Genomic DNA, 64163 nt, shown 5'->3' with positions numbered 1-64163 from the left:
CCGTGATCAAAGTTACACCTCGAGGACGAATCATCAGTGGAGAAGAACCACCTTTGCAAGAAGAACAGATAAATGAAGTCGAGGAACCTGAACAAGAAATTGATGACATCCTTCTCATTGATCCGCATAATCACGAGTACGAAGATCTTACCGGCGATGCCATGAAAATGATGATGTTTCTAGTGATGACGAGAATGTCGATGTATCAGATTAATGTATTTGATTTTGTGTAAGGTAATGTGGGAGTTTGTTTTATAAATAAGATATTGAGATAATAAGTTAAGGAATGGGGTTTGGAATGGAACGAATAGATTGAGGTGAAAGTATATTGAATTTAAAGGGTATATGGGTTTGGAATATATGCAGTAGAAGATAAGGAAGATGGGGTTTGGGGTTTCGGATTTTAGGGATTTAAACATAATACTCATTAATTCCTCACAAATAAACGTGGATATTACGACGAAATATAAAAATAAAGAACGCGGGGCTCGTTAATTCTACGTAAGCGCAAATCGTCGTAAATACCTCGTAACCAAAAAAAAAAAACGAGGAAATAACGACGAAAAAAAGCGGGGCTCGTTAATTCCATGTAACCGCAAATCGTCATAAATACCTCGTAACCAAAAAAGAAAGAAAGCTGGCCTTGCTAATTCCTCGTAGAATAAAAACTAGAAAAAAAAAGAGGAGAAGAAAGATACTGGAATCACATGTGGCGAGACTTACGTAAGTCTAGCCCACATGTGTTCCAATATCTTCTTCTCCTCTTTTTTTTTCAAATATTTCTAATTTGAAAAGCATTTTCCTGAGTTGTGTGATTTGAGATAGGGTGTGATTTGTCAGTTTGTGTGTGATTTATGAGTTTGTGTGTGATTTGTGAGTTTGTGTGTAGTTTGAGAAGGAAAGTTGCGGGTATTTATAGAAAAGCTGGGCTCGCTAATTCCTCGTAAAAGGTTGACTCGTAAATTCCACGTAAGCTTAATCGTCGTAAAAAACTTGTAAACCTAAACACGGGCCTTTGCAATTCCTCGCTACTTCCTCGTACAATAAAACACGGGCCTTTGTATTTCCTCGTAAAGCTAAACGCGGACCTTTGTAATTTCTCGCTACTTCCTCGAACAATAAAACACGGGCCTTTGTAATTCCTCATAACTTTACGAGGAAATAACGAGGATAAGTAATCTTATATATACTCCCGAGCGCTCACTCTTTCTTTCCTCTCCACTTCCTCTCCACTTTCTTTCTATTTCGTAGCAATGGTAAGTCTCTCTAATTCCTCTCTAATTTGATTAGTTTAGGATATATTAGGTGGTTAGTATAGGAATTTAGATAGGTTTACGGGTTTTATGTTAATTAGTGTTGATTAGGTGGATAATGTAGGGAATTATACTGATGATGTTAATTTTAAAAATTAAATTTTTTTTTCCAGACGATTCGAAAGAACAGACTTACTCCCCATTACAGACAGATGTTCGGTGAGCCTGGTAGTCGTTTAGACCCGTTGTCTTCTTCAGCTCCCGGTTCTTCTTCAGCTCCCTATTCTTCGGGTCCGGAGACTGTCCCCGAGACTCAGCCTTCTCAGAGAGTCTCTCGGTCGCCTTCTTCTAGTGCACAATCGGTTCCTCATGTGCCTCCTCCGATGGCTCCTCCGATGATGCCTCCTCCTGTGCCTCCTCCGATGGTTCCTCCGATGCCCGCCGATGTTCATCCTGATTTGATGGTGCCTCCGAGTGCTCCTTACTTGCAGTACACTGTCGAGGACACTCTCCATCCGCCAGGCAGAGAAGGTTTACCAGTCATCGACCACGACCGACCGGACGGAACTTTGTGGTATGTTACATTAATTTTTTTTTAATTCATTTAAAATTCTTTTATAACATTAAAAAATAATTTATATTTTAAATTTGTTTTTTTCCAGGTGGGGGGTTGACAGATGTCTTGCATCGGACGTAACCGACACGATCAAGGGTTACTTCTCCATGGCACATCCAAACTGGAGTAAGACGCCTCACTACGTCAGAAAGACGTGGTTCAGAATTTACGCTGTAAGTTTCTATTAATTAATTATAAATATTTTAATTTTTTCTTGATTTATATATATTTTTTTAAAAAAACTAATTATTTATTTAATTTTTTCCACAGCAAAAATATCATTGGTCCTTGGGGGTCACTGAGAGGGTGAGGAAAGCGTTTTACGCGAAGGTGAAAGTTCGCTTGTTGGACACGGTCTCCAACTGGAAGGGTGACTGGATAGTGAAGGGGTATGAGCGTGGCAAACCCGCTGAGTTCACCACGGATGTGTGGGATGGCCTCATCTGTTATTGGCATCTTCCTGATTCCATTAGAATTGCTCAGTCTTGCTCTAACTCCAGTAACACGGTCGATGAGCACGGGAACGGACCGATGCTTCACACTAAGGGCCAAAAACCCCACGCCGGTGTACGTATGGAAATGGTAATTAAATATTTTATTAAATAATTTTTTTAATATATATATTTTTATTCTACCTTTCTTAAATGTTTTTAGGCCAAAGAGACGGGACATCTCCCGTCTCTTATGGAACTTTACGAGAGGACCCACAAGAACAAGGCGGGCGTATTTGTAGATGGCAAGTCCGAGCAAATCTACAACGAAATGGTTGCTTGGGTTGAAGACCGCCAGACCAAGCTGACCCAGCAGTCTACCGACGGATTACTCGTCACCTTATCCACACTTGAAGTGGATAAGATTGACGAGGAGGTAAATTTTCTAAGTTTTTAATTTTTTATTATTCATTTAATTTAACTTTAAATTTTTACTAACAATATTTATTTTTTGTTTTTAAGGTTGTCCCTAAAAACAAAGGACGGACGTTGGGGATTGGTTTCGTCAACGATGTTCCGAGAGCGACAACTTCTTATGGTCAGCGACGGGATGATGAAGTCACTCAGCTGCGTAACGAGTTGGCCTCGTCGCAATCTGCATTCACAGCTCGTGTGGGTGGACTCGAGGGCTTATTGGACTTTATAGCGGCCGCAAATCCGGAATGGCAGACCACGTTGAGGAACATGCGTCGACAAAATCCCATTCCAGGCGAGGGACCATCCGACGACACACATGCCGAGGAGGATGTAGACAGGAGAAGTGATGAATACCTCCGGGCGATGCACGACTCTTAGTTCTTTTTTTCTGTGGTTGTATTATAAATTCAAAACTTATTTATATATAAAATATATTCGTATTTATTATTTTTAAAATTTTAATTTTATTAATAAATTAATTAATTTTAATTTTTTTAATTATATTTTTTAATTTGTTAAATAATTAAACGAGGTAGATTCGTAGCTAATCTACGACTTATTTACGTTGAACATTTACGAGGAAATCACGAGAAATGCCAAACGAGTATTTTACGAGGAAATACTTTCAAGGTATTGACGTGAAAATTACGAGGAAAACATTTCAAGGTAATTACGTGAATTTTACAAGCAAACGCTTTCGTGGTATTTACAAGGAATAGTAGCGAAATTTTAACGTGGACTGTCTACGTGGTCTTTACGACGATTTGTTTTCTTCGTTTTTACGACGAAATGCTTTCCTCGCTATTTTACGACGAATTAGCGAGAAAATATGCGTTACGACGAACGTATAACAACGAAACCCGTTTCCTCGCTAATTCCTCGTAAACCCTATTTTACGACGAACTCACGAGGAAAACCGCCGTCGTTAAACTTATGTTTTCTTGTAGTGGATGTCCACATGTACACTGTTGTAACGATATTTACGTGTGCACTATATCTGGGAATCTGCTCATGTAGTAATTATTTTTGGGAAAGTATGTAAATATACAAAGCAGTCAAACAAACTTTATTAAAACTTGATTCAAGGTATAAACTCAAAAGATATGACAAACATCAAATGTCAAGTTGGCCATTGTTGCTATCAAGCTTCTCATAAGTGGTGGATGTGACAAAGAGGGACACCGCGATGACAACTCCTGAGCTTCGGAACCGGTGCCACAACTTTGAATCCAGTCTTAGAGCTCGAGGCAGAAGTGTATCGATTGAGAGAGAGAGAGAGCTTTTATACATCATGATTATACCACCATCATAAATATAGCTTGACACATCTCAAAAGATAGATTGGATAATAAAAATATTGTTTATGAACATATTTTTTGGAAAAATGTTCTGAAAAACTAACATTCATGTTACAAAAGAAAAAATAAAAAACTCAAGAGAAATAAAAAAAGAAAAAGATACATGAGACTCATTTTGTTTTGTTCCTTAACTAAGAAAATGTATATTATATTTCTTAGATTTAGTTAGTGTATTATACACTTATTTAGTTAGATTTTAACAGAAAGTAAATTTTGATTAAAAAACTATTTTACTAGTGAGAACTGCCATATTATGTTAATAAAAACTTAAAATTGTCTTTTTGAGTGTAATATATACTCTTTTGGTCAAATAAATAATACTTTTTCTAAATATAAAATCCAGAGAGAGAGAGAGGGTCTTCTTCAGATAGAGAAAGAGAGCAAGAAAAAAAAAAGGCGAAAGAACTGAAGATGGCTGAGGGAAGATTATGTAACATAGATGGCTTGATCTTGACGGCAATGGTGTTAACGGAGTTCTCTAACGTCGGAGTAAACACTTTGGTTAAATCGGTGACCTCCAAAGGACTAAGCCCATTTGTGGTTCTTGTTTACTCCTACGCTTTTGGATCTCTTCTTCTTCTTCCTCTTGCCTTCTTCTCCTTCAGGTTTTCTTCTTTCGTTTGACTCTGTTCCCAAAAATTTGATAAGAACTTGCTCTTATATAGCTTTATCATCTTTACAGATCACGATCTCTTCCTCCGTTGACTTCCTCAGTTCTTTACAAAATGGGACTTCTTGGTCTTATTGTGTAAGTTCTTCTATTTGGAAACCGTACAGTATCATTTAGCAAGAGATGGTAATTGTATGCATAATGTATATGAGCTACCTAATTAATTCAAGATTTTATCTTCACATGGATTTTATAAGTTGTTAAGTTCTTATTAAAAGAACTAGACAAACTTTATTTGAAGCATTTCTATGACGATAAATTCAAGCAAATTATTTTTCTTCGATCATTATTTTGCAAGATTTTTTGTTCCCTTACTTTTTAGTGTAAAGAAGTATTCTTACTTTTATTTTTGTGTCTTTTTTAATTTGTTTTGAGAATAAAACAGAAGTGCAGCACAAATCGCAGGGTACAATGGGATTAAATACAGCTCACCAACTTTATCTTCGGCCATGAGTAATGTTAATCCTGCATTTACCTTCATCCTCGCCATAATTTTCCGGTAATTTATTTCCCACATATCTCAAATACTTTCTAATTGAATGAAATCATTTATTTTAATAGAACGTTTGTTGCGTTTACTTTACAAGATGCTTATATCTCAAGTCGTCCAATAGAAAGCTTGAAAGTTTCCGTAATGTTGTTAGTTGAAAAAAGGGAAAAGGGGGAAAAAAATATATGTTGACGAAAAAACAGATCTCCTTATTGTTTAAGTCTTCGCAGAAGTCAATAATTACGGGTCCACGCGATTGAATTAGCTTTTAAATGGATTTTATAATCTAATAATGAAACTTGTGTACAATTTTTAAAAATCATTGAAAACGTGTTTAGAGGATTTCTAAAAACGACAACAAATTTTTATTTATTTAGTTACATGTCCATTAAATTATATCAACGAAACAAAGAAAATGAAAATAGTATATATATATATATATATATTATGTATGTATGTTGGGTATGAGGCAGAACTAATTGGTAAGCTATCGACTAACCACTTCTCGTTTAATAACCTTCACACAGTCATTTTTCTTTATAATAGAACAAAAAATAAAGGATAGATAAGTAGTGTTTGTACTAACTTGGACTATTTGGTATAGCATGGAGAAAATATCTATAAGAAAAGAGACTAGTGTAGCCAAAGTGTTGGGAACATTATTGTCTATAATAGGTGCACTTGTGGTTACTCTGTACCACGGTCCAGTGCTTATGTCTTCACACTCTGATTGGGTTATTGGAGGTGGCCTTCTTGCTCTTCAATATATCCTTCTCTCCTTCTCTTATCTTGTTATGGTACGTACATTACATCTTATATATTAATACAGTCAACAAGATATATTATATATGATAACTCGGGTATTTATAGGCGCACACAATGAGTCGATATCCATCTACGGTCGTTGTAACGCTAGTACACAATGTTTGCATTCTCATTGTGTGTGCATTCGTTAGTCTTTTAGTCGAGAAAGATGACTCGAAGGCATGGATCATAAGATTTGACGTCACCTTGGTCAGCCTTGTTGCAGTGGTAATTCTTACATAAATATGTGAAATAATTTTTGGCCTTAGATGTTTGTTAATTAATTACTCGTTGTTCTTGGTCTTGAATCTTGATGATGATATACGGGATATACATTTTTACCATAGGGTGCTTTGAATTCGGCATACTATATTATACATACATGGGCAGTGAGTCACAAAGGACCGGTGTACTTGTCGATGTTCAAACCGTTATCTATATTGATTGCAGCCGCATCAACTACCCTTTTTCTCGGCGAGACGATCTACCTTGGAATGTATAACACATAACTTTTGCTTCTATTTGTCTATAGTAATGTTTTTAATCTCATTATGCTAGCTAATATCATCTCTCAATTTTCTTGCTATGTTTGAATAACAGTTTGATAGGAGGAATATTGATAGCAATAGGATTTTACATGGTATTGTGGGGAAAGGCCAAGGAAGCTAAAGTGAACATACTAGGAAGCATCGAGTCGCCTCCTTCACAAAAAGCTCCTCTTTTGGGAAATTAAAAGCTACTAAATATCATGTTTACATTATACAACTAGAATTTTTTTAAATTTTAACAACAAAGCCTTCTTCGACTATCTCTCTTTTATATGTTTTTGTTTTTATTTCTTACTATTGTATATTGTTTTCGATTATTTATGTAATAGTTAAGAAGACCATAGCTTCAATTTCTGTCTCTCGTAAATTCTGTTTCGGTTTGTTTGTCTATAACCAAAAGGATGTCTTTTGGTTTTGGTGATTTTGTTCTAGACCTATCAAATAAGTCAATTTCTAACCTCCAACAGCACGATTCTTTATAAAACGTACATTTTGTGACTCACAATGGTGCTGTAAAGAATATTTTTACACAACATTTATTCTGTCGCACAGAATTCACTTTAACCACTTGAGACTCAGCATGGATGGCCTACTCTCGCTCGTACATGCACATATGTTATTTATGTGGTCTGTATCTTGATTGTATTCATATAAATATATAACTGTAAACAGAATGATAAACAATACACAAGTACTTATTTATTTTTCCTAGCAAAAAATATACAAATAGTTCGTCTATTCTCTTCATTCTTTCATTCTTTCATATTCTATTCTAAATTTTATAATTTTTTACATATGAAATCATTTACCTTTTTTAGAACTACCGTTACTTTCACTTTATAAGATTGCTTATTTTCAAGATTTCAATAATGTTGCTACTTGTTAGTTGAGAAAAGGAGAAAAGGAGAAAAGGAGAAAAGGCAAAAAGGAAACTTATGTTGACGAAAAGAAAAATAACTTACGGGTCCACGGAAATTATTTTAGCTTTTAAAATGGATTTTATATACAAGCATGAAAGATGTATCTTGAGCAACAAAAAAAAAGCATGAAAGATGTGTACAAATATTTTTATATATCACTAAAACGCGTGGAAGACAAATGTTTTTTATTAATCACACACAAACGCCTAGCACTAATTCGCCGGATTATATATATATATATATATATATATATATATATATATATATATACATATATCTCACTATACTAGGTAATATCATCTCTCAATTTTCTTGTTTATGTTTGACGACTATACAGTTTGATAGGAGGCTTAATGATATAAATAGGATTTTACATGGTATTATGAACCATATAATCGTCTCATTCACAAAATGCTCCTCTCTTGGCTAGTTAAAAGCTAATAACTTTGTATTCTTTATTACACCAAACTTTGTAAAAAGAGATTATTTTTATTATAATTAACAACAAAGTATCCCCTAATATCTATCTTTTTTATACTTTTGCTCTACTTTGTTCTTTCCTTAGTAATTACATTCTATTATCTATGTAATATGAATACCATCATTTTAAACCTTTGTCATTCCAAAATTCCAAAATTTGATTTCGGTTGGTTTAAATTAGGGTTTATTTCTGAAATAACTAAAAATAAGGGAAATTAGTTTTGTAGAGAGAAGGTAAAGAGAAAGAGGAAGAGAAAAGAGGAGAGATGGTGTAACTTTAGTTAGTTAGTGTTTTTTTTTTATATACAATACAATTTCCCTTTTAATTATGCACAACCAAAAACTTGACTCTTATCGAAGCATCCATGTTGGTGTTGAACAAAAATACTGACCCTTTAATTTGGTGAAACCAATTCACAAAAACGAGTATCCTATAAGGCGTTACCACCTCATATGATTCATGCAGATTCAGGTTTGTTCGGATTTTGCTGTTTGCTTTCAATATGTTTCTCAGTTACTTGGCAAATACTTATATAGGTCATGGTGCTTAGTTTATAGTAACTATGTGAATTTTGTAATGGGATATAATCCAAAAGTTTATATATATATATATATATATATATATATATCCATTCACCAAAAGTTTGAATTCAGCACATATTTTTGATATTTTTGTTGTCAAACCAATTTCTTTATTTAAATTTATCTCCTATTTTTTCCATAAAAATACTATAAAACTAATATTTATTTAACTTGTGATTTACCATTTATGCCACTGAAAATCTACAATTTTTTTAGATTTTCAATAAAAGTAAGAATATCAATTTACTCATAATATTTTAAATGAATTTATATTCTTTCTATTATAACAAGCTAAAAAATCAGTTCATTTTAGAAACTAGTTTACGAAATTTCCTATTTGTTATTAAAATTATTAGATATAATATTAATTTTGCTTTGATTAATAAAACAGAAAATGAAAATTCTTTGATCTTTTAAGTATATATTCCAAATTATAGTGACATTTATAAATATAATAAATATTTTCAAAAACTTTTTTAAAAAATCTACATATATCGAGAGAAATTATAGATAAATATTTTATTTTATTAAATTAAAAACTTAGCAAAAAAATAAGCATGTGTGTTTCCAGCTGAAAATCTAGTTGAACATTATATTTCCATAAAATGACTAAAACACTATAATAAACATAATTCTTTTTTTTTTTTTTGACAACAAGAAATTCACAGTCTCATATAGACTATGTGAACCAAATCGGCAACTCCGCATCCATGTGAACGACGAAAGACGACTGTCTTCTAGCACTGCATGCTAAAATATCTGCTCTTCGATTCTCCGTACGAGGTATATGAACAATATCTGAGTTGTGGAAACTCCTTCGTAGAAGTTTGATATCTTCCAGATAACTTCCAAATGCTGGCCATTCTTCTGGTTCCGAAACCATCTTCACCAATTGAGAACAATCCGTTGCAAATGTAACCTGAAACTGTCTTAAATTCTTCATACACTTCATTGCCCAAATTAAAGCTTCCATCTCCGAATGAAGAGGTGAAAGACATGCCCTTACATTCCTTGCTCCTAATAAACCATCAAATCCCGGTATGGTGCTATACCATCCTTGTCCCGATAATAATTTCTTATCTTTCCAAGAACCATCTATAAAGCACCAACGTCCTGGAATTTGTATCATGGGTCTAACCTGGACCTGTTGGTTCCTCTTCTGATGATTGAGTACATGTGCCTCGGCCCAAAGAGCTGATTCCAATTCTGCCAATTTAAGTGTTTCTGTTGGATCAATATCCAGATTACTAAACACTTTATTATTCCGAGCTTTCCAGATATACGATGTTATCGATGCAAATTGGTGATCATCCATCTTAGGATTCACTCTCCAAAAAAGATAATTCATATTACCAAAGAGAGAACTGATGGGAAACATATTGCGATTCGATGGTATCTTAGATAATGTCCACACTTGACGTGCTGGAGGACATTCGAAAAACACATGGTTTATCGATTCCTCCGGATCTCCACATCGGGCACAACATGTATCCCCTTTAATTCCTCTCATGTTGAGGTTTTTCATTACCGATATACAACCTGAAATAATTTGCCATAAGAAGTGTTTTATCTTCGGTGGACACCTTACTTCCTAACAAAAAGCATTTAGTGTATCCATAGTGGGCCCATAAAATTCTGGTGGCTTTTCCTTATCAGGATAGACCCGTTCTACTTGATACCCTGATTTTACCGAATATTTTCCATTGTTAGTGAAATGCCATCCATTCCTGTCTTCCATTTGGTTTCTACTTAAGGGGATGCTTTCGATAATTTTTGCGTCCTGAGGATCCACCAATGTCTTAATTGCCTGAAGATTCTAAGTGCGGGATTCCGAATTAATGAGAGAATCCACAGTAAGGTCAGGGTAACTGTTGTGAAGGTTTTTGTTTGCTGGTCTTGGGCGAGTGGCTGGGATCCAGGGATCATTCCACAAGGAAATGGATGACCCTGTTCCCACCATTTTAATTAGTCCTTTACAAACCAAAGATCTAGCAGATATAATACTCCTCCAGCCATATGACGGAGAGTAAGATCGGATCGGTTCTAGGGGTGAGGTATTCCTATAGTACCGTACTTTAAAGACTCTAGAAAAGAGAGAATTGGGTTTCTCAATCAGTCTCCACAGTTGCTTACCAAGCATCACTGTGTTAAAATCCATAAGGTCCTTAAAACCTAAACCACCATTGTCTTTAGGCACACACAATTTATCCCATGATTTCCAGTGCATACCTTTTGAGCTCCCACCTGGACTCCACCAAAAATGAGCTACTGCACTCGTTAGCTTTTTAACTGTGGCTTTTGGTAACCGATAGACTGACATCACATGGTTTGGCAGTGCCGTGACCACTGATTTGATAATCACCTCTTTTCCTCCTTTAGTAAAGAATATGAAGGTCCAACCATTAACTCTATTATTCAGCCGATCTTGTACAAAGCCAAACACTTGTACCTTAGATCCCCCAATGTTTTTGGGCAGCCCTAGATAGGAGCCCATCCCTCCTAAATTCTGAATACCCAAAATATCTCTCAGTTCCTGGCGACTAGTCTCTTCTATCTTATGTCCAAACTGAATTGAAGATTTCTGGAATTAATTTGTTGTCCTGAAACAGCCTCGTACTCTTTTAAAATTCGAAGAATGGTTTGACACTCCTCCTTATTTGCCTTGCAAAAGAAGAGACTATCATCTGCAAATAGTAGATGAGAGATTGTTGGACAAGCTCTTGCTACCTTCATTGCAGTTAATTGTGTCATTCTCTCTGCCTTCTTAATATTCACAATTAAGGCCTCAGTGCACATAATAAATAAGTAGGGAGACAAAGGATCTCATTGCCTTAAGCCTCGCTGAGGAATTAAATGACCTTGTGGCTGTCCATTAAGGAGAACCATGTATTGAACCGACGAAATACATTCCAACATTAAATTGATCCAGCGAGGATCAAACCCCATTTTTTGGAGAAGGGCCTCAATAAAGCTCCACTCTATCCTATCGTACGCCTTACTCATATCCGTTTTAATTGTCATGAATTTATTTTGACATGATTTATTGGTTCTCAGTCCATGAAACATTTCATGCGCTATAAGAATATTATCCAATATTAACCTGCTTTCCACAAAAGACGACTGCGTCTCCAATATCAATCGTGGTAGACAACTCTTTAGGCGTTGACACAACACTTTCGAGATTATCTTATAACCCACATTACATAGGCTTATCGGCCTCAGTTCCGTCATCCTTGTAGTCCTCTCTACTTTCGGAATCATACAAATATTAGTAATATTTAACTTTGGATCCAAAACTCCCGTAGCTAAAAAATTATTCACCATCTCAATCACATCCTTCTTAATAACATGCCAGGCATGTTGAAAGAAAAGCGTTGTCATTCCATCCGGACCTGGTGCCTTTTCTGGGTACATCATAAACAAAGCTCGTTGGACCTCATCCTCCGTTGCTACTCTCAGTAAAACTTGATTCATATGAGGAGAAATAGACGGTGCTATATCTTCCAGAAAATTATCAAAGTCCGTTAGAGTAGTAGTTCTAAAAAGACTTTCAAAGTAATCAACCGCCAGCTTTTCAATGCCATTCTCATCTGTTATCCAATTACCCATTTCATCATGAAGCCCTACTATTTTGTTCCGGACCCGACGTTGTTTTGTAAGGGCATGATAGAACTTGGTATTAAGATCACCAGATGAATGCCACATGTTTTGGCTTTTCTGATGCCAATATTCCTCTTCATCCTTATAAGCCTCTTGTAACTTCTTAGATACCTCAAGAATCTTTTCTTGCGATCTATTGTTATCCGATTGAACTTCCTCAAATGCATTTTGTAGATCCTTAGTTTTGTCCTTCCCATATGGTTGATTGTCTTTTCGCCATGAAGAAATTTCATGACGACAATTATTTATTTTAGTAACAAAATCCTCAGTATTGCCTCCCTGGTCTTCTGTCTAGCCTATCACAATTGATTCCATAAAGCCTTCCTGTCCGATCCATCTCTTATCAAACCTGAATTGTCCCCTCTTCTTTCTTGATAAGCTATCCTCCAGAAAAGCTACCACCGGACGATGATCAGAGCCCACCAACCTCAAGTATTCTGTATAGGAACATGGGAAAAGTGTATGTCATTCCTCATTAGCCAAGGCCCGGTCCAAACGACACCTAACCGTCACTGCCCCTTTTCCTTTTCCCCTCTTTCCTTGCCATGAAAATTTATTACCCCAAGCCGGGAATTCCAATAATCCACTATTCCTGATCATGTTGTTAAAAGGGATGAAAGACGTTGCACATCTTAAGGCTCCCCCATCCTTCACATGGTTCCCCGTGATCTCATTTAGATCACGAATAATAAACCAAGGTTCAGACCTCGATAATCCATACCGAGTTAGTCTCTCCCAGACTTGTTCTCTCAGTTTTTGTACCGGCTCTCCATAGACAAACGTAAGGAAGACTTGTTTTCCTTTGACCACCGCCTCCACATCTATCATTCTGTTGCTAGAATATAAAATTTTGACTTGATACTCATTATTATAAAGTAGAGCAAGACCCCCACTTCTTCCGTTTGGATCCACCGTGACCAGATTATCATAACCAAAATGTGTCTGGAATCGTTGAACAAAATCAACATCCTGTTTTGTTTCCGATAAAAACAGAAATTCTGGTTTGTGTTGGTGCCATATTTCCCGTAGATAACTTATTGTCCAATGACTTCCAATTCCTCTGCAATTCCAACTTAAGATCTTCATATATAATGGTATTTGAAATGCTCCGTCGAGCCATTAAGTACAGGTTTGATGATACCCAATAACCTTTGTAACTTCAGTCTCCCATATCTCCCATATAAAACCTGTATCGAACAACCCATCAACCTTATGTAGAGACAACAGCCGCCATCATAACTCATTGTCCAGATAAAACTCCGTAGCCCAAACATCCCAACCAAGCACCAAACGAAAGCCAAAATTAAATTCATACTTATCTGTGCATTTCCCAATAATAAAGCTATGAGAGTCTTTGTCCACTGATAATCTCTGAATAACTCTAAAGTATAACCCATAATCCATAGAAAAAAATCCATCATCCTTTATCACTTGAATGCAACTTCTTAACATAAAGATGTGCATATACGAATTGAGTCTTCCCCTCCATTGTGCATTTTCCTCCGTTCTTTGTTTGAGCAAGGAATACATTTGGTGTGAAGAAACCAAATGTATACGTAGCTCTCCTGATACTAGTATAAACCACTCTTGTCCTTGCTTAAACACCATAACCCATCGAACCAATAAACACCAATGAGACCAAATACCAAACACCCGGCTAGAGCCAGTACATGAAATAATCATAAATATAACTAACACCCATCTATCCAAGTGCACACTTGTAATCAACACAATCAAACCATAAGACCCAAAAACCAAACTCCCATTTTTATTCCATAGAACCAACATCAAAACCTTAAACATCAACCATGACCTGAAAAGAAAACCCAAGACCACAAAATCCATAGCCCCAAATAACTTATATCTGCTCATAGAGCTTATTAAATAAACGAAAAAACCCCCATCAAGACCAGTAGCAACACCCTGCTTACATGGTCGAACTACAATTAAATTCAGCTTCATAAACTAAGGTTTAGGGATTCCATTTTTTGGGTTTGAAGAACCCTTAGTTCCTGGCTTTGCTGCGCCACGCTTACGCGGAGATGCTAGAGCACTAACTAGACGCATCTTGGCACTTCCAGCATTTCCAGTCGGGGCTTTGAACAATCTCTTTCTAGATCCAGTCTTCTTAGCTAACTCTCCAGCGCCTGTTTCCATCTCTTCTGCACCAGAGTTCATCGCCTCCCCTCCTTGAACGTTCCCTCCATCCTCCTGTTCCATCAGATCTTCCTCAGCAGTCTCCTCATAAGCCTCCAGCAAATCATCCGTAGCATCTAAGTCGAGTCCCAGTTCAAGAACATGAGCCTTAATAGCTTCCATATCCATCTCCTCTTCAATAATTCATTTTTCCCTAAACATAATAACCATTACGAGGGTAACTTCAATAATTCATTTAGATTGTTCATTAAATCTTTCTATAAACCTATTCGGAAACCAAAATCTAAATTACGGTACCTCTTCTTTCTTCAGCTAGCTAGTTACTCCAATCTGAGTCAAAATCTACTGTGATATAGATCTTCAGACGGTTTCTCTGGTCGACAACTTTTTTTTTTGTCAACTCTCCATACAATTAAACCAAGCTCTGATCAGATGACAATTATTTCTCACATTAACCGTTTTAAAATTATGAATAAAATAGAAAAACTCCAAATTAAGACTAGAAAGATATTATTTAAAAAAAAATAGCTACTTTTATAAAAGATCATGGTAGTTTTTTTTTAAGTATACTAATTATTTATGTTTAATATAACTTTGTTAATAAAGTATATGTTTATAGTGAAATCTGAAATACGAACAAGCAATTCTCGAAATAGACAAAACTAAATAACACAAAAAATAATTATTTTAAACAATAAGAAAAAAGTAATGAAAAGTTTAAATTATATCTAACATTTCTGAAAGTAAGTGGTATCTAGTGTATAGTGTATCTGGTTGTATGTATGCATGCATTGGTTAGAAGAACCTACGTGGTCCTCCAGAATATATTGGGCTTGGCATAACTACTCGGTACTCGGCTTACACCCACTGCTTATCCCATACTTGACTTGAGAAGTAAATATTTTCTATCGTCAAGCTAAGTAACAAATATCGAATTTTTACTGCTTGCAATCCCATATTCGACATGAAATGTAAATATTTTCTATCGTCAAGTTAAGTAACAAATATCGAATTCTTACTACTTGCAAGACAAATCAAGTATTATACTCCCTTGTTTTTTTATTGTAACTAGTTTAAAAAAAGTTATTTAGTTTCAAAATGTAAATAGTTTTCAAATATCTTGATAACTTTTACATTTATTGGATATAGTGTAACCAATCAAATAATATCAACTTTTCTTTTATTGGTTGAACTAATTAATTAAATATTATTTTTTTTAAAGCACCAACTTTCTTAATATTAGTGTTTTTAGTCCAAACTACTTACATTGTGAAACGGATGGAGTACTTCATTATTTATTTTTGTAACTACTTCACTCGTTACTTGCTACTCGTGTTTAATATAATAATTAATATCTATTAAATGTTTGTTGTTAACATTTATGTCTTTATAAACAAAACTCAGTATAAATGTTGACATTTACATTTTTATGAGCAAAACTAAATAGAGATTTGTGATTTAAAATAGAAGATCCTTATTAATATATTGACGTCTAATAATCTAATTATCAATCCAAATTATGTTGTAGTTTGAGTTTCAAATATTTTAAATTCACGTATAGTTTAAGTAATCAAATCATTTATATTTAATTAAAAGATTTGATCAAGTAACGGAACAAGTCACGTAAGTTGAAAACATTCAAAATTTCGAAAAATATTTGATATGGCAAGAACTCAATTTAAACAAGTCAAGTACAAATAGCAAATTTAATTATTTGAAGTCTTGAAAAAGTAAAGTAAAGCCGAGTATCAAGTATCCAAAATTTAGCGGATACTTGGCCCGTGCCCACCCCTACTTCTACAATTACAAGCAATTTTTCTTTTGGTTTAAATTTGGGGTTTTCTCGGGAAACATGCATAACTGAATTGAAAGGATTTAAGAAAGAACTGAATTTAAAGGATTCACAATTCACAAGCACTTTAAAGTGCTTTATTGAATTGAAAATAGTGTGTTCATCGACACTACTAAAAGTGGGCTTGGGCGTTCGGATGTCCGTTGGCGGGTCAGGTTTTTCGGATTTCGGTTCTTTTTTATAACACCTCCTAAGTCTATTCTAGTAAATTTGCAAGTAGGGATCGGGTCGGGTCGGGTTCGGGTCGGTTTTGTATCACATCATAGAACCTATAAAGTAATCATATATATATCATTCGGTTTCGGGTTATATCAGATCAGTTCGGATATATCCGAAATAAAATCTAAAATTAAAAAGTAAAACATAAGAAATATTTATTTATTTATATATAATTAAATATTTGAGGTAGTTATTTAAATTTTAAATACTTATTATTGATAACATATCAAAATAAATATGAAATTGAATATTTGAAGTATATATTCATGTTTCATATAATTATATTGTATATAATTTTGGAGGTTTTTTGGTTCGGTTTGGATTTTGGATATTATGCCCACGCCTAACTAAAAGCCAATGAATTTCAGTTTAAAGAAGGGGAAGAAACTTAGTTCTTGGTTGGTAAACTGATTCATTGGTTTCAACGAATGTTATAATGACATAACCTAACAACTAACGGATCCACAATTTTTCTGACTATAAATGCATGTGTTGAGGGCAGTGTGATGGGGGTCAACCACTACTGATTCTAGGTTCTCAAAATCAGTTCAAGTGGTGGAACCGAACCAATGTCGAGATTGTAGCAAACACAACACACAACGCTTCGTAAAAACCTTTTTCAATGCTTCGTCTTTTAACCAGCTAGTGCATATTTTGCCTAGTACAAAAGTGTAACAGAGTAAGAAGCAAAGAAGATAAATGATATGGTTTGAGCTTTCAAAGCTCTTTGTCTTCCATGACTCTGTATTTGCTTTTGTGTGGCTTCCATGGAGCAAAATCTCTCTCTCCTTCCATGTCTGTTTATGGCTGCTACTGTTTCAGTTTCTTGTTCAATTCTTGAGATCATCAGACATAGCAGAAGGTATGCAATGTGTGGTCAGAATATCTAAAGTTGCCTCTTTTGCAGTCTTGGTTTGCAGTACAACAATCTGTGAAAGTCCCCCAAATAGTTTTAGCTAAAAGGCTAAGTATAATGTTAGTGAAACCATCAGAGAGAATAGTACCTGATCATAATCAAGACTGAACTCCATGTATTCATCATCACAGTTCTCCACCATCTCAGCCAAACATTTCAAGTTTTTCACAGGTTTGCCATTGAAAGCAAGAACCTACACAGAGATTAAAACATTTAGACTTGATGAATGCATCAACAAAGTAACAAATGATTATGCAATTTATACAAACCTGGGTATTGACAATCTCCTCATAACCAATGTTGATGTCAGAAACAAGAACCTGCAAGTAATACACGGACGTTGAGGTTGTGGACATTAAACAGGAGGAATAATAATAAACGCATATGGAGTTACCAAAAGAAATCAAACCTGTGAAACTACAACAAGCTGCTCGTCCACGGACTGAGCCATTGCATGAAGATGTTTATCCAAAAGCTTGACAGGTGCATCAAATTCATATTCTTTTCCATACTGCAAACCAAAAGTAATGGAAAAGGTTTATATAGATCTGTAAATGGATAAGTGTGTGTAAGAGAGAGAGAAAGAGAGAGAGAGAAAGAGAGAGAGAACCTCAGAGCGAAGATAAGGAACAGAGACAGTTGTAAACACAAAGCCAGCAACGATGAAGTAAGAAGGAGGTTTGCCACCTATGTGACCAGGGATTAACTTCTTGTGGATTGCAAGTTTTATGTTGAACTCGAGAATCTCTTTGTTACGCAGAATCTTCACAAGAGCAGAATCTCCAGTGTACTTTTGAGATATCAGATAGCTAAAGCCAATTCGTTCTCCATGCCTAAATGGAACTACAAATATCCAAACACGAATACAAAAATGTTACAGCCAAGGATGTCTAGACTTAACAAAATAGAAGCTCACTCATTGGTTCCATGAATGATAATAAGTAAGAATCATTACCAGTTCCATCATTAGCAATATTAACTCCGTCAAAGCTAAGTATGATATCAGACGGCTTCAGAACCTGTGATTCTGGGGCTGTAGGCTCGATTCTCCTTATCCGCACTCCCTTTTGATGAGATTCCATTCCCATTTTCTTACGCAAGTCTGGATTCTCCATCTTCTGCCACTCAATCCCAATAACAGGAAAACCTAAAAGAGTACAAGTATGAGATAACATAGCACATGTACTATACCAAACAGCAGAGTCATCATCGGTGAGACTTTAAGCACCTGTGTACTTATTATGCTTCTCGTAATCTTGAATGAAATGTCCAATCACCGGCGTAGGTATGACATAACCAATGTTCTCAGCATCTTCGTGTTTCAACGACTGAAACGCAATGCCAACACATCTTCCCTTGTCGTTAAACGCAGGACCACCAGAGTTCCCAGAGTTTATAGCCGCATCAATCTGCAACCCCAAAAGCTCTGTTGAGCCGTGCACATAAGACAGTATCTCCATCCGAGAAACAACACCGCTTGTGACAGAGATTGTGTCTCCACCAATTGGGTAACCAACAACAGTCACAGCATCTTGGAGAGCTGGTAAGTCTCCAAACTCCACAGGGGACACTCCTTCCCAAAACTCATCATCATTAACTGTCAACAAAGCTGCAACAATACAAAAGTAAAATCAATTCAACTACTAACAAAGGAGAAACTGTTCCCTTGCAACTCAAACTATAAGAAACAATGCTAGCTACAAGAAACTGTCAAGAAAGCTGCAATAATCCAACAAAGAAACAGCTCAAACGACAAGAAAGTGTCAACAAAGCTGCAATAATCCAAGTTTAATCAACCCCATTACTTCACAATCTGCAATAAACTAATAACAAAGGAGAATCTGTTCCATTGCAATTTGCAACTCAAAAATTACAAGAAGCAATGCATAAACAAGAAACAAGATTCATACCAATGTCGCATTCAGTTCCAATGGCTAACACAGTGGCTAAATACTTAGTGTCAGAGCCACGCTTCTTGAGTTTCACTTGCGTATGATGCTCAACAGAATGAGCATTAGTCAAAACCCTTCTCCCTCCGATGATGAAGCCACTGCTACCGGAGCTATACTGCCGCTTCCTTTGCCACGGCAGCGAGAAGTTAGGCTCGGTGTGGACGCAAAAGACTTTCACCACAGCGTCCATCGAAGGCACGACTTTCACCACAGTCTCCCAGCTCGGAGCAGCGGGAATCGACTCCGATGTCATCGCTCCCGAAACAATACGGCCATTGCTGCAATCGCCGTTTTGAGGAAGAGACAATCGCTGGCTAATTCCGCCGGTGGGTTCGGATTGGTTGTTCAACCGGCGTTTTTTGCCTCTCCCGCGGTTGCGTCGCGACGGAGATGGGTTTGTCTCGGAGGCTGAAACAGGCTCAGGGGATAGAGGCAACGGAGATTCGTTCAAGGAAGCGTCTTTAACCTCGCCGCCGCCGTTTTCCGCGGATGAAGCATCTTGTCGTTTGTGTTTGCGACCTCTCTTTTGAGAAGGTTTCATTTTTTCGAAATGGGGATTGAAAACTGAGTTCTCGAAGAGGAACTCTGTTCCGAGGCAGCTAGGGTTTTATAATCGGAGAGTTAGGTAATGGCTACGATGTAAGAAACGGCAATGGATTGTGCCATCGTGTTATGAATATAAGTATCTGGGCCTGAACCTCGGCCCATTAGTGAAATATTCTTCAGATTTTTTATAAAATTAAGAAGAATGGAATAAGATGACTAAGATATGAAAAATGGAATTAAATCATTTCATTTATTCCTCATCAACATTAAGGTAAAAAATATATATTTTTTTAGAATTTATGCAATTATCATTAATTTTATTCAAAGTAAATAGTAATTTTATAAAATTAATGGAATAAAATATTACATCTCTTATATATTAATTAATAAGTATTTTAAAAAAATGACTCTTAGATTTCTTAGAGAAATATGTTTAATTCACTAGAATAATAACAATATATGTCATTAAGTATTTGGGATTCTAAACATATATTACATTTCTCATAAAATAAACCATAGTTAGTAATCTGCGAAAAATCTTCTTCATGCATTGTTTAAATAAAACTATGCAATTACCTAATATGATTTAAAAGATATAGGAAAATTAATTATATTTATTAATAAATATTTGATAACAATTTGTGTATCACCTATCATTTTTTTTTTAATTTCATATTATTAAAATAAATTAAATAATATCAGTAAATCATATAATAAAAATAGATTTTTCTAACTTTGAATTTTTAAAAATGACTACATATTTCTAAAAAGTGTTAAAATCTCACTTTAAATATACAATGATCAATGGTTGAATTTTTTTGATGAAAAGATACAAATGATCATAAACCGATATGAGTAGAAAGTATCATCTAATATATTCAAATTAATAATATATATATATATATATATATCTATATATCTATATATCTATTTTAATATCACTTAATTTAAACTCTACATCGTATAAAAAAATTCAAAAATACTTTAATTTCAAAATTTTGAAATATATATCAGAACTGATAAAATTTAAATATTTATCATTAATTATAATTTATTCTTTTGTTATTATTTAAAAATATACTTTTAACAAATATTTAATAAAATGTAGTGTACGGATTATTATCTAGTATCATTATATTCCATAAACTGATAGCCTTATAAAATTGAGTCGGAACATTTGGAAAATGGTACAGTAATTATTTGGAACAATTAAGGATTATGTTGTCTTCTTGAAAATGAAGGTTATGAAAGTTGTTTTCTTGAGAATGAATACTGATAATTTTTTTAGAAGAAAATAGAGAGGAAATGAAGGTTTGTTGGTGTAGACTAGGAAAAAAAAAGAAACATAAATTCAATATCTGAGATTTTAAAGCTTCAAATTCATTGTTCATGGTGGTCGAAGAAATTTATGATAATGGTATTATTGTAAATAAGTAAAAAAAATACTTAGGGCGTTTATCGGTTTTAAACATTTTTCAAAATAAAATAAATTAAACAATAATAAGATTTTGTAAATATTTGGAATAGTTAAGGATTATGCTGAATTTTTTTGGCAAAATATTGTTGACAAAAAAAAGTTTTATGTTCGCATTTGACCTCAAATTGTAGGTCATTTTATCAAAAACCTTTTAATTTTTTACAAATCATTCTTAAACAATTATAAATGATTTAGGAAGGTTATTTTTTCCTTTTTCATAATAAACATAAGGTATTTATGAAAATTGTTCTCATTTAAGGTAAATTTGAAAAGTGATATTAAATTTTAAGTAAAGCTAGAATTACCTTAAAAATCAATTAGATGTTTAGAATTATTGGTTATTGGGAAAATTTCCTTAAAGTATAGTACTAATCTGTTATTAAAAAAAATCTTTACGACAAACAACTATTTTATTACTCAAACTTGGGATGGTATGGATAACTAGACCGGAATAGAACAAGCATTGAAACAAAGCTCTTTATGGAAAGACCGTGTACACCTAGCTAAAGAATCAGCAATTTCATTTTGCGTTCTTGGGATGTGAGATATCTTGAATTCCGGAAAACATATCTGAAAAATCCATATCGCCTCCAATTATGTTGTAAAACTTGGTCAAGTTTAGGATTTCTTTATCATTGCATGCAAATAAATTCTTGCAATTTGTCCCGAAGTTCTGACATGTCGAATGTTGAAGCATGTTTTTCATAGGCCATCTTAGTGCTTCTAATTTTGTATACAAAAGCCTCTTCCCGTCTTAAGTTCCAGATTTGCCAAAAAAAACAAGAATGGAACTTTCAGTTTTGCCAAAAAAGCAAGTATTTAACTTTCAGATTTGCCAAAAAAAATATTTTCATTTCAAATTTAAATGCTATCCCCTCTTCTAGTATTTATCCCCAAAAAATCATTTTAACGTAATGTTTAATCAAACAACATATCGTATGTCAAAAACTTTCTCTGGGTCAAATAGGTCAATGTAAAACTAATCGGGTTATTTGGTTGTCTTTAGAGCATCTTTAATAATACTTTATTATTCATTCTGAAATAGATTTTAGAATAAAACAGCCGATTTTGGAATGATAATTAAGTAAATCGTTATGATTTTGACATAATGAAAAAACTAACATTTATATCCTAATTCATCCGGTTACACCCTTATTTTTTGCCATTGTCCTGTAAAAATGTGTCATATATACCTATGTATCTCTATAATATATGGTAGGTGTGTCTAAAAATTATTTCAGAAGAAAGAAGAACAAACCCTTCACGTCAGCCGTTTATTGACCATACACATATGTATTGTGTGTGCTATTCCACGTCACCGAAATATTATAAAATTATAATCTCACCCACATACCCTAATACTAAACATTACCCCAACCTTAACCCATATATATTCATCCTTATATCAACCATACCCCAACCCCTAAATACTAAACTCTAAACTATAATCAATAAATTATAAACTCAAATATAAACCATAAACCCAAATATAAATCTTAAACTCAAATAGATTAGAACAAAATAAATAACATAGTATATATTTGTGAAATAATAAAAATGTCTATTGTTTCATGGAAAAAGTTAATGATGGCCCCAACTATATATTTCACATTCTAAATACTAAACCCTAAATCTCAATCACTAAACCCTATATTTAGAAGTATGATAGGATCCCAACCTGATTTTTCACCCCTACATATTAAACTTTTCCACAGCCGCTAAAACTCTACCCAAAACCCTAATCAGTAAACTATAAACCCTAATCAGTAAACTATAAACCCAAATATAATTAATAAATATTTTTACTATATTTTTGAAATAAAGTATGTGTGTGTTATATTCCATATCGTTGAAGTACTATAGGGTTTCAACCAACATTTAATCCCTACATATTAAACCCTCCCCCAACCGCTAAATACTATACCCAAACTCCTAATTAGTAATTCTAAATCCTAATCAGTAAACCATAAACCCAAATATAATCTATAAATGTTTTTACTATATATTTTAGAGAAAGTTTTTGTTTGTTCTATTCCATATGTCGAAGTAGTATAGGATTTCAACCTGAAATCAAACCCCTACATATTAAACTCTCCCACAACCGCTAAATGCTATACCCAAACCCCTAATTATATATAATTTGCGAAATGAATAAAATTTCAACTATAATTCAGTGAATAATATTGATTTTGACATAATTGAGTGAATAACATTTAACGTTCAACTGATACGGTTACTAAATTCTAAATACTAAACCCTAAACCTTGTCAGTAAACTCTAATCCAAAAATATAAACTATAAACCCAAATATAATTAAACTCTAGATCCAAATAAAATGTAACAAAATACATAGTATAGTACATATTGACACAAATTGTGAAATATTTAGGATTACATGTAATAAGTTAATATACATACCTCCTCACTTATTAAATACTAAACCCTAAACCATAATCACTAAACCCTAAACTCAAATATAAACCCAAAACCTAAATATCAAAATCTAAAAAAGTACAAAGTATTATGTTATATTATATTATATAATATTAAACAATACAATATAGAATATTGTACGATTTTTACAATGATATATAGAACTTAAGAAAATGATAGATTATGTTTCTTAACAAAATAGAACACTATTTATTGATCATCAAATGGAATGTAACAAATATATCGCATTGCATAACATGAATAGAACAAAATAATACATATCGCTTTACATTTCTATTCTATATGCATAGAATAGAAGATAATTTAACAAAAAATGTTCATCTTCTTCAATTTTGGTTTATTCACGGCGTCAAAAACATGATTGTGAAAATCAATGTTTACGAGAAGGAGGAAAAGAAATGAAAGAATCATTGTGGCTTCACTCACTATTGAATCTTGAAACGGGAAATTATTCATAGAGGCGTTACGATCGCCGCGACTTTCGAGTTCCGAAGCCGTGAATCCTTTGTCTCCCATCTTCGACAGAGGCGTCACAACCGGGCTGCTACTTCACAAACATTGCTGGGAATGTATTCGGTGATTTTCGTGGCAGACACAATACATCTTCCTTAATTATTGTCATTTACAATTTGTGTCAAAAGAAAAGACACATTCACTTTTTTATTGTAAATAAAAATAATAATTTATATTTATTTGCTTTTTGCAGGTTGCGCCGGTTGGATACAAGGGTAAAAATGCATTATTATATAAAAGACAGAAGATGTATTTGTATAATAGGGCAATTGGTCACTGAGTTAATTATACTTTATTTGGACGTCATACGGTGCAATTTCCCTAAAACTATTCTAATATTACTCTATTTCCACTCTAGCGTGAAAAATGAATTTATTCTATAAATAGAGTAGTTCATTTATTTTTTGTTTCGTCACTTTATTTTTCATTGTAAAATAGTATTATTGAAGTATAATTATATTCTATTTTAAAAGAAAAAAATAAATTGAACCATTAGAGATGGTCTAAGGCTACCAAAGAAAATGGAATCTCATTTCAGAATTCTTGGGTCTAATGGATTATGATTGCATGATGATGTTGGTTGTGCATATTTGTTGGTCGTTTTTGTAAGTAGCAGTAGTGAAGGGATGTTATATCTTCTTCTTTTTTTTAGGAATGTTATATCTTGAGGGCACATTTTTGTCATTTTGGTTATAGAGATATCTGCATAACATATGGTGATAACTGATAAGCTAGAAAAAAAAGCCAAAAAAACTACAAAAGCAACGTCCCTACATCATTCATGGTGTTGGTATCTTGATTTCTGTGGAATAATAATATTGAGAGAGACATTTGCAATACTAAAAACGTGTTGTGTCGACGTGAACCGAAATTTTGTGGATAAGGAGTGTGACGCCCTAAATTGGTAGCGTCAAAACCAACCACATGACTCTCGAAATGGTTTCTCGACTGGATGCACTAGTGCATTAGTAAAGCATTATAGAACCCATTTTTCATTTTTGGTAATTATAGACACTCTCCCTTTTTTTTCCTCCCTTGAAAGACATCAATTGTTGGAAGCGAAAATGAGAATGAGATTGACACTAAAGTTGCTGATTCCGGTTCTACTTGTATTGCGTTATTTTGCTGACTCTGCCTCCGTTGTAAAGCTCCTTCCTGGTTTTGAAGGTCCTCTTCCTTTCGAACTTGAAACGGGGTTTGTAAGTTGTGCCTTCTTATTTACATTGGCATAGTGAGTTTAAAGCTAGTAATTAGTAATTCATCTAAATGAAGGTACATTGGACTTGGTGAGGAAGAGGAAATACAAATGTTCTACTATTTCATTAAGTCTGAGAATAATCCACGAGAAGACCCTCTTCTTATTTGGTTAACTGGAGGACCTGGATGTTCTTCTATTTTTGGCCTTCTTTTTGAGAACGGTAAATCTATTATACATTTATTTAGCAGAGTATTATTTTCAGTGATATATTTGAAGTGGAAAAGAAAAATATAGGGCCTTTAGCTTTGAAGTTCGAGGTTTACAATGGAAGTATCCCTTCTTTGGTCTCCACTACATATTCATGGACAAAGGTATGTAGCAGAAAGTATGCTCATATATGGCGATCTCATGTCCATTTTGTAAATTAGATCTTTACCTCAGATGGCGAACATAATATTTTTGGATCAGCCTGTTGGATCTGGCTTCTCCTATTCAAGAACTCCGCTTGTTGATAAAATTAGTGACACAGGTGAAGTTAAGAGGATTCATGAGTTTCTTCAAAAGGTATTGATTAATAGACATAGGTTTTAGGCCACATAATATAAATATAAAATATTTGTCATATTTCTCAAAAATAAAATTAACTTATATGGTTAAGCACCATATGTTAGAGATTTATTTATCTCTGGTTTGAGCCAGTCCACAACCATTTCTTGTGTACTCTTTTGACCATTGGTAATTTTAAATATAACTACAAGGGTCACATTACTTTGACACGCTTTAAGCCTCAAAATGTTTGGGTTAACTTAGACAAACGTAATTATCTTCATAAGCATTTGTCTTGGACTAAAGCTCTTGTGTGTTCTGTATTTCTCTTTGTGTGACTTATTGACCGATGATCAGTTTCGTAAAATGTAGGTTTAATTAGCTGAATTCGTTCTTGTCTTAATTTATTTTCAAGTTATTAATACACGTTCTGATAACTAAACCAAGCATGAACCAACATCTGGAGTATTTTTTCTGTGTGCAGTGGCTAAGCAAGCATCCAAAATTTTATGCCAACCCATTTTACGTTGCCGGAGATTCTTACTCTGGTATGGTTGTTCCGCCCGTCGTTCAAGAAATCTCAGAAGGTCCGGTCCACATACAGTTTTCTTTGGATACGGTTATTCGGTTTTATGTTTAATCAGTTTTCTTTAACTGTCTAACAATACATAAGCCATGATGCAGGAAATTATATATGTTGCAAGCCTCTAATAAACCTACAGGTCATTGATATATACTTTTCGTATTTTCCATCAACGGAATGTATTTATTATGCATATTTTTCTTTAAAAAAACAGGGCTATATTCTTGGAAACCCAGTAACAGATACTAAATTGGAACACAACTATCTTATTCCATTTGCTTATGGAATGGCATTAATCTCGGAAGAACTCTATGAGGTTTTTTTTTAACTCTCACAAGAAAGTTTGATATTTTCATCCTTAATGAACCAAATCCAAACTTTATATTACTTAAGCCTCAAATGATATAAATTTTACAGTCAATGAAAAGAATCTGCAAAGGAAGTTATGGAAATTTGGACTCACTTAACACGGAATGCTTGAAACTCACTGAAATTTACCAAAAGGTACACACTCTAGAATGTAACTGGTATTCAGCATTTCTATCTATGGAGTAATGGTCATCAGTTATTCATATATTTTGGTTGATTTACACAGTGTACCGACAGATTGAATAAATACCATATATTACTACCGGATTGCGATAAGACATCTCCTGATTGCCATGTAAGTAATACATATTTCGTCCATCTAGTATCCCTGGAGGAAGTATTTGATCTTATAGGCTTTATCTGCCTTTCCAAGAACCAAAATTTTGGTTAACCTTAGAACAGAACAGAGTAACAGTGATCTGTGTATACACATCCATCTTTGCCTGTTGACAGTTAAACTATACAGTCAGACATGATATTTCAGGTAAAAAAAAAGATAATTACAAGGTTGCTTTTGCAGCTATATAAATATTTTCTCCTTGAAAAGTGGGCCAATAACGAGAGAGTTCACAAAGCTCTTCATGTTAATAAGGTGTGTGCAAGTTTATTTTAAGATCATTGATAGATTACTAAGTGACGATATAAAGAGAACTTTTAAATTTTAAGGGATGATTTATCTTTACAGGGGGGTATAGGGGAATGGAGGCAATGTAATTATGATGGTATTTCGTATAAATACGACATTCAGAGCAGTGTACCATACCACAAGAATAACAGCATTAATGGTTTCCGATCTCTTATCTTCAGGTGAGAAATAATACCGGAACCAAACTGAAAATGTTTTTATTGTCAGTTTCTATAAAAGCTAACTAGATAACAAGTGATTTTAAACCGTACACTGGATTGGCCACTCACTCTACCTACAAGATTCAGGACTCAATGAGAATGAGATTATAAAATTGTATGTAACTTATGGTGACTAGTGGTGATCATGATATGACGGTGCCTTTCCTTGCAACTCAAGCCTGGATAAGATCTCTCAATTACTCCATCATTGATGACTGGAGGCCTTGGATGATGAACGATCAAATCGCTGGGTATACATTATTGTGTTGTTTTTCTTGGTCATTTATTTTTCATCGGTGATCGTATCACAAGCTTGTCAAAACTCACGTAAAACCATCATTGCGTTTCTCTTGACAGATACACGAGAACTTATGCCAATAAGATGACATTTGCTACTGTCAAAGCAAGTCTTCTTGCTTCAACTTAATATGTTTACTTTACAATCAAAATGTTTATTAATATATTTGATTGTTTTAATTATAGGGAGGTGGACACACGGCAGATTATAAACCCGATGAGACATTTATCATGTTCAAAAAGTGGATCAGTAGCCAGCCTTTGTAATAGAGTCCTTTAGGTATTGAAATGATTTGTATAACATAAGCAGTTTCATGTTTTGGGACATATTTTTTCAAGAGCCATTTGGTGATCGATAAAAAAAAAAGAACCAGTATTGTGATCGCTTTGTGCAAATCTTGCAGTTCTAAAAACAACCATAAAATAATATAAATAAATAAATCAATTAAAAAAAATGTTTGAATATTTTAAATTACTTCATCTAAGATAAAAAAAAATTAGTAAGCCAATAAAATATTGACAAAAAAAGGATCGTCATGAATAATAAACAGAAACTATATCTTGACCTCCGCAGCCGCGCAGATATTTGTTTTTATTTATATGTACAAAATATTTAGTTTTACATCATTAATTATCTATTCTATTAAAATTGAAATACAAAATAATATTTTTCTATTTTAAGTGGTTTCTTACAAATTTTCACTCTTTTTTAAACTAATTCTAACCATTTTATTATTATCATTTTAATTAATTAAACAACATTAATTACAAAGTATAAAATAGAACTTACCTATTTTAAATGTTTTATCATCTTTCTTATTTCACTCTTCTTAACAACTTCATCAATTGTATTTACTATAGTAATTCAAAACCATTTATTTTAAATGTTAACCATAATAATTCTATCTGTTTTAAAGAAATTTCTTCATTTGTGAAAAAAATTCAAACCGGTTAATAAATAATTTTTTATTTGTTTAAAGAATCAGTTAGACATATGCATCCAAGTACTCACTCGAATACGAATCGATTTTTTTTATATTGAGGTTTTTAGGTTTTAAAATTTAAACTCCATTCAGATATTTATATTTTTTAGACGGGGTTTGAGTCCGATCCTTCCGGATTCGAATAGGTTTGTATGAACCTAAAATATCCAAATAACCCGATGTTTAAAACTGTCATCAAATAATTAATAAAGAAAAAAAGTAAAAATAAACCGATCAAGCTCTAGTATATATTATAATATAAACGTTTTCAAATGTGTATTCACAGGTTCACAATAATGTTAGTTTACTTGTTTGTTATCTAATAATTTTCTCAAACCGACACTTATATTTGTAGCTTTTTATCTTATATGTTTATTTCGGTAGATTTGCGTTTGATTATTAGAACATTTAGTATTAGTTATTGTTGGTACGAAAAATGAGCCACATTGGCATATATTCCTATGATATAGTGCACCCGTTTGGTTTGATTTTAATAGGTGGTGAATGATTTATTTAATTACAGTCTGTTTGTTTAAGAGAAAGGATATTTCTATGTAAACTCGGGTGATAATGCTTAGACGTTAATAATGTATAATAAATGAAATGTTATTTAATTTATTATTTTTTAGTGAAGTCCTTATTTAAAATATCACACATGAAAAGAAGTTGTGACTTTTATTTTAATAGATAAGATTAGATCTCGACTCTCGCGCAACCGCGCGGATTTTTGTTTTCATTTATTTTTATATAAATATTTTGTTTTCAATTATAAATTAGTATATATTATAATATATATGTGTCTATCAATTTTTAAAGCATAATAAGTTTACGGTATTTTTTTTTTGAATAGATTGTTTCAAACTTTTACATGTATTTGTATTTTCTTCTATATATATATTTTTGGATTATTATTTCATTATTAAAATCGTAACTATATATATAAAGATTAGTAAAATATTTTTTTATTTTCATATTCAAAGATATTGTAACATTTCACAAATTTAGAAAAAAATTTAAAAAATTAAACTTTCGATTCATAGATTTATATTATTGAGTAAATAATTAAACATTTAATTAAACATTTGGTTTTGTTTAGTTTTTAAAATAAACTATATAGTTTAAAATTTGTTTTCGTTGGTTTAAGGTAGTAAAGATTAATCAATGTTAGATAATATGATTTTTGTTATTTTAAAAAAAATATTTATAATTTTAAAAGTTAACATCGACAAATATTTAAATATTTAACATATTGAGGTATAGTATTACAAAATTAAATTATATCTATTTAATTTATACTATTTATAAATCCAATAGATCATCTATTGTTTAAATTCAATTATTGATAGCTCAATAAAAATTTCTAGTAGGCCCAAAACTTTAAATGATAAGATTAGAGATTAAATGTAACATGATTTTCTATGAATAGGTTCATTGGGTCCATTTTTTAAAAATTCACACATGAATCAAGGTTGTGACTTCTGTTTTAATATATAAGATGCAAAAATATATCTTATAGATTTAGTAAGATATATAATTAAGCCATATTCTTGTATTGAACAAAACTACATGCTAGATGATATATTTTTAAGCCATATTCTTGTATCCAACAAAATTACATGCTAGATGATTAAACATAAGGGAGAATTTGTATGATAACCATAGTGGAAGAAAAAAGAAGAATATAGTCATGCATCGACAAGTGTGAATTTGGTACCAAAGTGGACCAATCTCTCCTTCTCGTCGCGTGATTATTTGAATGAATTGTATGATATTGTGCTATACTATATTTGGTAAATAGATAGTACAGAACAATAAAATCACAACAATAACATATCACATCGAAGAAAATTAAAAATAAGAGGGAGAATACGAAGAAAAATAAAAGCAATACATAAATGAGGAAACAAAGAATTGTTGCTTTGAATATAGAGAGGAAGGACGAAGAGAGAGAGAGAAAGAAAAGAGAGCAAGAGATGATATTGTATATTATTTATCTATTCTATGTTTCTAAATAGTTTGGAACACAATAAAATTGTGTCTTATTTGAAAACAAAATCTGACTATACTATATATATTTGTATGATAGTATAGATTTAAAGTTGTGTTTATGGAAAAAACATATTATGTGTAGAAAAAAATCTATGTTTTTATTATGTTAAATTCAAAGTTTAATAATTGTTCTAACAGAAATTAAAAGCAATTAAAAGTAGAACGGGAAAACATATTTGTAAGAATAAAAAAAGTGTATGTCAAGGGAAATATGGCAATTATTATACAAATATCATAGCCTAAGTTATCTTATGGTTATATGCTTAATTTGACTATCTGTTATAGACATGAACTGAAATTTCCCTAAACATAATAATTTTTTTTTATGGGAAAAACTGGAATGAATTCATCTTTCCAAAAAAAAATTCAGTGAAGAAGTGTTTTTTCAAAGAGCATTGGAAGATATGAAAAAAAAAAGGAATTACAAGTATTGCAATATACCACCAACATGGATTTGAATGGATTGTGGAATGAGGAAGTTTCAAGAACAACACTCACCACGAAAATATAATATTTTACACTAATTAGGACAATGCAATTATGTTGGTCTCTGGAAAACCATACGATGGAGTTTCAAAATTACAGTATGATATTTAATAGTATCCGAGAACAGCAACTTGAAGCTACAATACTATACTTTAACTATTCATAACTGACAACTATGTTTTTTTTCAGTTAAATTCTCCTTTAGACAATTGTTTTATAACCAATGAGAGCAGCTAAGTTAGCAAAAAAAAGCTGTTATATCATCAACTCAATGAAGTCTATACATATTGGGCTTTAATAACTAAACATATGGGCCGAGGGTAAACAATAAAAGCCCAAAAAGCATTAGTGGACAGGGAAATGTCGTCTTTATTCGTTGTTTTGTATCTTGTGTTTTTTTAATAAACCACCTGAAACCATCGAAGCGGGAATCGGAGCCTCTCACCGGCGTTTACACCATCGGAGTCTCAGTTTATTTACAGTTCTTATCTTCTAGTTTCTGAATACGAGTGAAAGTGTTCTACTTACAATTGAAGGAGAACTTCCCGACAATGGTCTCTTGGGTCTTATCCATTCGTCCACAAAGTTGTCTCCTTCCAGAATTTCCCGTTTCCATCTCTAAATCGAAGCTACTCATAGACTGTCTTCCAAGGAGCGTCCCATTACGCTTATCAGTTCCCATCAAGAGACAATTGACTGTGAAGACCCGCTGTTTCTCTGAGACAAAGCGTCGAACACCTTCCGTACAATCCAAACGTCAATTTTGGGAAGACCCAGACGATGGTAGCGACAGTGAAGATGAAGAAGAAGGAGAAGACGAAGAGGGTATCGGAAATGATTTAGATTTCGAGAGTGATTGGGAAGATGGAGACTCAAGAGCCCAGAAGGTTACTACAGACAACAACTACGAGGAACAGCTTGCAAGAGGTTCTTCTTTCTCTTCATTTACTCTTGCAAGAGCTTTCAAATCTGTAATTTTTGTGTGTGTATTTGCAGAGGTTGAGCAACTTCTTGCACCTGAAGAAAGAGCGATTCTTCAGCAAAACGAAAAACCAAATCTTCAAATGATATCAACTGTATGTTTTCAATTGATTTTGTCCTCACTACCTCTTTTATGCAATATTGCATTTACAAGTCATTCTCATATCAATCTTATATACTTTATTGTATAACATATGAAACTTTGCAGAAGAAGTGGAAGCCACTTCAGACTCTTGCTCTGTCAATGCAGATTCAGTTAATGGACAATCTCATGGACAATGGACTAAACATTGATGATGTTGACAAGGTTTTGCTTTTAAATATAAAATTTTGGTCGTCAAATATGGTTTCTAGTCTTTACAGTGTCATTGATTGAATCTCTTGATCAACAGGACGGCGAAACCGCTCTTCATAAGGCAGTCATTGGTAAAAAAGAAGCAGTGATTACTCATCTTTTGAGGAAAGGAGCAAACCCACACGTTCAAGATCGGGTGAGAAGAACTTATTTGGTTCCATATACGTAAAACCCATTTGAGAAAAAGGTTCAAACTTTTCATAACCGGACTGTTCAAACATGTAGGACGGTGCATCTGCGCTTCACTATGCAGTTCAAGTTGGAGCCTTGCAGACTGTAAAACTACTTATCAAGTACAATGTAGACGTCAATGTTACAGATAATGTCAGTAGCAATGATCCAAGCCTTTTTAAGATTTCAAATCAACTCTTTTTGACGATCTGATGAAACTTTCTTTGGTTTACAGGAAGGATGGACTCCTTTACATATCGCTGTGCAAAGCAGGAATCGAGACATCACAAAAATCTTGTTGACCAATGGTGCTGATAAGACAAGAAGAACAAAGGTTTAAATGGCTTTGTTATATCAAGAAAAAGCTGAGAGGCTATATATGATACTGTGTTTTTGTGCGATAACCACCGATCGATGTGGTTTAATGCTTCTTGCCATTTTTTACAGGACGGGAAAGTAGCATTGGACATGGCTCTGTGCTTTGGAAGAGATTTCAAGTCATATGATCTGGTCAAGCTGTTGAAGATCATGCCTACTGACGATATATAGAAAACAATTGGTGAGTTTTTGAATGATGAGGTTGAGATTAGTAAACCGGGGTTGAAATTACCTGGTTTGTTTGTAATCTAATCCGCTTAAAGTGGTAGAAGAAACCCGGTTTTGTTTGTATTAAACTAGATTTTTTGTTGTATAATCAAAAACCAATTGAAGAAATATGTATACTCAAATACATTTTCCCTGGAAACTCTCCATTCACTGTTCTGTAGCATTGCTACCTGTGAATATTAATTATGTATCCACTCGAGTCTTGGCTATCATTATCACATGTAAACGTTCCAGAACGTCAAGTTCTTGCTATACTTGATTGCTAGAGAATCTTTTGATTAGCATCTTATTGTTCAAGTAACTGTATTTGTTTCTTGGACATCGACATTGCTAATCTTTTGACTTTTTAGCTACTTCTCGTTTTTTGAAGAACATACACACGAAGATCATAGTATTATTGTTGTATCTTCATTTGTATTCGTGATTTATCAAGGTTTTGAATTAATTAAACTAGAGTTGACTTTTGGGAAATTGATAGTATGAACTGGTCTCTGTTGTTCATGATATCGAAACTTGTCTAAAATCTTGGAACTTGGTTTTGGCAGTACTGTTCATTTAATGATAGAAATGAAAGCATGAGAGATGGGTTCAGAGTATTTGTGATGACGCTTGGTTTTTCGGCAAAGTTTTTGGAAACTGAAAGGGCTGTTTCGGTTTTTTTTTTTTTTTTTTTTTATAAGTGTTGAGGATGGCTCTGTGATTTCCTGTTATCCTTGAAAAGTTATCTTCTATCCTCCATCTAAATTTGAGGAGGAATGGCCGTCTTTATAAGTGTTGAGGATGGCTCTGTGATTTCCTGTTATCCTTGAAAAGTTATCTTCTATCCTCCATCTAAATTTGAGGAGGAATGGCCAAAAGTTCTGGAGAGACTAAGTTCACTTTGAAACTTGTCGTTGATGAAGAGAGAAAAAAGGTTGTTTTCGCTGAGGCTTGTAGGGACTTTGTTGATGTGCTCTTCAGTCTTCTGACACTGCCTATGGGCACCATTGTCAGATTGCTTGAGAATCATCGTAAATCTGAGCCTGTGCCTGTTGGTTGCTTTAGCAATCTCTATAAAAGTGTTGTGGATATGGGCACTGATGATTTTGAGACTGAAGCTTGTAAGCAGATACTCCTTTATCCGAGGAGTTTGAGAGATGTCCAGTGCAAAAGGCTTAAGCTCAACTTACACCCTGCTGAGGGATACAAGTGGTTCTCTTGCGGTTCTTACAACTGTGACATGTGCAGTGGTTTTAGCACTTCTCGATGTCGTTGTGGAAAGTTGATGAACAAAGAGACCCCGATGTCAGGAGCAAAAGTTGTAGACTACAACATACAAGATGGAGTATTTGTTAGAGGCAGGTCTTCATTCATCATAACTGACGACTTGAAAGTGGCAGTTCGGTCCACTGACCTTGTCTTGAGAAAGCTCAAATCTGTAGGCTGTGGTGATCTTCGTAAGGTTTCGGAAAGGATTGTTGAGATTGGTTTAGATGAGGTATGTTAGTCTTTACTCCATGTTATTTGTAGATGTACTATGTTATTAGAAACAAGCTCTGCTCTCAATATATCTTAATCTTAAAATAGGTCATGACACTACTGGAATGTATCTTCTCCTCAAATGCTTCCTTGACGGACACTTTCCTCAACAAGCAAAGCCCAAAAGGTGTGATGAAGCCATGCACTACGCCAAGTCCGTATATGGAAAAAGAAATAGAAGCTAGACCAGAAGAAATAATAACTTTCAGTGCCATCGTGAGGAAACACGATATGAAGATTTTATATGTTGAATGCAAAGAAGACTTTGTTGATCTTCTTTTCACTTTTCTTGCTGTTCCGCTGGAATCTGTAGTGGATATCTCTGGTGAGAGCTCCACTCTTGTGTGCCTTGGAAACCTGTTCAAAGGCTTCAAGGAGTTGAGTGCTACAGAAGTTTCAAGATCCAAAGCTGTGCTCCCACATTACTATAAATGTCAGAAGCAGTTGCTCGATATCATCACTGAGCGGCCTCAGCTCTTATTTAGAGCCAGCGACGACGAACTTCTGGATCTAATTGATCCAAAATCTCATGGACGTGACCAGTCAAAAAAAGGTAGCGGATTCGTGAAGAGAGACGCAAGGTTTTGATATGCCATTAAGGGTTTACGTATCGAAGAGGAAGAAGCATAACGTGAATAAAAAGAGTGAAGGAAGTGATGAGTTGGCCAGTGGGAATTAATAATAAATAGAAATTGTATACGAGTCTTGATATAAAAGACCGGTTAGTTAGTTACATAGATTCATTCTGTTAGGAATCAAGAGGCTTGATCTCAGATTGTGAGATTTAAGAATAGGCTTAGCTCCCTGGTTCGTAGAGACTAAGAGTGGGACGTTGGGTGGTACGTGATCAATAAATACTTCAGTTCTTATCAAATTGGTGCGTGAGAGCGTTCTGGATCGATCGATCGTGACAATGACGTGAGCGACGACGTTGGAGTCGTTATCGCAGACGGTGGCGACGAACTACGCGGAACAACAGGAATCGACGGTGCAGCTACGAGCGTCGATGACGAATTTGGAGGAGAAGTTTACCGATCTTTACAATCTCCTGACGAAAGCTCCTCCGCTGATGGAGGATTTGCATCGGAGTCCGGCGAACGGTCAGAATCAGGTACGCGATTCCGAATTGGAACCTGGCTGTAGTCTCAGATCTGATGCGAATAGGGATAGACCGAGATTGGTTGATGATCGTGATAGCTTGATTCGTCGGATTGAGCTACCGTTGTTCAACGGAGAGGATGCATATGGTTGGATTGCTTTGGCAGAAAGATACTTCAGGAATGGCGGTTACGGTGAAGCGACGAAGCTCGACTTGGTATCCGTAAGTTTGAGTGGCGACGTGTTGAGCTGGTTCAACAGTGAGATTTTGTGACAACCGTTTGAAAATTGGATGGATTTCAAGAATCGATTGCTTGCGAGGTTCAGTAGGGTGAAGTTAAGAGATCCAAGCCAACATTTCTTCAATGTTCAACAAACGGGGAACGTGGCGGAGTATATACATACGTTCGAGGATCTTTCTACTCAAGTTTCTAGCTTATCTGATACTCAGAAGGAGGGTATATTCATGAATGGTTTGTCTCCAGAGATGTGATAAGTAATGACTATGTGTAAGCCAGTGGATTTGCCTGATATGATATCAACTGCATATCAGATGGAATCGAGTTCTCTTTTCAGCGTGGTGCAGAAGGAGATGCAAACGCGAAACAAGGATAAAGCAGGAGGCTCATCATCGGTGTCAAAGTCTTACTCTAGTTTCAATCCTCATTCAGGGTGGAAACAGAAACAAGTCCAGCAAGAGAAGACTCAACAAGATAAAAATCAGCCAGCAAAGCAGCCGGGGAATATAAGACCAGCCCTTCGTTTGACGGAGACACAAATTGCGGAAAAGAGAAGGTTGGGGCTTTGTTACACTTGTGATGCGAAGTGGAATAGGCAGCATGTTTGTCCTAATGCGTCGCTGAGAGTGTTGACTGTGATAAATGGGTTGGAAATGGAGCTGATTGGTAATGAGAGTATGGAGATTGATGAAGATGACATTGTATGGGAACCTCAACTAAAGACGATAACATTGCAGTCTTTTTATGGGATTTCCTCACCAACAACAACGAAATTAAAAGGAGTCATCAAGAAACATACAATGGTAGTTATGTTGGATAGTGGGGCGACTCATAATTTCATATCACCAGTAATGGCTGCTCAGTTGAAATTGGAGATGGAGATGGTAAAAGGCTTGGAAGTGTTGTTAGTACTGGCGTTTCTGTGAATGGTACCGGAGTTTGTAGAAAAGTCCAGATCAATCTTCAAGGAGTGGTTTTTGAAACAGACTTTATCGTTTTGGATTTGGGCAACGTTGATGTGATACTCGGTATGCTGTGGTTGAGAACATTGGGGAAGTGCCAGATCGATTGGGAGAAACATGAATATGTATTCTGGTACAACGGGAGATTGGTGACGTTATTGGGTGATTCGGTGTTACATCAACCGGTTAAATCTTTGAAAATGGCGCAGGCAAGTGAAGATGTTCCTAAAGAGTTGTGGGAGGTGTTAGCGAGGTTTGATCACATATTTCAAGAGCCAACGCAGCTTCCTCCGGTACGTGGTCACGAACATGGGATTGTTTTGCAGCCTGGTCTCGGGCCAGTGAGTGTAAGACCCTATAGATACCCGCAGGTGCACAAAGAGATTATGGAGAAAAGTGTGACTGAGATGCTTGCAACGGGTATCATAAGACCAAGTCACAGTCCCTACTCAAGTCCAGTTCTTTTAGTCAGGAAGAAGGATAAAAGTTGGAGGTTCTGTGTTGATTACAGGATGTTGAATAGAGCAACAATTCCTTACAAGTATCCTATCCCGATGATAGACCAACTCTTGGATGAGTTGAATGGAGCCAAGCATTTTTCAAAGCTAGATTTGAGGTCAGGTTACCATCAAATTCGAATGAAAGAGGAAGATGTGGAGAAGACAGCATTCAGAACTCATGAAGGTCATTATGAATTCAGAGTAATGCCGTTTGGGTTGATGAATGCGCCAGAAACATTCCAGTCATTGATGAATGATGTGTTCAAAAGTTTTTTGAGGAAGTTTGTGCTGGTGTTTTTTGATGATATTCTGATCTTTAGTTCAACGATGGCGGAGCATGTCATTCATGTGGCAGAAGTTCTTAAACGTTTTGAGAAACACAAGTTGTTTGCTAACAGAAAAAAATGTGCTTTTGGACAAGTACAGGTGGAGTACCTTGGTCATATTATATCGGCACAGGGTGTGTCAACGGATCCACAAAAGATTGAAGTCGTCGTTAAGTGGCCAACTCCAAGAACAGTAAAGGATGTGCGTGGGTTTCTTGGTTTGACCGGTTATTATAGAAAGTTTGTGCAAGCGTATGGGATGATAGCACGACCTCTTACGGAGTTGTTAAAAAAAGAGCAGTTCTTGTGGTCTCAGGTAGCACAAGCGGCGTTTGAAAGTTTGAAGATAGCAATGACGACAACACCGGTACTAGCACTTCCTGATTTCACACAGGTCTTCATTGTAGAGTCAGATGCCTCTGGGTATGGCCTGGGCGCGGTGTTGATGCAGGGGAAACCCCCAATCGCTTACTTCAGTCATGCGTTGTCTGATAAAGAACAATTCAAGCCTATCTATGAGAGAGAGCTGATGGCAATAGTACTCTCAATTCAAAAATGGAGGCACTATTTGTTGGGTAGAAGATTCGTTGTAAGAACAGATCAACAGAGTCTTAAGTACCTTTTGGAGCAGAGAGAGGTCACCTTAGATTACCAAAGATGGTTGACAAGGATAATGGGATATGATTTTGATATCGAGTATAAAGTGGGGACTGAGAATAAGGTTGTGGATGGTTTGTCTCGCATTGTTCAGTACGCGGCAGTGGAAGTGCAGGCGCGTTGTTTTGCTTTGACATTGCCTTCATCGTTACAGGCTCAAGACATTTATGAAGAGTTGGATAAGAGTGAAAAGATTCAAGGCTTAATAGCTAAAGTCTGTCATGGTGAGTCGGTTAAAAAGGGGTATACAGTGATTCAAGGCAGATTATACTATAAAGGCCGGTTGGTCCTTCCTTCCGACTCTGTTTTCATTCCGTTGCTCTTGAAAGAATATCATGATAGCTTGCTGGGGGGCCACTCTGGAATATTAAAGACGATGAAGCGTATACGTGCGGTGTTCTACTGGCAGAATATGAGGAAACACATCCAAGAGTATGTGACTGCTTGTGAAGTATATCAAACCCACAAGTACAGTACACTCTCACCTGCTGGATTGTTACAACCAATAGACATTCCGCAACAAATATGGGAAGATATATCGATGGACTTCATCGAAGGACTTCCATCGTCACGAGGAGCTAATGTAATCTTTGTGGTGGTGGATAGGCTGAGTAAGTATAGTCATTTCATCACGTTGAAGCATCCATTTACAGCTTCTGATGTAGCTCAGAAGTTCCTTCACGAGGTTGTTAGATTACACGGGTATCCTCGTTCGATCATTTCGGATAGGGACAAAGTGTTTCTCAGTGGGTTTTGGAGAGATTGTATTAAAGCTTCAGGAACTCGTCTGCGGTTCAGTACAGCTTTTCATCCTCAATCAGACGGACAGACGGAAGTGCTTAACCGATGTCTAGAGACATACTTACATTGCTTTGCGTCTGCTCACCCGAAGACTTGGGAAAAATATTTGATGTGGGCTGAATTGTGGTATAATACTTCTTTTCATACTGCGACTCATTGCACGCCTTTCAAGATGGTATATGGGCGGGACCCTCCATCATTGTTACGTTTTGAAGAATGGTCCACTAGCAACTTTGAATTGGAGAAGATGTTAAAGGAGAGGGATGAGTTGTTAGCTGATGTTAAACAGCATTTGTTGCGTGCGCAAGAAGTGATGAAAAACAATGCGGATAAGAAGAGGAGGGATTTGGTTTTGGAAGTGGGTCAGATGGTGTATTTGAAATTACGACCCTACAGACAGCAAAGTGTGAGTAGACGTATGTGTCAGAAGTTGGCGGCTCGTTATTACGGACCATATGAGGTAACGGACCATATGAGGTGTTAGAAAGGATCGGTCAAGTGGCTTACCGACTGCGTTTGTCAGATGATTCGAAAGTGCATCCAGTTTTTCATGTTTCTCAGTTGAAACCGGTGGTTGGTCAAGGGAAAACGGTATTGCCGCTGCCTCCGATCTTATCTCAGGAAGATGAATTGGTCGTGGAACCTCAGGAGCTGTTGGGAACTCGTTATAATGAGGAAGGCCATTTAGAGGTGTTGGTGGCTTGGAAGAATCTACCTTCCCACGACAATTCTTGGATGTTGTTGCGCGAGTTGAAAAGGCAGTTTCCGAGTTATGCGCTTGAGGACAAGCTCGTTCTCCACCCCGGGGGTATTGATATGCCATTAAGGGTTTACGTATCGAAGAGGAAGAAGCAGAACGTGAATAAGAAGAGTGAAGGAAGTGATGAGCTGGCAAGTGGGAATTTATAATAAATAGAAATTGTATACGAGTCTTGATATAAAAGACCGGTTAGTTAGTTACAGAGATTCATTCTGTTAGGAATCAAGAGGCTTGATCTCAGATTGTGAGATTCAAGAATAGGCTTAGCTCTCTGGTTTGTAGAGACTAAGAGTGGGAGGTTGGGTGGTACGTGATCAATAAATACTTCAGTTCTTATCAGGTTTACAGTATCAGATGATCTGATCATAACCCCAATGAACTCAAGCTCAGCTCTTTGTTTTCTGAAGAAGTTGGAGAGTCCAACAGAGGATATACAGGTGCAAGAAATAAGCATCAGCAAAACACAGGTATATATGTATCCTTTTTGATCAAGAAGAAACATGTAACGATTCTCCTAAATATTTCGTTTATTTTCTGTAAGCCAGGCAGCAAGTTTGTTGAGAGCTTCCTTGGTGACATCTTCTGCACTGAACGCTGCGTTATGGAACTCGACTTCGAAGAAACGGAAGCAAGAGACTTGAAGAAACCACATTCTCCATCTCTTTTGCCATCTCTGTTTGTTTTCTTTTTACATTATTTCCTTAGCTACTGTGGCTATTATATCCTAAATGTGAGAAACTACAGCTTTAATTCAAAAATCCTGTTACGTTTTTTGAAAGAATTATAATTCATGTTATGTTTATTTTACATTACCCCATTCTTGTAATTGACACTGACCGTGATAAATACACCAAGTACATCTGGGATTAGATGGTGCGGGACCATGTAAGCACATGCGCGATAAAAGATGGGTAGTTCACAACAGAATCTCTTAGCTATCATTCCCCTTGTTCTGTCTATTTTCTCTTTTTGAATTATGCTAAAAACTTTCTTAGAGCATCATTATTGGTGCATCTTAACCATGGTTCTTAAGTTTAAGAGTAATTAAAATAAATGAAAAAACCCAATTAAATTAAGAGGCGGGCCTTAATCAAGACCAAGAAGATGCACTTCTTGTGGGACGCGTGTTCTAACGCCATTGGTTTGGTGATTTTGGGAGCAAAAGAAAACTTCAACGCGACGACTCGCGGACCTTCTCTCTTCCCCAAAGAGTTTCGGAGGTTCCCTCAACGAAGAATCTCGTCGGCGATTCTCGTCCATGCCTAAAAATCGTTGGCTCGCACCTCATGGAGAATCGGTGGCTCTCCCCTCTTCGAGAATCGGTGGCTATCTTCGACAAATCTCGGTGACTCTCTTCGACGAATCTCGGTGTCTCTCATCTAAGAATCCCGGTGGCTATCCTCGACGGAGTCAATCGGTGGCTCTCCTGTCGTTGCGAATCGGCGGTTGTTGCTGAGTTTAATTGAAAGGTAAACTCACTTTCTTCTTTGAAGTTCTCATTTTTGCATGTCTTGATTTTGATCCATCGTGTTCTTCTTGATTGTTTTCTCCATTTATTTCCAACATAAAACTGAAAAAGAGATGTTGATCGACAGTTAAACTCTTTTGTCTGACTCAATTTCAAAATTTCCTCGCCATGATCATCATGTCTATAACTTCATGTTTGTAACGGTTTAGTAGATTTTTGTTAGCTGAACATGTGTGATTATCTAGATTCTTTGAGAATGGAAAACAATTTAGATCAAAATAATATATAAATCCTTCCATTCTTTGATTCGTTTTTGTGTTTCTGTCTTAAGGTGGCTGCATAACGAGACATGAACAACGTGAAGAATCAAAGCACAACCATTGCCAAACAGGTAAAATCCACATTTCTCTTTGATCTGTTTCAGTTGAGTTAAGTCATTTGATTGTTGTTAGGCTCGGTTAAGTGTGTAATAAATGTTTAGGTAAGTGGTAGATTATGGTTGTGTTAGTAATAAATAGAAGTTATGGTTAGATGGTGTAGAGTGATGAATGAGTCGATGGTTGTTAGATATATGTCAAGTCCCTCTTCTCTTTATTAACGTTACTCTTGTTCACCATCTCTTCCATCTAAACACAATCTTTCCTCTTGTTCTTCTCTTCCATCATAACACTTTCGTTCTTCTTCTTCTTCTTCTTCTTCTCTTTGTTTCCTCCTTTTGAAACGTTTTGATATGGATTATAATCCATATCAGAATGGGTCTAATTTTGTTGATCTTCTAACCAGTCAACAAGAAAGTGTCTTCGGTCATTCACAAGATCCCTTCACGGCCACTCAACGTAGTGAAGAGACTTTTGTTGAGCGTAGAGAACGCCGCACATGGACACCTAGAGATGACATTGTCCTCATAAGCGCATGGCTCAACACAAGTAAAGACCCGGTGGTTGGAAATGAGCAGCGTTCAGGTGATTTCTGGAAGCGAGTTGGAGCCTACTTCGCGGCAAGCCCGAAGGTTACAGGCTGCGAACGGAGAGAGCCTGGCCACTGCAAGCAACGTTGGCAGAAGATAAACTAAGGGGTCTCCAAGTTTTGTGGAGCTTACGAGGCTGCAAAGAGGGGGAAAACAAGTGGACAAAATGACAATGACGTTCTGAAGAAAGCACATGAGATCTTCTACACGAACCATAAGAAGTTCAGACTCGAGCATGCGTTTATGGAGCTGCGTCACGACCAGAAATGGTGTGATCTTTCAAGCTCTAAAACCGAAGGAAGCTCAAGGAAGAGGAAATATGAGGACGGTGCACAATCTTCAACCTCTCACGCTACTGAAGCTAACACGTCTGAAGCTGATGAAGCAAGCAATCGACCACCGGGTGTGAAGGCGGCTAAGGCGCGGGGTAAGAAAACGACGTCTGATGAGATACCTCTGTCTAAGTTTCAGACGATGTGGTCCATTAAACAACAGGATCTTGTTGTCAAAGAAAGGCTATCCAAGATGTCTCTGCTTGATAGTCTTATTGGAAAAGAAGGACCACTAACTGACTCTGAGGAAGCTCTGAAGAAGAAGCTGATCACTGACTTGTTGTCTGTTTGAACCACTGTCCTTTGTGTGTTGCTCTCTAGTTAAGTCCTTTGTATTGTCTCTAGTTATGTGGTGCAAAACCATGTTCTTGCTCTCTAGTTATGTGAACTAAAACCTTGTTCTTTCTCGCTTGTTCTTGTTCTAGTTATGAAATGGTAGTTATGTAATGTAAAACCTTGTTCTTATTTAATATTAAACCTTGTTCTTGCTCGTTTAAACCTTGTTCTTGCTCGTTTAATATTTTTGTGTTTGCGTTTAATGCATGGGAGGAGTGAACCGAAGTCTTCTGTGTCAGTGAAGTGGAGACAATACATGTGTGTCTCACAGACTGAAGCCATCTCTTTGGTGTCATATGGTTCAGAGACAATACCCGTGTGTCTCTTCTTGTCTCAGCAAACTCACGAGAGTTTGTATTGTATTGAAGCAAACAAGTATTGTCACGAGATTTGGAATGTATTGTCACGAGACAAGTTTGTATAATTTGATGTATCACGAGTTTGTATCGTGATTATTTGGGGTCACGAGTTTGTTTATTTTAGTGTCACAGGTGTTTGTAAAATACAGTTAAATTTAAAGGCTTGTATATTTGAGATTGTATGAACCAAATTCATTTTTACAAAAGTCATTCTCCTTCTCGTTCTTGTTTGATCAAAGTCCTCCTCCTTCTCTCTTATTGCTTGTCTTTCTTGTTTACCAAAGTCCTTCATCTATTTTCTACTCCAATCTTGTTTACCAAAGTCATCCAATCTCCTCCTTCTACTCCTTCTATGTTCTAAAACAGATATGGCATCTTCATTTAATAATAACACTTTTGAGGGGTCAATGGATGAAATGTTTGATCAAACTTTCGACCAAGCATTCAAGCAAACTTTCAAAAATTTGTTTAATCATTATGCTGATCAGAAAGATGAAAGGAAAACAAGGAAAAAAAGAGTTTTTATTGAAAGAAATCGTGAAGAAGGTCATCTCCGTTTGTGGAATGATTATTTCTGTGATACTCCTACATATCCTGAAAATATATTCTGACGCCGATTTCGAATGAACAAACCATTGTTCATGCATATTGTTGATCGCCTATCCAATGAAGTTCAATTATTTCGACAAAAGAAAGACGGTATCGGAAGGCTTGGTCTTTCTACACTTCAAAAGTGTACAACAGCTATTCGTGTGTTGGCATATGGTTCAGCGGCTGATACGGTCGACGAATATCTCCGGCTCGGCGAAACTACTACTCGGTTAAGCGTGGAACATTTTGTAGACGGAATAATCAACTTGTTCGGAGATGAGTATCTTAGAAGACCAACACCAGATGATCTTCAACGTCTACTTCATATTGGAGAGCTTCGTGGATTTCCCGGGATGATAGGAAGCATCGATTGTATGCATTGGGAGTGGAAGAATTGTCCCACCGCTTGGAAATGACAATATTCTCGTGGCTCGGAAAAACCCACAATGTTTTAGAGGCAGTTGCTTCGTATGATCTCTGGATATGACATGCGTTTTTTTGGACCTCCAGGTACTTTAAATGATATCAATGTCCTTGAACGCTCACATGTTTTTGATGATATAATAAATGGTCAAGCTCCGCAAGTTAATTTCTCGGTCGAGGGAAGAGAATATCATTTGGCTTACTATCTCACCGATGGTATTTATCCGAATTAGGCAACTTTTATCCAATCTATTCCAATTCCGCAAGGACTGAAAGCCACTTTATTTGCTCAACGTCAAGAAGCTGTCCGAAAAGATGTCGAGCGCGCTTTCGGATACTTGCAAGCTAGATTTGCCATTGTCAAAAATCCAGCACTCTTTTGGGATAAAATCAAGATTGAGAAGATTATGAGAGCATGTGTCATACTCCATAATATGAGAGTAGAAAACGAACGAGATGAATACACTCAATTTGATGTGTCAGATTTCCAACAAGGAGAAGGCTACGGAGGTTCTCATGTCGATCTCAACTATTCTACAGATATCCCTACAAATATCGCCAATATGATGAGTGTCCGAACGAGAATTCGTGATAGACAAGTGCATTAAGAACTCAAAAATGATTTGGTTGAAAATATATGGCGTAAGTTCGGACGTGATCAAGACAACAACTGAGCTTCGATGCATCTTTTAAATTATTATCTTTTTTGTAATCTTTATTTTAATGTTTTTAAGTTTTTATTTTAAAATCTATGTTTAAAATGTTATCTTTCAATATGTTATATTTAATAAAAAAAATTAATCTTTAATTTTTTTTAAGAACCCTTCCTTAAAAAACAACCATTGGAGCATTTAAAACAACATGTTTCTTAAAAAAAGTTCTTAAATGTAATTTATCACTATATTATTGCCTAAAAACCCAATTAATGGTACCAATGCTCTTACTATTTTCTGCTTTAGTAATCCGACTCTATTATTAAGATAACCGGTCATTTTAATAAGACAACACACACAGTAAACCGGTCAATGCTCATAATAATAAAATAACCGGATCCTCCACCACTATACCAAAGCTTTTTACACTCTCCCGTGATTGGTGGTGGACTGTACAGAAGCGCGTGATCTTCAGTCTCCTACTCTCTCTCTCTCTCTCTTCTCCCTTTTCCATTAAATCTCACTGCCTCTCACTCTCTACTGAAGCTAAGTTATCTATCTCCTTCAATAATGGCTAAACTCGTCATCATACTCCTCTTCTTCCACGACTTGTCCTTGCTATCTTCCGCCGCAGAATCTCGCCTCACAACCGACTTCTACTCAAAATCATGTCCTAGATTCCTAGACATTGTCCGCGATACCATCACCAACAAACAGATCACAACCCCAACAACTGCCGCCGCCGCACTCCGCCTCTTCTTCCACGACTGTTTCCCCAACGGCTGCGACGCCTCCGTCCTCATCTCCTCCACCGCTTTCACCACCGCCGAACGCGATTCCTCGATCAACCTCTCTCTCCCGGGAGACGGATTCGACGTCGTGATCCGCGCCAAAACCGCTCTCGAGCTCGCCTGTCCCAACACCGTCTCTTGCTCCGATATCCTCGCCGTCGCCGTCCGCGATCTCCTCGTCACGGTCGGCGGACCTTACTACGAGATCTCCCTCGGCCGCCGCGACTCTCGCGTCTCGAAATCGTCTCTCCTCCTCGCCGATAGCCTCCCTCTTCCTTCTTCTCCGATCTCGAAGCTCGTCGAACAGTTCACTTCCAGAGGATTCTCCGTTCAGGAAATGGTGGCGTTGAGCGGGGCCCACACCATCGGATTCTCGCACTGCAAAGAGTTAACCAACCGGGTCGCCCGGGTGAACGATACCGGGTATAACCCGAGATTTGCTGACGCTCTGAGGAAAGCTTGTTCGAATTACCGAAATGACCCTACGATCTCTGTCTTCAACGACGTGATGACTCCGAACAAGTTCGACAACATGTACTTCCAGAACATTCCGAAAGGTCTCGGGTTGCTCGAATCGGATCATGGGTTGTATTCCGATCCGAGAACCCGGCCTTTCGTCGACCTATACGCGAGAGACCAAGCTCGGTTCTTTAAAGACTTCGCAGGAGCCATGCAGAAGCTGAGCGTCTACGGCGTTTTGACCGGACGGCGAGGAGAGATCCGGCGAAGGTGTGATGCAATCAACTAAGAAGTTCTCACTCTGAACTTAGATATTCTTGATTGTCTGTTTTTTTTTTAAATTTAGTGATTCTTGATTGTTTTTTTTTAATTTAAATTTTGTTGAGATGGTTAGAAGGTAAGTTTGAGATTTGGGGGAGATTTGATTGTTAATGGTGCTTCTTATTAGTGTTTTGGTGATGTCTATAATGTCTAGTTTCTTCTTGATGTGTTTGTTAATTCTTGTTCATCAAGCCTTGTTTCTTGTTCATCAATAACCTCAACATAAGCAGCTTACTCTTCTATGTGACGTTTACCTTAAAGCTAGCTTAGTGTTGTTGTTGTTCAATCAAACTTTCAGACTTCCTTCAGCTCAGAGACATAAGCATTTCTTTGCATGGAAATGAGGAAGGTGGTTTGGGTCTGAGATCTTCAAGATGTGAACAAAGTTTGTTGTTTGAAATTGATATGGAAAATTCTCTCTACTAAGGATTTACTCTGGGTTAATTGGATTAAGAAGCATCTTATCAGGAAAGAGTCTTTTTGGTCAATATCGAAAATTACTTTTTTAGGATCTTGGATGTGGAAGAAACTACTAAAGTATAGAAAGATAGCGAAGCCACTTCATGCAATTGAGGTTGGCAATGGGAATGGAACAATGTTTTGGTATGACTCATGAAGCCGGATGAGGTGATTGTATGACTTGTTGGGACCTCGTGGTATCATTGATCTTAGGGTAAGAAGATTTTTTTTTTTTTTTTGCTGAAAGGGGTAAGAAGATTAGCTATGATGGGAGAGGTGTTGGCTAGTCAAAGAAGGCGGAGGCACAGGAAAACCGTACTACAAACTTTGGAAACGGTGATACAAGAGAAGTGAGATAGTGTAGTCATTGACTTGGAGGATAGACCGGTATGGAAGGGGGAGGGGGAAGGTGAAAGCTACAAATCGGTATTCATTTCAATGGAAGTTATGGAGTATATTCGAGAACCAAACCGTAAGGTGCATAGGCATAAGGGTGTTTGGTTCTCGCAGGCTACTCCAAAATATTTCTTTAAATGATTGTTCTTGTAATCATCATTCCCTTTTCCCTTCTGCTATCATGGAGTAATAATATTTACTATATTGATGTGAATTAAAGAAGAGATTGGGAAAATTGTTGTTCTTTATTCCATGTATAAAGAGGATATATATATGGATACAAAAACTTGAGGAATAAGCAAACTATAAGCTTCTAGAATATAGACTTTATAGAATCCTATTTAATCTATAATACTCCGTTATTGACAAAGATTTATCAATGTATTCCAGCACCATTTTTATCCAAAAAAAATAATACTATAAATTTTCAATTCGTAACAACAACTGGCCAAATGATCGAAGGGGTATATTCAACTAAGAGTTTCAGATGATTTGTATTAAAATGATAAATTCAGTGTTATTCAAATGAGAATTTTAAAAAATACTTTTAAATCCAGTGTTATTGAATTTGTCATTTTAACAAATACTCTGAAATCCACTCTTATTGAACAAAATTTAAGTTGGAGATTTTAGAATGCTTTAAATATTTTTAGGGTGTTTGAGAGGGATTTCTTAGTTATAAAAATAAAAATTCAAATCTCATGGTTTTAGATGAGATTCTAGAGTTATTTAACAAAAATCATACCAAATTCTAATATTCTCGTAAAATCATCTAAAAACTCACTAAAATCAAATCACTTCAAATTTCATATTCAATACACCCCCCTAAAAGTGAAACCCACTCACATTGACCAGAACACGTTCAAAGAAAACAGCTATGAAACATTTGGTCTTAAGTTTCTCTATTTATACCCTGATCCTATCGACACACAAGCAAGAAAAAAAAGATCAAGACACCAAATAGACACAAGCTCGGATCTTTCCGAGATAGAGAGTCTTACAGGTAAACAAAAAAATATCTCTTTTTACAAGGCAAGAGAGTGATCCGGCTTCACCTACATTGTTATGCTCATAACAACAAATGAGCATATAAATAAATGGAGGTTAGGTTAATAAAAAAAATATTTTCTAGTGACTATTATCATTTTATTTGTGTCATAAATTATAAATTTGGACCCCCAAAATTAACAGATATGAGAAGGGTCTGAGGCCAATGCCTCAAAATCAAAAGAGTAGGCACGTCTCTGCATATTCATAGCGAGAGCTGCAGATTTTTTTAATAAACTCAAACTAGACTGGGAGTGTAAACGTAGCCACACATATGATGCTCAAAGAAAATTGTGTGTGCGATGTTTGCTCGTTCTTGTATTCCTACCACAAGATTCTGTTATAACCTGATTTGAGGAATTCCCTCATCGTTCTCATCATCACTGTCCTTGTTCTTCTCTCCATGCACTTCACAACAAAAGTGTTTTTTTTGTCAAGGAAGTGAACAAGGTAGCCAATGTAGTAATAACGATGGAGGTAAGGTAAACCTTCGTTGGCGACAGTAAACACATGATTCCATGCGACAGCTTCCTCAGCCAATGGGTTTTCAACCCAAACATCGATGACATTTGTGTTCTGCCGTTGATGTATAAGTGATAATCTGTTGTGGTTGTACACAGAAAGTGCATTTGTATGCAGCGGATTATAGTCGAGCAGAAGTGGCCACACCGAGGTAAACGTCTCGTTTAAGAAGTCAGAAGATTGAATGAACCTTGGTCCTAGATCATCTTTACTTTGCGCAATCCAATACATTTTTCTCTTGTCAGATAACCTTGGACGGAAACTATCGACTTTCCAGTCAAGAGGCGAAGCATGCACTATCCTCCAAGACTCAATTTCAGTCTCATAAATTTGTACTTCATCTTCGTTTTTTCCATACTCGTCTTTCCATTTGTGTCGTATATATCTTGTAACATCCGCGTCCGGACTTATCCTATGCGATAATAATCATGGCTTGTGAGCACTTTAAAGTGTATTATTTGGAGAGAAAAAGTGTATTATTACATAACATAAACCACAACAACATGAAAAGAAAGAAAGGAAAAGAAAGTGAATTTGTGTTTGTTTATGCTTTATAGTATGATAACAATGGTGAATAGTTTCAAATGCACATTAGATTCATGGGAGTGACTAAAGAATATTTTAACTTTTTTGATCTTCAGCATGGGATTAGTTCACTTTCTGTTCAGATTTTTGGTCTTTTCGATATTATTATCATTGATTCTTATTTAACACCTAATCGTTTGGCGATTGAATTTATCAGAGTTATTGATAAAAATAATATAGTATTGCATTTGTTCTTTTATTATTTGACGTTTTGAGAATTTTTTTTGTTTTGAAAGTTTTCTATTTTTAATGTATAATTTATTAACTTTGTACTTTATGACCATTTGTATGATGTAGTTTGAAATATGTTTAAGGAAATAACATTCATGTTTTATTTAAATAATCAAAAATAAATGCTTTAGACTTGCCCTTGGAAGAACAATATTTCAATCTATAATATAGCCTACACCATTTTCCTTTGTGAAAGGTTCAATTAAGAGTTTATTATCAATTTTAATCTTAGAAGTTTAATATAAAGATAAAGTATGAAGGATAGTAATCCGAAAGTATGATTTCAAACCTAAACTCCAATGATTTTCAAGTGCTAAATATTAAGGATAAAAATTAAAATATTTGTATAGGGAAGAAAGTCAATCAAGCCTCAAGGTCATAAAAAAACAAATAAGGGAATTGTTTTAGTATGTTACACACACTCACTCTTCTAAAACAAAGCCAAAACATCATCCTGAATTGGTAACCAAAAAACGCATGCAGTTTTCTTCTAACTCTATTTCTACTCTCTACACTTTCACATACATCCTCCTATACACTTCACCAATAACATTACAAAGAAACAGATTCATCTAACAAGTTCTCTAGCTATCAAATACATAAACACAACTATGTGGCATCAACTCAACAATGCTCTTTCTTGATCTCCCTGAGTTAAGTTTCTTTATTCTTTTCTTCATTGTCTCTGGGAGACATTTTTGAATCATCTCCATCAATGTTGCTTGACTCAAGCCCGAGTATGTGCTAAAAGACTCAATGATCTTTGGTAAGACTAGCTTGTGGTCTTTCTTCACCCCAAACGTTGAATGAACAGACTCCTCTTTTGCGGTTTCTAGCTCTTGGTAGATCCCCGTGGGGGTATAAACACGAATCTACAAGCCAAAGAAAACACGATCTCTAACACTTCAAACAAGATAGCAAAAGTTTAAGCCGTATGTACTACTTGCCGCCAGATCAGAATGGTTGCCTGAACAAATGGCAAAGTATTAGAGAGGTTCGGAGTGGTCGAGCGAGTATTCTTGATGCACATCTCCCGTTCTGAACTTTCTTGGAATGAGTAATAACTTCAGCCACTACAAATAAAAAGCAAGAAATGATACTCGAGAAATGAGTCCTACCTGGCCAGGACGAGGCATCATGATGCGAAGAATATAACTTTGTATCGCTTCTATGCTTACCATGCGATCTCCTATGTTGTAAGCTGGCTGGAAAACGTTAAGCAGAGTCCAAAATGTTCAGTATCATTCTAATTTTTTTTTTTCTTTTTCTAATTCATCTCCCTGAAGCAAGCAAGGCTTGGCATAGTTAATTAGAACATAAATTATCTCGGATATTAGCCGGTTCACAACTTATTACCCAAACCGAAAACCAAAATAATCAAACCAAGACCAAATGTCCTAAATATCCAAACGGATCCTATATCTCTAGAACCGAAAAAAATGAAAAACTGAAATAAACCGAAATGCCCAGGCCTAAAGCAAATCAAGAAAAGTGTGTTGATAATCTTTTACCTTGGAGAGCAGTAAGAACGGCTTATCGTTGTTCTGTGGAATCCCATTAGCTAGAAATGCCTGCAATGGTGAAAACCAAGTATAAGTACAACATAAACATATGTAAGGTCAAAGGCCTACAGAGAGAAAACCACGAACATGCATCACAAGTGCGTTATGTATGTTAATCCAAAATGCTAGTTTCTCTCTTGATGAGTCAGGTTTCTCGGATCAACACTCCCAGTTGCTTGATCATCAATCTGAGTATAAACCAATGAATACATTCTGAGAGAAAGAACAAGAGGAAACACTCTGATAGCTACTAGGCGGACCTGAAGTTTCGATTCATCAAGTCAAGACCTTTCCTATGGTTTCTATGAATGTGTGACACTTCAATCATTGAGCTATAAGGTCCGCTGAACTCGAACTGATCATCAAAAGAGGAGTTTTTCCTGAAGCTTGGGCTCCACTTATCATACTGTTCTTGAGGTGAAAACCCGCTTGGGGATGAGAAACCGTGGTTTATCGATGGAGGGTCTGCGAGCTTGGAGTATATAATCTTCCTTTTCTTGTTCTATCTCTCTATCTCTATACCAATGGATGAACGTCAAGAGTTTGGTCGTTTAATCCCTCGTCAAATCGTTGCAATGCTGCTCTCCATTTTCGCCATCTACAAAGGACACGACCTGAAATCAGATCCGAACCGTGGAACAAAGACGGGACGCGTTGCATCGGAGTTCAACACGTTAGCGAATATCTGTTTCACGCTGGTGGTCGCCAGAATCACTACAACGTCGGTGGTGATGGAGCGCATACGAAGAACAAGAGAGGATTGCGACGCACACCTTTTGCTTGGCTCCGTCTTACTCTTGCTCTCCCTCGCCCTCTCCGCGTATCTTCGCTGCTGCTGAGTCCTTTTCCTACGTCATGATGATGAGAATCATTTTTCTCTGTGGAACTACGTCGTTTGATGTGGTCATCGTCGCCTACAAAACTCTCTTTCTCGCGTTTTTTCTTTTCTTGGCATTTATGGTTGTTTCATTGGTTGAACCGTTGAACGTGATTTGGTTAAGAACACGTTACAAGGTGTATCCGTCTTTCATATATAAATAACTTACTATGTAAACCATTCTTTCTTCAGAACTAAATCTTCAACATTGGCATCAAAGGTCTGTTCGCTTCATAACGTCTGGCTCCACCTCTATCATCTACCCGAGAATGTATTTCATCATCATTTGATTGTGATTTGTTCTGGCAACTGTATCCTAGAGAGTGCTCATGCATGTTTGGGTGCGTCTGGACCTACACCACTTAGTTCAGAGTCTTCAGACTAATTCCGACAAAATGTCCAACTACGCCCTTTTCATTTTTAAGCTTTCTGTCTCGTCATTCTCATCTCAAGTTTTGGTACTGACTCCTGACTAAACACTATGCTACATGTGATGCAAATAATTACAGAGGCCAAATCAGATTAATACTATCAACTTTATTATTTCGATGGAGAATCAATTCCACCTCTCAAGGAAATAAAAGTCATTACTTTACAACTTTTTTCAATTGTTTCTTTTTTAACTTTTGAAGAAAAGCAAAAGATAATACGAAAATAAGGATGGGATTTAAAAAAAAAGAAGCCACCCAACCAAATTGCCAGAAAATACAAGAATATTCCACCCCAGCCATAAAATTTCACAAAAGAAAAATCTCATCTCCAACTAATTACAACCCTCAAGCCTATTATTTAGAAATTATAAAAAAGTGGGAAAAGAAAAAGCTTAAAATCCGCAATTAAATAAAAATAAAAAATAAAAATAAAAAGCAAAGAAATTACGAGTTAAAAAGACACGTCAAAACTCGGACGAGTTAACTGGTGACTACTCACCGTCGCCACCGAGTCGATGCTGGCTCCGAGTTACACTACCGGAGTTTAACAGCTCTTCCCAATCAATCTCCTCATTCTCCGGCGAAGAATCATCTTCCATTTTAGCTCTCATCACTTCCAAAACCCTCTTCGCCTTCTGCTTCGCTCTCTCCCTCCCACTCCTCTCCACCTTCGTCAGCTCCTCCACCGCGTTCGCCGCCATAGCCAAACCTTTAAACCTCAACCCTCCGTCGTGACTCAGTCCATACAAAACCGCAACACAGCTCTCCCGAGTCGACTCAGTGACCTCCCTCGGCCCTCTCAGAATCCCAACCATACACTCCACAGCTCCCGAGTCAAGCAAAGCGGGTCGACTCACGGGACACGAAGCCATGTTACAGAGAATCAGCAGAACCCTATTCATCGTCTGTCCTAACCTCGCCATGCTCAGAAGCACCTGAACAGCTCCGAGCTTCACGAGCTTCCCTCTGTTGCTCTGCACGAGAGACAGATGATACAGAGCAAGCGCCGAGTCGTGCCGAGTCAACTCAGTCCCGACTCGGATAAGATGAAGCAGCGGCTCCAACGCTCCGAGCACTCCGATCGCCGTCTTGTTCTCGTCTTCCAGAGCCAAACTGAAAACGGCTCCGACGGAGTGCTCCTGCGCTTCCGACGAGCCGCATTTGAGAACGTCGATCAACGGCGGAACGATTCCTGACCGTACGATCTTCACTTTGTTAGATTTCACCAAAGAGAGATTCACAAGAACCGCAGTGGCGTTCACCTGAACCGTTGCGTATCTAGAAACGATGAGTGACCTAAGCGAAGAGATTAGCCTCGCAGTACAGAGACTGATTCTAGAACCTTCGTCGAGCCTCGTGACGCGTCTGATCGAGATCAAAGCCTCTTCAATCTCCGAGATTCGATTGCTCTTTAGCTTCACGAGTAAGGCTTCTTCCTCCGGGCTAGGGTTTGGTTCTAGGGACTCTATTTCTGCAGACGAAGGCGAGGAGAAGCAGCTAGGTCTAGTCGCTAGCTGCAGCGTTCGGCTCGAGGAGGCTACCGACTCGTCGGAGCTCGAGTTGAAGTAGTTAGGTCTCCGGTCAAGCTCCGTCGCGGCGTGGTCGAGTCTCACCGAAGGTTTGTCCTTTATCGCTTGGATTAGCTCCTTCTCCGATATCGAAACCTTCCGGCTCGTCGGCCTGTGATGAGTTTTCTCCATCAACGAGAAAACGAGCTTCTCCGCGGCGGCGTTATCGAGCGGCTTCGGCGGCGGGAAACTCCGGCGGTCGCACCAGCTTAGAATCGCGGATTTCAAGGCGAGGTTGGGTATGACGGTGGAGAAATCCGGCGGCGAGTTTGGGAGTAAGGGGCTTGGAGTGAACCCTAGGGTTTTAGAAGCGATGACGCAAGCTCGTTCGTACGAGTGACCGGAGGAGACGATAACTGGGTCTGCCATTAAGTAACCAGAGATCGGACAGAGGAATTCTGTCGGAATCTCTGTTTTCGACGGCGAAGTGTTGTTGGATTTTGAAGAAGAGGAAGAAGATGGAGATCGGGATAAAGAGATTCTCCATTTGGATTTACCGGGGAGAAATTCTCGTCGGGAAAGGTTGTCGCTTTTGTCGTGGTTTGAGTGGAGAACCATGAGCTTGATGACTGGTCGTTGAATCTCCATTAAAGATTGGGTTTTTCAGAGTGGAGAGAGTAGAATTGTTGTTGAAGAAGAAGAAGACAAGCCATGGAAAAAAAAAACTTAAAGATGAGGTTTTTGTGGGGAGAGAGATTTGACAAAACAGAACAGAGAGATTTTGGGAGGGAAGTTGTGTTGCTTGTTGTTGTTGTTAAACTTGTGGACTTGGTCATGTTGTATCATTATTACGATGCTCATGTTTTTTTAATAATTAATTTTGTGATGTTAAAATTCAAAGATTTTAGCAGGTAAAAGTGAAGATACGTCCTTTGTGAGAGAGTTATTGATTGGAGAATTTGTCTTTGATTGGGCTTTTGGGATTCACATGTGTGTTTTTCAACTGATTTGTATACAGAGCATTTATGATGTTTGTCAACATTATGTAAAATCAGTTATTTATTCATCTATATTTTTCTAAGTAACAATTTAGATTTTTTAAATACTATTTGGTTGACAAAAAAAAATACTATTTGGTTGACAAAAAAAATACTATTTAAGCATAAGAACTTATTTCTAAATCTTCAATAATATCCAACTGATTATTTGGTAACCTAGACTAATAATGTATTGTATCAATCTACAGTAGTAGTACTGCTAGTTAGTAGTAACAAAAACTTGTGTTACAAATATAAAAACCCCTGCTCAGTAAATTTTTTTGTCAACAATCTCATTACTTTTAAAGAGAAGAGGAATCATATTCACAGACACTACAATAGTTAAAGCTACTAATTCCGGGTCAAACTGAGATATATCTAAGACGTTAATGATACGTGATTGTGTGTAAGATGAGCATGCTAAAAATGATGATTTAATTAATTTCTCATGTAGAAGCAATTATGGGTGTTTGCTTTATGCAAAAAAAACACTGTTTTTAACCAAGAACAATACTGTCGTTTTCAGCTTTATGAATGTTCAAAAAGTTTATACTTTTTGGCTTTTTATTTCTGCTTTTTGCCCTTTGTTTCTGGGAATTAATTTTGTTTTCTTCTTCTATGACATTGACATATATTTCTCTAATTTAGTATTTTGTTTACTATTTTCTCCTTTTTAGTATATTTCGACTTAAAGGAACCTTTTTATTCTAAAACAGATAACATTTTCAAGTTTCTATATAAAATTTATTAATAGTTAATGTTATATGACTAATATTATTATACATTATATTTTATTATTGGTTGAATAATAGATAGATAAATAATTAATGATTTTGTATATAAAATATAAAAATATAAATATTTATTGATCTATGTGCATGATTTTTTTTTTTTGTTAGTATCTATGTGCATAATTCTAAAACGTCTTCTGTTAGGAAAACAGAGTAAACATGGAGTTGATCCGAATATGTTATAGCTTTATATATGTTGCCGTTATTGTTGTATAAATCTTTGTTGTCACTGTATGAATTTTTGCCGTAGAATTTTGGTTGTAAGTTTAAAAGATTTAATTACTTACTTTGCTTTATAAAGCGAAGAAGAAAAGAAAATTTTGTAAATTTTAAAAAATATATATTATAATAGTTGAGTTTTTGCTCACTGCTCACTGCGTCACGTCAGCGTTTTGTGGACTCCATTTTTAAAAAATGTGAAAAAGTGTCAAGTCCATGGTTCGAACCCAGGTTATTGAGATATAAACACCAACATTTATACCACTAAGCTAAAAGATGCTTTGTACATTGATGGCCGAAACCTAATATATATTTCTGAAGGTCGGAAGCCCTTGGTTCTTCAGCTTCCTTTGAGGGTCGGACCTACAAATGTATTATGAGTTTCATTTTTAAATGAGATTCATCACGTTATATGAAAAAATCTCAAGTTTGCAACAATTATAGTTTTCTCATATTGTAAACTGTTGTCGTTTAACATGAACTTGGGTTCTTTTTATCATTGTCTCAAACAAGTTTGAGTTACAGAGTTGCGCCGTGTGTCTGTTCGTAATCTATTTTTTCACCGGTGAACTCTTCATGTCCCCATCTTAAATCGCTTGATCATAAATGTTCCTGATTTGTAGCCCCTCTGTAAACCCTATATATATGATTATCATCTTTGATGAACCCAATCTGCATCTCCACAAAACTCATTGATTCCTCTTAGCTTTAACCATCTTCTAGAAAATGTTTCTCTCTGCCTCTCCAGTTCCTCAAACCAGCGTCCCAACGTCTGTCGCTCAACCTTCGAGTCTCTCCGTCTTGGTCGTAGTAGTCAGAGCATAGCCTCTGGCTTCCTCCGTTTATGGGATTCCCTGAACTTCAAGAAAGACAAAGAGTTTGTGGGAATCACGATTTTCTTCCTTGATGAAAAGGTAAGTTAATTTTCGATCTATCACACTTATTTAACATAATTGTTTTAATTGATCTCCTGATTCTTTGTTGAATAATATTATTTGCAGATTCCGTGATTCATGGGTTTATTCCCGCCGGACGTGCTAATCATTACATGTCATCTTTGAAAGCCGGTTTCATTGTGAAAATCGATCGTTTTGAGGTTGTTAGGTGCTCAAGCATGTACAAGATTACTGATCATTCATTCCTCATTTGTTTCATCTCACTAACCATTATCGATGAAGTCATCACGGGTGCTCTTGAGACCAATCTCCAGTCAATTAGATTGTTCGACAATCTCCAAGTGATTGCGAGCACAAACCTAGAACTCTCAGGTATATTATCATATTGCATTTGGGTTTATATTATGTTTCGATATCATAACTGATATTTAAACTCACAGATGAGGTTGGGCAAATCTGTTATGTCCAGGGCTCTGACTTCAGCAAAGAAACAACTCGAGTCGTTATCCATCTCCTTATTGATCCGTAAGAAACAATCAACACATAATTATGTTTATATTATTGTCTATATTGTGCTAACATCAATAATCAAAAATATTTCATACCCAAGATTTGTGGTCGTCTATTTATCTCTCTTACTTATCAATCTAATTTTACACAAATCTTTATTTTACAACTTAAAAGAAACCACAATAACCCAAACAATCAAATCACCAAAAACTAGAATCCCAAAAAAAAAGACGAATCATTAATTATCACCTCTCTTTTTGTCTAATCTTACAAATAAACTTCAAAACAAATACTCTCTCTGTTCCTAAATATAAGATTTTTTAGCTAAAACACACTTATTAAGAAAGTTACTTTTTATCTAAAAAGTATCATTAGAATTTTAAATTAAAAACTATTCAACCAATTACAAAATAGAACTATTAAATTTGATTGGTTACACAGTTTTTAATAAAGTCAAAGCTACCTAAAAATCTAATAACATATTACATATTGGAACATAAAAACTATTTTAAACATCCTATATTTAGCAGTATATACCAAACCAATCAACTCAACTAAAACTCAACGACACATACATTGAGCCAGCTAAACAAATACAAACTACACGACCAGTTATTTAACAATTTACAAACTTACTTTCGCAGATGCTTACGAATAAGACTAAGACGACAACCAAGATTAGTGAAATTACCTAAACAAAAGGCAGAGTAAGTTACAAACTCTAATAAATACAACTAACAATGATTTTTGTTTGCATATTACCCATCAAATAAAAGAGAAACAAACACAACCACACCAGGAGATACAAGAGACAATCCCAACAGACACAAAGGCGGCAACAACATCTCCACCTGCTCACTCCTCTTGTCTTATGAAAATAGCTTACATGTTCAATGTCAACAGATTTATGTTATTGTCTTCTTATGAGAAATACATATATTCGTTTAAAACCCATTAAGGTCCAAATACTAATTGTCACTCATTTTATAGTTATTTCTACAAGTCTTCATGTATTTGTTTTAAAGGTCCGGTAAAAGCAACAAGTTTAAAAATAAAAAAAACATATAACCAACATAATAAGAATAAAAAAATTACTTAATACACACAACTTACACAACTAAACCGGAGAAAAAATATCCACAAACAAAAGGTACTCTCAACAACCTTAATATAATTTATGTAATCTCAACTGTACAAGTAACAAATAAAAAAAACAAACAAACAATAAGTCTCAGTGACACAGCAAACAACACCACGAACTATATCAATCACGTTTAGTCTTTCATGAGTGGAGAACAATGCATACACAGTTCATCATCACAACTCTAACCATATAACAATAAAAAACTTGAAAAACAATGGTCAACTCAAAACGTAAAATTCACTGCTACAATAACCCTAATAAATGAGATGAAACAAGAACTCGGTTTACAACTCCGCGCTTGCGCGAAGGCAATGTAACTAGTATTTCTAAAACATGATTAGAAAATATGTTTAAAAAAAATTAGCTATAGAAATATTTTTATAACATTTATAAAGCAACTGCAAATCATATCATCACCTATATGTTGGAATTCTACAATATTTGATTGGTAGCATTCGTTTTGTGGGTACCCTTTAATTTGCAAGAACATAAGCTGTTTATTCTGGTCTCTTCATATCCATCTGTTATCTTAAAATATTTCTTTTAAATATAGTTAACTATGACTAAATGGTCTTAGTTACTACTTACTAGAGGTCTGTCTCTTTGACCCATCAATCTCAGATTTCGGATAGATTTCTAAAATATAATTCAAATAATCTGATTGCAACTTAATTTGATCTATAACATATAATATTAACTTACAGGCTCAAGCTTACCACTTTTGCAATTGGAAATTTATCCTTTTCTTGCATGGGAACCAAATAATGAAATGATAAAAAAAAGGGAGATGGAGTATAGCAGGTAACATTAATAATTGTATTCTTAATAGCTAAGACTCCAGAGAGGTCTATGTATAGGTAGTGTATGTATTTTGAATTTGTGTACGTGTAGTAAATGATGAGATAGATACAATCTTTAGACTTTGATTAGTGGTTTTTAGGCTGGTTATTTCAACTTTTTTTTTGCCTTTTGCCAAAGTTGTTCAGATTCCTTGTGCTTATTTTTCAGTAAAGAAATAAGATGGAGAGACTCTTGTGTTCACACTTCACGTTTACCTTTGTTGGTTTTTTTTGAAAACTAAAAAAAAAAAAAAAAAAAAAAAATTTTCCCTTTGTTGGTTTTGATACATTATTATATATGTGCATTCTAGTTTAGAGGTCAGTGTTGCGTTGAAATAATTTTAACTTAAGTTTCAATTTCAAATGCATCTTTGACAAGCTTTCAAATTCTCAAATTTTGAGATTTTTTTTTACTTTTGTAACAGATTCAAATCCTCAAATTTTAAAAATCTTAATAGTATAAATATTCAAGTTCTCAAAACACTATTTATTTTCCATTTCAGTTTTTTCTAATTATGTAACTTACATATATATAATATAATATTAGTATTAATTTTTATATCATTTAATCTTCATAAATATATTTCGACCAAATATTCAAATATATTTTTACATATATATCATTATTTATACAGAAAATACATAAAATATGTTAAAATTTAAATTAAATTATTTAAAATAAAAATAATATATATAATTTAACCATTGCGTACTCTTTTCTAACTGATGTAGTACTTAAAAAAAAACAAATATTCTGAAACCAAAATATCTATATATAAATATAAATATTATGTAAAATTTTATTGTGTTTTTATTATTTATTAGTGCTTATAATGAATTATTATGAAAATTAAATATTAAGATAAAATATATAAAACGATTTAAAAATAAATTTGAAGTTTTTTTTTTGCTGAAATGTTAAATTTACTTATCAACAAAAGAAAAAAAGTTTACAGTACGTAAGTGTTTGAAAATCAGAAAACAAAACCAACAAAAAAAAAAGTGAAACTACTCATTCCTTCTCATCCAACGAATCATCAGAGTACTACACTTCTCTGCGTCCTTGGAACGTAGCGAGGATGTGCGATTGCGTATAGTATTGTCTATGAACCGCGTGAGCTGTACGGTAAGCGCCAGTGTGTTTCCTGTTGTTCCGTTCCCTCCACACACTATGTATTACAACTTAGAAGGAGAGCCAAAGAAGACATGAGTTAATGTTAGACCTGCGAGGCGATAGCAGCGTTGTAACTGTGATGCCCCGGTCTGGGCTTGGTCTAAGTAGAAGAGAGCTTGTGAGCTCTGTCCAAATCGTGTATGAATAAGGACACGCAAAAAAGAGATGGTCGCGGACTCGTTTGGCTCACCAGACAATCGACATGACTGATGCTCGCTCCATATTTGAAGTTTTTTGATAGAGCAACTCACTCTCAAACCTTCATTTTCATTCTCAAAATAAAGTTTCCTGTGAAAATGCCTTACATAGTTTTTTTTTTAACTAAAAAAATTATCTTTTATGCTTTTACTCAAAACCAAATAAATAATATACCTTACAACCATAATTGTATCTTTTATGCAAATTTAATATTTTTTCATTCTTTCAAAAGACTTTCACAAAATTTAATAAAATAGTTAAATGTTCAGTTTTACATTTATTATTTATCAATAACTTTTATTATTTTTATTAATTTATTTAGAGGTGAAAGAGATAAATTAATCTAAAAACTGTATTAAATCATAAAACAATAGTTTTATAAAAAAAATATTGTACAACTACGATTAATTTGAAAAATACAAAGCATTTATTTTGGTTAGTCACTAATTAGCAAAATAAGAAAGTTTTATTTTGGCAACACTGATGAGTAATAATGCATGTATAAAATATTCCATACAAAGAATATTCTTTTTTATATTAATCATTCGTTGGCGAAAACATCCAAAGGCCGACAACAAAACAAACATTACATTGTCATTTACGGTCCCTAACATTAGTAGGATCAAAATGAGGCGTCCGCCTAGAATCATCTGTATCGCGTATCAATTACATTAAAAGAGCAAATTCATCTGAAAAATCCAAGGATAAAGCCAAAAGGGTCCGCATTTTATGCATTAAATTTGATTCGATTTTTCCATTCGATCTGAAAATCCGGATATCCGTAAAGTTTCGAAGCAAAAAAAATACTATCAATATCCATTAAAAAAAGCAAATCATAAATACTAAAATTTTAAGAACCGGATATCCGCTCACGCTCTGACAGCTATATATATTGGTTAAATGTTAATTTTTCAATGTATGAGTTTATGTAATTGTTATTTTAACGTATGATTTAATATCTTCTATTCACATTAGTTATAAAAGTATTACAATAAAAAAAGAGAAATTTTTTATGATATCTATAACTTTTTCTTAAGTTTTTCTTTCTTATAAATAAATTTTAAAACATATAGTTTGACTGCTTCTTTTATTTTTTTATTTTATATATCATATAAAAATATTTTAAAGAACAAATTTATCTCAATTTTTCTAGATTATTTGTATTAATTAAAACAAAATTATATATCCGTAAATATTCATAAATATTCGCAAATATCTACATATTTTCCGGATATATGTATATTTTCTGAGCAAAGCAAATCGAAAAAATTAATATCTGTATCATACTAATTAAATCAGAAATATCTCCAGAAGGATAATCCATGCGCAGCCCTAGGTCCAATTATGGGTATATGAAAGCAGCTCAATTCTCTTCATCTTGATAAAAATCTAAATAATGTATCCATAAAAATTTAACCTTTATTAGGGTTAAATCTCGATCTAATGAAATAGTTTCTATACGTTTTTATAAAATATTAATAAATACACCTTCAAATAATAATCATTTTCCAAACATAAATTTTGTAGTTGAATTTTTTTATATTCTAAAAAGCACATGAATAATTAATTTTAACATTCTTTTATTGTTATCGTAATTTATTTATAAATTAATTTTAATATATTTTGTTTAGAAATAATTAAATTAATTTTGTAATAAATAATTATCTAAATTTGGTTTTGTATATATTTATGATAAAACATTAATATTTCGTATGAATTATTTAATAAGTTAAATTAATTTAATTTACAAACTATCTCCATTTTGGAATCAATGATTTTATATTTATTATATTTTATTAGAGATGATATAATAAAATATACAAAATGAAATATATTATAGGAAATTAGTTTATGACAATCCGTTTATATTAAAACTAGGTGTTTTCTTGCACCATGTGCAATAAGAATTTTTTTGAATCTAACTTATATTTAGAAATAAATTTTATTAAATATTATAGATTTTACTATTTTCTTACTAATATTTAATATAGATTATATATATATATTAAATCAATTTTTATAAAACTAATAAAAATGATATAACATTGTATAATTATCAAAAATTTAGCCTAAACAATATTTATAAAATTTGTAGGTATATAAAAAACTAATGATCTTACGATTAGATATTTAAATTTTTTAAAAATTGTAGAAAAAAACTTTAGTAGTACAAATTGCATAATTATACAAAAATAATAGTATTTCAAAATTTGAAATGTTATATATGAATATATTTATTTTATAGATGATGTATGATCTATTACCATATTTAAAAAAAGTTTACCAAAAGAAAATATTAATATTAAATGTAATATATAAATTATTACCATA

General features: G+C 35.1%; 10 protein-coding genes across 19 annotated transcripts; 7 read left to right on the top strand and 3 right to left on the bottom strand.

Moving 5' to 3' along the window:
• Positions 1 to 4475: 4475 nt before the first annotated feature.
• LOC106337297 (WAT1-related protein At5g40210) lies at positions 4476 to 6997 on the top strand. Its single transcript, XM_013776385.1, has 7 exons — positions 4476 to 4740; positions 4818 to 4883; positions 5191 to 5304; positions 5900 to 6092; positions 6166 to 6327; positions 6447 to 6595; positions 6700 to 6997. Exons 1-7 carry the CDS (start codon positions 4547 to 4549, stop codon positions 6830 to 6832), a joined length of 1011 nt encoding a protein of 336 aa, XP_013631839.1. The 5' UTR covers positions 4476 to 4546; the 3' UTR covers positions 6833 to 6997.
• Positions 6998 to 14054: 7057 nt separating this feature from the next.
• On the bottom strand, positions 14055 to 14848 carry LOC106340692. Its single transcript, XM_013779541.1, has 2 exons — positions 14744 to 14848; positions 14055 to 14639 (listed from the first exon to the last, which is right to left on the bottom strand). The coding sequence occupies exon 2, from the start codon at positions 14612 to 14614 to the stop codon at positions 14255 to 14257; it is 360 nt and encodes a 119-aa protein (XP_013634995.1). The 5' UTR covers positions 14615 to 14639; positions 14744 to 14848; the 3' UTR covers positions 14055 to 14254.
• Positions 14849 to 17114: 2266 nt separating this feature from the next.
• On the bottom strand, positions 17115 to 20016 carry LOC106340686 (protease Do-like 9). The gene is made up of 8 exons (XM_013779527.1): positions 19344 to 20016; positions 18662 to 19042; positions 18389 to 18580; positions 18044 to 18276; positions 17843 to 17944; positions 17703 to 17753; positions 17522 to 17626; positions 17115 to 17446 (listed from the first exon to the last, which is right to left on the bottom strand). Exons 1-8 carry the CDS (start codon positions 19924 to 19926, stop codon positions 17348 to 17350), a joined length of 1746 nt encoding a protein of 581 aa, XP_013634981.1. The 5' UTR covers positions 19927 to 20016; the 3' UTR covers positions 17115 to 17347.
• Positions 20017 to 25277: 5261 nt separating this feature from the next.
• LOC106340689 (serine carboxypeptidase-like 13) lies at positions 25278 to 28602 on the top strand. 10 transcript variants are annotated; one of them, XR_001269488.1, is made up of 14 exons: positions 25279 to 25570; positions 25648 to 25793; positions 25868 to 25944; positions 26015 to 26137; positions 26604 to 26706; positions 26804 to 26841; positions 26917 to 27018; positions 27120 to 27206; positions 27298 to 27366; positions 27556 to 27663; positions 27757 to 27878; positions 28096 to 28168; positions 28275 to 28320; positions 28401 to 28602. XR_001269488.1 is itself a non-coding variant. In XM_013779536.1 (14 exons), the coding sequence occupies exons 2-14, from the start codon at positions 25682 to 25684 to the stop codon at positions 28479 to 28481; spliced, it is 1173 nt and encodes a 390-aa protein (XP_013634990.1). In that variant the 5' UTR covers positions 25280 to 25574; positions 25648 to 25681; the 3' UTR covers positions 28482 to 28602. The 10 variants fall into 10 exon arrangements, 9 of the variants coding, with proteins under 9 accessions (XP_013634991.1, XP_013634990.1, XP_013634992.1 ...); XM_013779536.1 differs by having other exon boundaries at positions 25280 to 25574; positions 25877 to 25944; positions 28055 to 28168; XM_013779531.1 differs by having other exon boundaries at positions 25282 to 25570; positions 25877 to 25944; positions 28055 to 28168.
• A 3546-nt stretch (positions 28603 to 32148) lies between these two features.
• On the top strand, positions 32149 to 34001 carry LOC106340691 (ankyrin repeat domain-containing protein EMB506, chloroplastic). The gene is made up of 7 exons (XM_013779540.1): positions 32149 to 32659; positions 32729 to 32808; positions 32922 to 33020; positions 33106 to 33204; positions 33294 to 33392; positions 33475 to 33573; positions 33687 to 34001. The coding sequence occupies exons 1-7, from the start codon at positions 32284 to 32286 to the stop codon at positions 33786 to 33788; spliced, it is 954 nt and encodes a 317-aa protein (XP_013634994.1). The 5' UTR covers positions 32149 to 32283; the 3' UTR covers positions 33789 to 34001.
• A 691-nt stretch (positions 34002 to 34692) lies between these two features.
• LOC106340688 lies at positions 34693 to 41533 on the top strand. Its single transcript, XM_013779529.1, has 4 exons — positions 34693 to 35322; positions 35412 to 35944; positions 41047 to 41173; positions 41252 to 41533. The coding sequence occupies exons 1-4, from the start codon at positions 34693 to 34695 to the stop codon at positions 41345 to 41347; spliced, it is 1386 nt and encodes a 461-aa protein (XP_013634983.1). The 3' UTR covers positions 41348 to 41533.
• Positions 41534 to 42904: 1371 nt separating this feature from the next.
• Positions 42905 to 43765, top strand: LOC106338811 (glutathione S-transferase T3-like). Its single transcript, XM_013777704.1, has 2 exons — positions 42905 to 43183; positions 43277 to 43765. The coding sequence occupies exons 1-2, from the start codon at positions 42905 to 42907 to the stop codon at positions 43763 to 43765; spliced, it is 768 nt and encodes a 255-aa protein (XP_013633158.1).
• A 2516-nt stretch (positions 43766 to 46281) lies between these two features.
• Positions 46282 to 47653, top strand: LOC106340690 (peroxidase 63). The gene has a single exon (XM_013779539.1). It carries the CDS (start codon positions 46406 to 46408, stop codon positions 47372 to 47374), a length of 969 nt encoding a protein of 322 aa, XP_013634993.1. The 5' UTR covers positions 46282 to 46405; the 3' UTR covers positions 47375 to 47653.
• A 5079-nt stretch (positions 47654 to 52732) lies between these two features.
• LOC106338810 lies at positions 52733 to 53047 on the top strand. The gene has a single exon (XM_013777703.1). The coding sequence runs from the start codon at positions 52733 to 52735 to the stop codon at positions 53045 to 53047; it is 315 nt and encodes a 104-aa protein (XP_013633157.1).
• A 711-nt stretch (positions 53048 to 53758) lies between these two features.
• LOC106340687 (U-box domain-containing protein 40) lies at positions 53759 to 55986 on the bottom strand. Its single transcript, XM_013779528.1, has 2 exons — positions 53987 to 55986; positions 53759 to 53848 (listed from the first exon to the last, which is right to left on the bottom strand). The coding sequence occupies exon 1, from the start codon at positions 55670 to 55672 to the stop codon at positions 54008 to 54010; it is 1665 nt and encodes a 554-aa protein (XP_013634982.1). The 5' UTR covers positions 55673 to 55986; the 3' UTR covers positions 53759 to 53848; positions 53987 to 54007.
• Between the last annotated feature and the right edge of the window lie 8177 nt (positions 55987 to 64163).

The sequence above is a fragment of the Brassica oleracea genome, chromosome C4 (genome assembly GCF_000695525.1).
Source record: "Brassica oleracea var. oleracea cultivar TO1000 chromosome C4, BOL, whole genome shotgun sequence".
NCBI classification, from domain to species: Eukaryota; Viridiplantae; Streptophyta; class Magnoliopsida; order Brassicales; family Brassicaceae; genus Brassica; species Brassica oleracea.
Note: the sequence above shows the minus strand (reverse complement) of the source record. Positions and strands in the feature narration are given on the sequence as shown.

What these genes read in the sequence shown, in the direction of transcription:
- LOC106337297 (XM_013776385.1), top strand. Translation starts at nt 4,547, where the DNA reads ATGGCTGAGGGAAGATTATGTAACATAGATGGCTTGATCTTGACGGCA. An exon ending in CTTGCCTTCTTCTCCTTCAG is followed by an intron (nt 4,741 to 4,817) that starts GTTTTCTTCTTT and finishes TCATCTTTACAG; the next exon opens with ATCACGATCTCTTCCTCCGT. An exon ending in TGGTCAGCCTTGTTGCAGTG is followed by an intron (nt 6,328 to 6,446) that starts GTAATTCTTACA and finishes TTTTTACCATAG; the next exon opens with GGTGCTTTGAATTCGGCATA.
- LOC106340692 (XM_013779541.1), bottom strand. Translation starts at nt 14,614, where the DNA reads ATGGATATGGAAGCTATTAAGGCTCATGTTCTTGAACTGGGACTCGAC.
- LOC106340686 (XM_013779527.1), bottom strand. Translation starts at nt 19,926, where the DNA reads ATGAAACCTTCTCAAAAGAGAGGTCGCAAACACAAACGACAAGATGCT. An exon ending in AGCTTGTTGTAGTTTCACAG is followed by an intron (nt 17,754 to 17,842) that starts GTTTGATTTCTT and finishes TATTACTTGCAG; the next exon opens with GTTCTTGTTTCTGACATCAA. An exon ending in TCAGTCTTGATTATGATCAG is followed by an intron (nt 17,447 to 17,521) that starts GTACTATTCTCT and finishes GGACTTTCACAG; the next exon opens with ATTGTTGTACTGCAAACCAA.
- LOC106340689 (XM_013779530.1), top strand. Translation starts at nt 25,440, where the DNA reads ATGAGAATGAGATTGACACTAAAGTTGCTGATTCCGGTTCTACTTGTA. An exon ending in TTCCGATCTCTTATCTTCAG is followed by an intron (nt 27,879 to 28,054) that starts GTGAGAAATAAT and finishes TATGGTGACTAG; the next exon opens with TGGTGATCATGATATGACGG. An exon ending in ATGAACGATCAAATCGCTGG is followed by an intron (nt 28,169 to 28,274) that starts GTATACATTATT and finishes TTCTCTTGACAG; the next exon opens with ATACACGAGAACTTATGCCA.
- LOC106340691 (XM_013779540.1), top strand. Translation starts at nt 32,284, where the DNA reads ATGGTCTCTTGGGTCTTATCCATTCGTCCACAAAGTTGTCTCCTTCCA. An exon ending in ATCTTCAAATGATATCAACT is followed by an intron (nt 32,809 to 32,921) that starts GTATGTTTTCAA and finishes GAAACTTTGCAG; the next exon opens with AAGAAGTGGAAGCCACTTCA. An exon ending in ACCCACACGTTCAAGATCGG is followed by an intron (nt 33,205 to 33,293) that starts GTGAGAAGAACT and finishes TCAAACATGTAG; the next exon opens with GACGGTGCATCTGCGCTTCA.
- LOC106340688 (XM_013779529.1), top strand. Translation starts at nt 34,693, where the DNA reads ATGGCCAAAAGTTCTGGAGAGACTAAGTTCACTTTGAAACTTGTCGTT. An exon ending in TTCGTGAAGAGAGACGCAAG is followed by an intron (nt 35,945 to 41,046) that starts GTTTTGATATGC and finishes AGTTCTTATCAG; the next exon opens with GTTTACAGTATCAGATGATC. An exon ending in TAAGCATCAGCAAAACACAG is followed by an intron (nt 41,174 to 41,251) that starts GTATATATGTAT and finishes TCTGTAAGCCAG; the next exon opens with GCAGCAAGTTTGTTGAGAGC.
- LOC106338811 (XM_013777704.1), top strand. Translation starts at nt 42,905, where the DNA reads ATGGATTATAATCCATATCAGAATGGGTCTAATTTTGTTGATCTTCTA. An exon ending in ACTTCGCGGCAAGCCCGAAG is followed by an intron (nt 43,184 to 43,276) that starts GTTACAGGCTGC and finishes GGAGCTTACGAG; the next exon opens with GCTGCAAAGAGGGGGAAAAC.
- LOC106340690 (XM_013779539.1), top strand. Translation starts at nt 46,406, where the DNA reads ATGGCTAAACTCGTCATCATACTCCTCTTCTTCCACGACTTGTCCTTG.
- LOC106338810 (XM_013777703.1), top strand. Translation starts at nt 52,733, where the DNA reads ATGGATGAACGTCAAGAGTTTGGTCGTTTAATCCCTCGTCAAATCGTT.
- LOC106340687 (XM_013779528.1), bottom strand. Translation starts at nt 55,672, where the DNA reads ATGGAGATTCAACGACCAGTCATCAAGCTCATGGTTCTCCACTCAAAC.